Source organism: Pseudophryne corroboree, chromosome 10 (genome assembly GCF_028390025.1).
Source record: "Pseudophryne corroboree isolate aPseCor3 chromosome 10, aPseCor3.hap2, whole genome shotgun sequence".
NCBI classification, from domain to species: Eukaryota; Metazoa; Chordata; class Amphibia; order Anura; family Myobatrachidae; genus Pseudophryne; species Pseudophryne corroboree.
Genome location: NC_086453.1, coordinates 84,922,034 through 84,994,122, shown reverse-complemented (window position 1 = coordinate 84,994,122; position 72,089 = coordinate 84,922,034). Strand labels below are relative to the sequence as shown.

The window sequence follows — 72,089 nt, the reverse complement described above, 5'->3', positions numbered from 1 at the left end:
GCTGGGGACTCCGAAAGGACCATGGGGGATAGCGGCTCCGCAGGAGACTGGGCACAAAAGTAAAAGCTTTAGGACTACCTGGTGTGCACTGGCTCCTCCCCCTATGACCCTCCTCCAAGCCTCAGTTAGATTTTTGTGCCCGAACGAGAAGGGTGCATACTAAGGGGCTCTCCTGAGCTGCTTAGAGTAAAAGTTTAAAGTAGGTTTTTTATTTTCAGTGAGACCTGCTGGCAACAGGCTCACTGCACCGTGGGACTAAGGGGAGAAGAAGCGAACTCACCTGCGTGCAGAGTGGATTGGGCTTCTTAGGCTACTGGACATTAGCTCCAGAGGGACGATCACAGGCCCAGCCATGGATGGGTCCCAGAGCCGCGCCGCCGGCCCCCTTACAGAGCCAGAAGACTGAAGAGGTCCGGAAAATCGGCGGCAGAAGACGTCCTGTCTTCAATAAGGTAGCGCACAGCACCGCAGCTGTGCGCCATTGCTCTCAGCACACTTCACACTCCGGTCACTGAGATTGCAGGGCGCTGGGGGGGGGGGGGGGGGGGGCGCCCTGAGACGCAATAAAAACACCTTTTTTGGCAAAAAATACATCACATATAGCTCCTGGGCTATATGGATGCATTTAACCCCTGCCAATTTTTCCATAAAAAAGCGGGAGAAAGGCCGCCGAGAAGGGGGCGGAGCCTATCTCCTCAGCACACTGGCGCCATTTTTTCCTCACAGCTCCATTGGAGGAAGGCTCCCTGACTCTCCCCTGCAGTCCTGAACTACAGAAACAGGGTAAAACAAGAGAGGGGGGGCACTAATTTGGCAGATAAATATATACAGCAGCTATATCAGGGAAAAACACTTATATAAGGTTATCCCTATATATATATAGCGCTCTGGTGTGTGCTGGCAAACTCTCCCTCTGTCTCCCCAAAGGGCTAGTGGGGTCCTGTCCTCTGTCAGAGCATTCCCTGTGTGTGTGCTGTGTGTCGGTACGTTGTGTCGACATGTATGAGGAGGAAAATGGCGTGGAGGCGGAGCAATTGCCTGTGTTAGTGATGTCACCCCCTAGGGAGTCGACACCTGACTGGATGGTCTTATGGAAAGAATTACGTGATAGTGTCAGCACTTTTCAAAAGACTGTTGACGACATGAGACAGCCGGCAAATCAGTTAATACCTGTGCAGGCGTCTCAAACACCGTCAGGGGCTCTAAAACGCCCGTTACCTCAGGTCGATACAGACACTGACACGGACACTGACTCCAGTGTCGACGGTGAGGAAACAAACGTATTTTCCAGTAGGGCCACATGTTACATGATCACGGCAATGAAGGAGGTTTTGAACATTTCTGATACTACAAGTACCACAAAAAACGGTATTATGTGGGGTGTGAAAAAACTACCCGTAGTTTTTCCTGAATCAGATTAATTAAATGAGGTGTGTGATGAAGCGTGGGTTTCCCCCGATAAAAAACTGCTAATTTCTAAAAAATTATTGGCATTATACCCTTTCCCGCCAGAGGTTAGGGCACGTTGGGAAACACTCCCTAGGGTAGATAAGGCGCTCACACGCTTATCAAAACAAGTGGCGTTACCGTCTCCTGATACGGCCGCCCTCAAGGAACCAGCTGATAGGAAGCTGGAAAATATCCTAAAAAGTATATACACACATACCGGTATTATACTGCGACCAGCAATCGCCTCAGCCTGGATGTGCAGTGCTGGGGTGGCTTGGTCGGATTCCCTGACTGAAAATATTGATACCCTGGACAGGGACAATATATTATTGACTATAGAGCATTTAAAGGATGCATTTCTATATATGCGAGATGCACAGAGGGATATTTGCACTCTGGCATCAAGAGTAAGTGCGATGTCCATTTCTGCCAGAAGAGGGTTATGGACGCGACAGTGGTCAGGTGATGCGGATTCCAAACGGCATATGGAAGTATTGCCGTATAAAGGGGAGGAGTTATTTGGGGTCGGTCTATCGGACCTGGTGGCCACGGCAACGGCTGGGAAATCCACCTTTTTACCCCAGGTCACCTCTCAGCAGAAAAAGATATCGTCTTTTCAGGCTCAGTCCTTTCGTCCCCATAAGGGCAAGCGGGCAAAAGGCCACTCATATCTGCCCCGGGGCAGAGGAAGGGGAAAAAGACTGCAGCAGACAGCCTCTTCCCACGAACAGAAGCCCTCCCCCGCTTCTGCCAAGTCCTCAGCATGACGCTGGGGCCTTACAAGCGGACTCAGGCACGGTGGGGGCCCGTCTAAAGAATTTCAGCGCGCAGTGGGCTCACTCGCAAGTGGACCCCTGGATCCTGCAGGTAGTATCTCAGGGGTACAAATTGGAATTCGAGACGTCTCCCCCTCGCCGGTTCCTGAAGTCTGCTTTACCAACGTCTCCCCCCGACAGGGAGGCGGTATTGGAAGCCATTCACAAGCTGTATTCCCAGCAGGTGATAATCAAGGTACCCCTCCTACAACAGGGAAAGGGGTATTATTCCACGCTGTTTGTGGTACTGAAGCCGGACGGCTCGGTGAGACCCATTTTAAATCTGAAATCCTTGAACACTTACATAAAAAGGTTCAAGTTCAAGATGGAGTCACTCAGAGCAGTGATAGCGAACCTGGAAGAAGGGGACTATATGGTGTCTCTGGACATCAAGGATGCTTACCTCCATGTCCCAATTTGCCCTTCTCACCAAGGGTACCTCAGGTTTGTGGTACAGAACTGTCACTATCAGTTTCAGACGCTGCCGTTTGGATTGTCCACGGCACCCCGGGTCTTTACCAAGGTAATGGCCGAAATGATGATTCTTCTTCGAAGAAAAGGCGTCTTAATTATCCCTTACTTGGACGATCTCCTGATAAGGGCAAGGTCCAGAGAACAGTTAGAGGTCGGAGTAGCACTATCTCAAGTAGTACTACGACAGCACGGATGGATTCTAAATATTCCAAAATCGCAGCTGATTCCGACGACACGTCTGCTGTTTCTAGGGATGATTCTGGACACAGTACAGAAAAAGGTGTTTCTCCCGGAGGAGAAAGCCAGGGAGTTATCCGACCTAGTCAGGAACCTCCTAAGACCAGGCCAAGTGTCAGTGCATCAATGCACAAGGGTCCTGGGAAAGATGGTGGCTTCTTACGAAGCGATTCCATTCGGCAGATTCCACGCAAGAACTTTTCAGTGGGATCTGCTGGACAAATGGTCCGGATCGCATCTTCAAATGCATCAGCGGATTACCCTGTCTCCAAGGACAAGGGTGTCTCTCCTGTGGTGGTTACAGAGTGCTCATCTCCTAGAGGGCCGCAGATTCGGCATTCAGGATTGGGTCCTGGTGACCACGGATGCCAGCCTGAGAGGCTGGGGAGCAGTCACACAGGGAAGAAATTTCCAGGGCTTGTGGTCAAGCATGGAAACGTCACTTCACATAAATATCCTGGAACTAAGGGCCATTTACAATGCCCTAAGTCAGGCAAGGCCTCTGCTTCAGGGTCAGCCGGTGTTGATCCAGTCGGACAACATCACGGCAGTCGCCCACGTAAACAGACAGGGCGGCACAAGAAGCAGGAGGGCAATGACGGAAGTTGCAAGGATTCTTCGCTGGGCGGAAAATCATGTGATAGCACTGTCAGCAGTGTTCATTCCGGGAGTGGACAACTGGGAAGCAGACTTCCTCAGCAGACACGATCTTCACCCGGGGGAGTGGGGACTTCACCCAGAAGTCTTCCACATGATTGTGAACCGTTGGGAAAAACCAAAGGTGGACATGATGGCGTCCCGCCTCAACAAAAAACTGGACAGATATTGCGCCAGGTCAAGGGACCCTCAGGCAATAGCTGTGGACGCTCTGGTAACACCGTGGGTGTACCAGTCAGTATATGTGTTCCCTCCTCTGCCTCTCATACCCAAGGTACTGAGAATCATAAGAAGGAAAGGTGTAAAGACTATACTCGTGGCTCCGGATTGGCCAAGAAGGACTTGGTACCCGGAAATTCAAGAGATGCTCACGGAGGACCCGTGGCCTCTACCTCTAAGAAAGGACCTGCTCCAGCAGGGACCATGTCTGTTCCAAGACTTACCGCGGCTGCGTTTGACGGCATGGCGGTTGAACGCCGGATCCTGAAGGAAAAAGGCATTCCGGATGAAGTTATCCCTACCCTGATCAAAGCCAGGAAGGATGTAACTGTGCAACATTATCACCGTATTTGGCGTAAATATGTTGCGTGGTGTGAGGCCAGGAAGGCCCCTACAGAGGAATTTCAACTGGGTCGATTCCTGCATTTCCTGCAAACAGGACTGTCTATGGGCCTCAAATTAGGGTCCATTAAGGTTCAAATTTCGGCCCTGTCAATATTCTTCCAAAAAGAACTAGCTTCAGTTCCTGAAGTTCAGACGTTTGTCAAGGGGGTACTGCATATACAGCCTCCTTTTGTGCCTCCAGTGGCACCTTGGGATCTCAATGTAGTTTTGGGATTCCTAAAATCACATTGGTTTGAACCACTCACCACTGTGGACTTAAAATATCTCACATGGAAAGTGGTAATGCTGTTAGCCCTGGCTTCAGCCAGGCGTGTATCAGAATTGGCGGCTTTATCCTATAAAAGCCCTTACCTAATTTTTCATACGGACAGGGCAGAATTGAGGACTCGTCCTCAATTTCTCCCTAAGGTGGTTTCAGCATTTCACTTAAACCAGCCTATTGTGGTGCCTGCGGCTACTAGGGACTTGGAGGATTCCAAGTTGCTGGACGTAGTCAGGGCCCTGAAAATATATGTTTCCAGGACGGCTGGAGTCAGAAAATCTGACTCGCTGTTTATCCTGTATGCACCCAACAAGCTGGGTGCCCCTGCTTCTAAGCAGACGATTGCTCGTTGGATTTGTAGTACAATTCAGCTTGCACATTCTGTGGCAGGCCTGCCACAGCCAAAATCTGTAAAAGCCCATTCCACACGGAAAGTGGGCTCATCTTGGGCGGCTGCCCGAGGGGTCTCGGCTTTACAACTTTGCCGAGCAGCTACTTGGTCAGGGGCAAATACGTTTGCAAAATTCTACAAATTTGATACCCTGGCTGAGGAGGACCTGGAGTTCTCTCATTCGGTGCTGCAGAGTCATCCGCACTCTCCCGCCCGTTTGGGAGCTTTGGTATAATCCCCATGGTCCTTTCGGAGTCCCCAGCATCCACTAGGACGTTAGAGAAAATAAGAATTTACTTACCGATAATTCTATTTCTCATAGTCCGTAGTGGATGCTTGGCGCCCATCCCAAGTGCGGATTGTCTGCAATACTTGTACATAGTTATTGTTACAAAAATCGGGTTATTATTGTTGTGAGCCATCTTTTCAGAGGCTCCTCTGTTATCATGCTGTTAACTGGGTTCAAATCACAAGTTGTACGGTGTGATTGGTGTGGCTGGTATGAGTCTTACCCGGGATTCAAAATCCTTCCTTATTGTGTACGCTCGTCCGGGCACAGTATCCTAACTGAGGCTTGGAGGAGGGTCATAGGGGGAGGAGCCAGTGCACACCAGGTAGTCCTAAAGCTTTTACTTTTGTGCCCAGTCTCCTGCGGAGCCGCTATCCCCCATGGTCCTTTCGGAGTCCCCAGCATCCACTACGGACTATGAGAAATAGAATTATCGGTAAGTAAATTCTTATTTTTGATGAACATCATTTTCTCCACATTTTCTGGAAGTAACCTCCTACGCCGATCGCTGACAAGGTTACCGGCTGCACTAAACACTCTTTCGGAGTACACACTGGAGGGGGGGGCAACTTAGGTAAAATAAAGCCAGTTTGTGCAAGGGCATCCAACTTGCCTCTTTTTCCTGCCAGTATACATACGGATTGTCTGACATGCCTACTTGGATGCTGTCACTCATATAATCCTCCACCATTCTATCAATGGTGACAGAATCATATGCAGTGACAGTAGACATGTCAGTAGTCGTTGGGAGGTCCTTCAGTCCGGAGCAGATGTCAGCTTTCGCTCCTGACTGCCCTGCATCACCGCCAGCAGGTGGGCTAGGAAATCTTATCCTTTTCCTTGCAGCCCCAGTGGCGGGAGAAATTGAAGGAGCTGTTGATGGGTCACGTTCCGCTTGAGTTGACAATTTACTAACCAGCAGGTCTTTGCACCTCTGCACACCTGTGTCTGCTGGAAAGAGAGACACAACGTAGGCTTCAAACCTAGGATCGAGCATGTGGCCAAAATGTAGTGCTCTGATTTCAACAGATTGACCACCCTTGAATCCTGGCAAAGCGAATGAAGGGCTCCATCCACAAGTTCCACATACTTTGCGGAATCGCTCCGTCTTAGCTCCTCCTTCAATTTCTCCGGCTGCTTCTGCAAAAGCCTGATGAGGGGAATGACCTGACTCAAGCTGGCAGTGTCTGAACTGACTTCACGTGTGGCAAGTTCGAAGGGTTGGAGTACCTTGCACAAGACGGAAATCATTCTCCACTGCGCTTGAGTCAGGTGCATTACCCCTCCTTTGCCTATATCGTAGGTGGATATATAGGCTTGAATGGCCTTTTGCTGCTCCTCCATCCTCTGAAGCATATAGAGTGTTGAATTCCACCTCGTTACCACCTCTTGCTTCAGTTCATGGCAGGGCAGGTTCAGGAGTGTTTGCTGGCGCTCCAGTCTTCGGCACGCAGTGGCAGAATGCCGAAAGTGGCCCGCAATTTTTACGGCCACCGTCAGCATCTCCTGCACAGTCCTGCCATTTTTAAAAAAATTTTGCACCACCAAATTAATTGTATGTGCAAAACATGGGACATGCTGGAATTTGCCCAGATGTAATGCACGCAAAATATCGGTGGCGTTGTCCGATATCACAAATCCCCAGAAGAGTCCAATTTGGGTAAGCCATTCTGCAATGATGTTCCTCAGTTTTCCGTAAGAGGTTGTCAGCTGTGTGCCTCTTACGGAAAGCGGTGATACATAGCATAGCCTGCCTAGGAACGAGTTGGCGCTTGCAAGATGCTGCTACTGGTGCCACTGCTGTTGTTGCTGTGGGAGTCAATACATCTACCCAGTGGGCTGTTACAGTCATATAGTCCTTAGTCTGCCCTGTTCCACTTGTCCACATGTCCGTGGTTAAGTGGACACTGGATACAACCGCATTTTGTAGGACACTGGTGACTCTTTTTCTGACGTCTGTGTACATTCTCGGTATCGCCTGCCTAGAGAAGTGGAACCTATATGGAATTTGATACCAAGGACACAGTACCTCAAACAATTCTCTAAGTCCCACTGAACTAATGGCGGATACCGGATGCACGTCTAACACCAACATAGCTGTCAAGGTTTCAGTTATCCGCTTTGCAAAAGGATGACTGTTGTCATATTTCATCTTCCTCACAAAGGACTGTTGGACAGTCAGTTGCTTACTGGAAGTAGTACAAGTGGTCTTCCGACTTCCCCTCTGGGATGACGATCGACTCCCAACAGCAACAACAGCAGCGGCAGCGGCAGCAACAGCAAGCGTACCACTCAAGGATCCTCCAGAGAAATCCCGGTTAGGAGAGGACTCCTCAGTCTTGACAGTGACATGACCTGCAGGACTACTGACGTTCCTGACTGAGGAGGAAGTTGACGTTGAGGGAGTTGGTGGTGTGGTTTGCAGGAGCTTGGGTACAGGAGGAAGAAAGGGATTTAGGTGTCAGTGGACTGCTTACGCTCTTACCCAAAGTTTCACAACTTGACACTGACTTCTGATGAGTGCGCTGCAGGTGACGTATAAGGGAGGATGTTCCTAGGTGGTTAACATCCTTACCCCTACTTATTACAGATTGACAGAGGCAACAGATGGCTTGACACCTGTTGTCCGGATTTGTGGAGAAATAATTCCACACCGAAAAGGTGACTCTTTTGGTAGTTTGCCCAGACATCACAATGGGCTTCTTCATCCCACGGACAACAGGTGTCTCCCCCAGTGCGTGACTTAAACAAACCACATCACCATCAGAATCCTCATCGTCAACTTCCTCCTCAGCGCCAGCAACACCCATATAATCATCCTGGTGTACTTCAACAGTGACAACTTCAATTTCAATATCAGGAACTGGACTGTGGGTGCTCCTTCCAGCACTTGCAGGGGGCGTGCAAATGGTGGAAGGAGCCACCTCTTCCCGTCCAGGGTTGGGAAGGTCAGGCATCGCAACCGCCGACACATTTGGACTCTCCTTGTCACAACTGAGGGCCTGAGCTGACGGGATGCAGCCTCAGTTGTAGGGGCTGAGATGTACCGGAACCTGGGAGGTTGTATCAGACCCCTGGACATGTAAGTAACATGAATAATAACTGCCCGAAGGCGTGACCACGACAACTTGGATAAAAGTCAATGATGTTTATTATGACAACTCCGCAACACAGCAGCAGTAAAAGAAAACGTAAAAGTCAGCAAAGAATAAATACAGTTCCTGGGTACTACAGGATGGCAGGAGCCACAGGGCACTGGTAGTGTGAGATAGTTCTTATGATCTTCTAGATGGAAAGTCCTTACCAGGCCCGACTGTAGCAATGGAGATAACCCAGGATTGTGCCAGCTGGTGTTCCAGGAAAAGCTGGGTTGCTGAAGATAAAACAGCTGCTGTGGATACTGGCTGGAACCAGACTGTTGTTAGCACGGAGTGGATACTGGCTGGAACCAGTTAAATAATAAATGAACTTGGGAGCGATGAAATATGAACTGAAATGTAGAACTTGAGAGCGGAGAAATAATAATACCGGTGGAGAGTGGTAAAGTGTAGAAAGGACACCGGCCCTTTAAGGGAAGCTGTACTCTGCTGGAAGCTGAGCTGGAAGCAGGTAATGTTGTAGCTGGAAACAGATGAATCCACAATGGATTGGAGAGTCAGGCTACACCGCAGGTGGAATGCTGGTGCGGGTCTCTATGGTGGAAGTCTTGAGACAGGAGCTGGAACCTGGAAGACAATCACAGGAGAGAGACAAACAGGAACTAGGTTTGACAACCAAAGCACTGACGCCTTCCTTGCTCAGGCACAGTGTATTTATACCTGCAGCAAGGAAGGGATTGGCTAGGCAATTATGCAGATTATCAATACTGAGAACAGATTGGTGGAAATGATCAGCTGACAGAATCCAAGATGGCTGCGCCCATGCAGACACTTGGAGGGAAGTTTGGTTTGTAATCCATGTGGTAATGAAAACAGTAATGGCGGCGCCGGCCACCGGAGACAGGAGGCGCCAGGCTGACAGATGCACATCCAACCACGCGGACACAGCGGAGGCCGCGGCTGACGTAATCGCCACTCAGACACTCTGCATGCAGAAGTTCAGGGACGGCGGCGGAGGCCGCGGGAGACGCCATGCCAGGTGTAATATGGCGTTTACTGTGACAGCGTCCCAGAGTGACAGGAGAGGATACAGGAATGTACACATCAGGATAACAGATGGGATCCGGTCCTGGAGCGCTGAGCCAGCCTTAGGAGGCATCTGATGGGTAAGAAATGGCGTCCAGATACCCGGATCGTGACACTCCTTGTGGATTTGTGATACCATCTCAGAACACACAGTTCTTTTTTGTGCTCTTTCCAGCTTAACTCTTTCAATTTTTCTAGCGGGAGGATGAGGGCTTCCATCATCATGTGAAGCTGAACCACTAGCCATGAACATAGGCCAGGGCCTCAGCCATTCCATCCCACTCCATGTCGTAAATGGCATATTGGCAAGTTTACGTTTCTCCTCAGATGATTAAAATGTATTTTTTTGGTGTCTTTTTACTGAACTCTGGCTTTTTGGATTTTACATGCCCTCTAATATCACATTGGGCATCGGCCTTGGCAGACGACGTTGATGGCATTTCATCGTCTATGTCATGGCTAGTGGCAGCAGCTTCAGCACTAGGAGGAAGTGGTTCTTGATCTTTCCCTATTCTATCCTCCAAATTTTTGTTCTCCATTATGTTTCTGGAGTTATATAACAAAATATGCGGCACAGGAATGACTGATGGCTGATGGCCAGGACACTACCACTGGTCTGATGCAGCACAACACAGCAACACTGTAAGGGACTTGTGGTGGTTGTTGTTGTTATTATTATTATTATATTACTGTAGCAGTGGACATATAGCAGCAGCGTATACCACTGTGACTGCCTCGTCACTGGAATGACTGATGGGACAGGACATTACAACTGGTCTGATGCAGCACAACACAACAACACTGTAAAGGACTTGTGGTTGTTGTTGTTGTTAATAATAATAATAATAATAATAATAATAATAATAATATTATAATAATACTGTAGCAGTGGACATATAATAGCAGCGTATACCACTGTGACTGCCTCGTCACTGGAATGACTGATGGACAGGACACTACCACTGGTCTGATGCAGCACAACACAACAACACTGTAAGGGACTTATTGAGCTACACTAGATATATGGCAGCAGAGGACACCACCACTGTGACTGGTCACTGGACTGATGCACAAAAGACTTCCCCTGGTCTAATACAGGACAACACAGCACCACTGAAAGGGACTTATACAGCTACACTGGATATATGGCAGCAGAGGACATCACCACTGTGACTGGTCACTGGACTGATGCACAAAAGACTTCCCCTGGAAGTCTAATGCAGGACAACACAGCAAAAATGCAAGCCAGCAGCACTGGGGACATATAGCAGCAGAGGACACCAACACTGTGACTGGCTGGACTGATGCAGCACAATACACTGACTACACTGGACTGGACAGCACAACACAGCACAAGACTCGCCACCCCACTTTCCCGCCCCCACACAGACACTGAACACTGAGGACGCGTCCTCTCAATACACTCTCTGAGACTGGAGTGAAAATGGCCGCGACGCGCAGCTCCTTATATGTAATCCAAATCCAGCGAGAATCCGACAGCGGGATGATGACATTTTGCCTCATTCGGGTTTCCGAGTCAGGAGGGAAAACCCGAACCTGACTCGGAAGGCAAAGTGCGGTAGGGTTCGGTTCTCTGAGAACCGAACCCGCTCATCTTTAATTTGAAGTTGTTCTAAACGTGTGTCTTTTTTGTTTTTATCTTTGATGAACTCAGAGAAATCCACTTCAGATTGTTAGAGGACCCCAAGATCCAGGCAGAACTGCTAACTGGTCTTATGACTGAAGGGAACTACTCATCTTTGTAAAACAAGGGATGTATTGCATTTTATATGATTTATTTTGTGTATTGTTATATAAATGTGGTAACATTTATTTTGATATTCTCAGTGGATGGGCAGCCTTGCGCCAAATAGGTGACCCTTCCATTTCTCTTTCTTTTCACTGTACAATCTAGTTGGTACAGTGGTCATTAATTTCATTTAAGAAGTCTGCTGAGTGCCGCCGCTTACTCTCCATAGATATATATATATATATATATATATACACAAACACACACACACACAGTATATATATATATATATATATATGTATGTCTTGCTAAAAGATATATTTGGTAACTAATGCAGAGTGCTGACCACTGTTTGTGTCTTGCTAAAAGATATATTTGGTAACTAATGCAGAGTGCTGACCACTGTTTGTGTCTTGCTAAAAGATATATTTGGTAAATTGTTTAAGTGAATTAATATCTGTAGTCAGCAAAAACTTTGATTGACTGGGGTTTACAAACCTCACATTTGGCAGTTGATTAACACCTTTTGGTGGAGGGTTGCTGTGTGGGGGAGGGGGTTGTAATCACAAAGAACATGTGTTTGTAGACTTACTTATTCAGTATAGTATAGGACGCCAGGCCTATTAGGACGCTGCAGTGGCTAGTGTATGAAGTGGCTAGTTATCAAGTGGCAGCTAATATCAATAGCAGTGTTATACCTGTGATAAACCGAAGGAAAACAGAAGGCAAACAAACTTACAAATTAACAGAAGGACTGCGTTACACCCACAAAACTCTGGAACTTTATGTGGCCTCTCCTCGCCTCTAACATGAGATCACCAAGACCAGGCTTACCACCTCTCTGGCTGAGAACTTCAAGTCTTCCCCTGGGCCTAACCATCAAGATGAACAGGGAACTCTGGGGGCACAGCACCAGGACCAGGCTCAGCAGGGACATCCCCATTGCTTCTGAGTATGCCCCCCACATTCTCCTACCCACCAGTACTAAGATCTGATCAAAATAATGTTATCCCAATTTTACTTCTGCCACTAGTCACCTGCTATTGTGTGTTTTGTTTTTTGTTTGTTTTTTTTCCCTTCAATAGCTCGCTTCCACCCCACCATGTGTTTTTCCTGTAATGTGTACCTCCACTGATTGCACACCTTTCCATTGTGCCCTACATGCAGGGTACATCATACTACTACATAAGCATCAGTTTTCCCATATAAGAACTTGGCTCTTGTATGGCTCACCTCCCACAGTGTAACCTCCAAAGTGCGCCCAACATGGCTGCCCCATATGGTACACTTGTGGATGGGATGAAAAATACATGGACCTTGTGGTTTTGTTGGAACCCTACTCTAAACTGTAGGACTCTGAAATCACCCCCATTTTGTGTCATCTCTTCTAGGGGTAGACTATTCCACTCTGGGTAATCCTACGCTGAGCGCCCAAGATGGCTTCTGCACTTGGTACCTGTGAGGGTGGAATACACAACCCTTGGAAGTTATTACCCAAAATGCCTACACCAATCCTGTATTATGCTTTCTGTGTGCTTAAGGTTTTCTTTTATGTCTGTATTACTTAAATCCTCTGTATCATGTGTATTGTTTTTGATGTCTGTAAAGCGCCTTGAGTCCTGTTGGAGAAAGAGCGCTATATAAATAAAATTATTATTATTATTATTATGTATGTATATATAGGTATATAAATTATATATATATATAGATACAAGATCTATTTCGCATGACAATCTGACTATATATCAATCACTAATCAGGCAAGTTATCTTGACTCATGAAGTCAGTTTACACATCAGTCCAGTAGATAGCGCAAGACTAATACTACACATTATGGTTATGCGCAATACTAGTATCAACATATCATAAAGTCACTGGTCATGTTACTTGCAACATTTTGGTGTTAGGTTAAGTAGCAACGGATTGGCACTATCGTTCTTTATAAAATCAGTTCCGCAATCCAAGCCAGCAAAGCCGCGCGCAAATGCTAGTTATTAATAAATGTATGCATGGTCACATACAAAAAAAACAGTATCACGGTAAGGCTGTGTGTTAATTGTAGCTGGAATATTATTATATTTTAACATATAAAGGTGCTTACAGTAAGACGATAAACAGATCTATGGATTATAAAGTATGGCTTTGTTTAAAATGAGGCTTGCTACAGGATAAATGAAGTGGACTGCGATTCGTGAAACGCCTTGCTTTTGGATTCCATACAGTGACATTATTATTGATTGTACATTTTGTATTTTTATGTTTAAATTTTTTGTTGCTTTAACTCTAGAGGGTAAATTTACTAACCCATTGGTTTTGGTTTTACACAATAACAAATGTTTACCAGCGGTCATCAAAGTTGTCTAGCTGTGAAAAAAATGGCCATTTATCATCCGTCAGGTTTCAGCTTCAATTAAAACCCAACGTTGATGTCAGTCGGTTATTTGGTGAAGATCTTACAGAGTGGACGGTTTCTGTTGGGAAATATTGACAAACAAATGAAGAGATGTATGTTGATGCAGTTTTGTTGATAAGTTTGTATGTTAAGGTGTGTACACACAGTGAGATCCTTGCTATGCCAGATTTTGACTATGCAATTTCCCCTGAACTCCCCCAGAGCCCAGATAGCAAAGATAGCACATATTTTGTCTATCTGTACTTTCGATTTTGTCTATGTACGAATTTGACTAAGTACCAATTTTGACTTAAATTTGTACTAGATAGTCAAGATTGACTTGCCTGCACTGTCTATCTAACCTTACGGTACCGATCTCACGGGAGCGCTCATCGCGATCGAATCGGTATCGCAAGCTGCCTATAGAAGTATTTATATTGCATTGGGTAAAGTACATGCAAACAGTTTATAGACTGGCAGAGCAAAGCTGCAGTAGTAAAACACAAAATAAATAAATGTTGGTGAAGACAAGGAAAGATTTAGAGGCCCATTTATTGACATTATTTTTACTAACATAATGTGAAAAAGGGTGTTTTTACGCCCTTTTCACATTATTTTAGTATCACTCCAATGTATTAATGGGCATTTGGAGCAGTTTTCATGAAAAACTGCTCCAAACCCTTTAATTCACTTTTTTTTTTTTTTTTTTTTTTTAGTAATCCACATCGCATTCCCCATGCTTATAATGGGAAATACGATGTGGCCAAATTTACTAAAAAAAAAAGGTAAAAAAACACAGCAGTGTGCCCTGTGATATTCTCGCCAGCTCAGGATGACAAGATCACAGGGCAGCTCTGCGATAGGGAGGCATTTGCCCAGCTTTCTCTGCCACCTGGCAGAGAAAGCTGAGTGGGGACAGGGCTCCAGTAATCAGCTATGTGTGTCCGATTACAGCACCGGGGGTCACTGCAGCACACAGGATCCGGCGCCCGGCAGCCCAGCAGAAGCAGCGTGGACCGGCTCCCTGGACTGGTAAGTATATTATTCTGCGGGGGGAAGGAGGGGGGGTAGTCCTATGTGCAGCAGGACATCGGGGTATTTTTTACAAATGCTGCGGAGTTTATCGCGGGGACAGAGCTTGCTCGCAAGCTGGCCCTGCATGCGATAATTGATACATTCCTGCGATGTAATCAATTATCGCAGTGCGAGTTTGGGCGATTTAATCACACCACATCCGCATCCAAGGATGTGGATGGTTATAAATAGGCTCCATAGCCTAACAAGAGTGGATTTAGGAGAAAGGTGGGGGGGTCATGTTGAATGGGCGGAGGTGGTTAACAGAAAGAAAGGGAGGGGAGTTGTTGACGTTGGAGACAGCACATAGGAGAGAGAGGACTAAGTCAATGGAGTAACCACGGTTGTGAAAGGAGGAAGGGGTCCATTGTAAGAGGCTGATCTGGAAGACATAGAGAGAACTTTGGAGGCAGCAGGTTTGTCGGGACCAGAGCAGCGGTAGATGGTAGCAACATGAAGGTGGCCAGGATGGAAAAGATGCAAGGAGTGGACCTCAAATACATGTATGTAGAAGTAGAGTGAAAGAGAAGTAGGAATGACCTTGAAGACACAGAAGGAAGACTGGAGGCTCCCGACTCTGCCACCACGATGGCCATTAGGTCTGGGGATATGGGAAAAGTAGAAGCCTCCATAAGAGAGAGCAGCTAGAGGTGGTGTCAGACGTTGAGACAGGTAGAGATGACGAGATTGTGGAATGAGGTCATGTTGTTGCATTGTTGCCATTCTAGACTAAAACTATTTCAAAGTTACATTAATTATTAAAACATTTATTAACATTAAGTTAGTACAGGTTGAGTATCCCTTATCCAAAATGCTTGGGACCAGAGGTATTTTGGATATCGGATTTTTCCGTATTTTGGAATAATTGCATACCACAATGAGATATCATGGTGATGGGACCTAAATCTAAGCACATAATACATTTATATACCATATACACTTTATACACACAGCCTGAAGGTAATTTTAGACAATATTTTTTATGACTTTGTGTATTAAACAAAGTGTGTCTACATTCACACAATTAATTTATGTTTCATATACACCTTATACACACAGCCTGAAGGTCATTTAATACAATATTTTTAATAACTTTGTGTATTAAACAAAGTTTGTGTACATTGAGCCATCAAAAAACAAAGGTTTCACTATCTCACTCTCACTCAGAAAAGTCCGTATTTCGGAATATTCCGTATTTCGGAATATTTGGATATGGGATACTCAACCTGTACACCGTTTGATCATAAACTGTTCACATGTTAATTGAATTTCACTTGTCATCCAAGTATATAATCAATTCTATCAATTTACTAGGAACTAGAGACATCAGTGAGGTATGAGGTAAAAGGCTGCATTCTCAGGCTGCACCTCTGCATATAGCTAGCATTACTGATGATTAGTGACAATAGAACATGACAATAATTTCTTTCTAAATACATGCACATTTTTAAAAATTGTAACCACGTTTCCTCTGCAGAACGCGTGCATGGATTTTCAGCGCGGTATTCCTGTAATCATTTGTGTACAGTCCAAAATGCTGCAATGATTTTATCCTGCCCTGACTTTTGCCTAATTATAATCGGACCATATCACAGGACAGAAAGACGTAATACCGCCCTGATACACCAATAGTGGATTTTATAAATATAGCGTGGAATGCCACTCTAGCCAATGGTGAAGCAGAATTTGAAGATTATGCTGCATGAAACTTGCACCTTGGTGAAACAGAAAATTTCATAGTTCAATTTGACTTGTGGAAAATTTCCCAGCAATTTCCTTCATCTTTTATGCTTTTTGCTGCTCACATACAGCCTTATTCAGGGTTAGGTGCCCATTTATTATAAAATATTTGTAGCTATGTTCCCGAAAACACCGATGTTCAGGGGTTAGCCACAAATATTAAGTATAAAAGTGGAATGTATAAAGGAGGGACCGCATCACGTATCTCTGATACCTGTTACAATCCCTCCATTTCCGCCGCCTCCGCATCCCCCATAGGTTTCTATGGGGGATGCAATGCTGTCCAACGTATCAATATCAGGGATGCTTTCCTGATATTGTTCCCTGCAGCTACCATTGTAGATTATGGATTGTGGAAAGACGTTCCGTCTGGGTTCCCTGGAACCCTCCACCTGATATGGCCTCAGTGCATCGCGGTCACGTGACCATGCATGCGCAGGACCCCCGGCATAGCACATTGCAGGGACAGGCTCCTTACCAGGCCCTTGTCCCTACATATGCCAGGAGATACATTCACCCGATAGAATCGCACATTGCAATGAGATGCTGGGTGGTAAGATCCCGCCCAGATCGCATTCAATATGCAATCCATGATAAATGGGCCTCTAAGTCTTAAGTGTAAGGTGAGACTCTGTTCAGTCTCTCTGCGACTAGGTGGCTGGGGCTGGAATGGACATGGAATTGCATGAAGTGGGGGTGAATGTGATTGCAGTTACAATATAAGGGGGTAATTCAGACCTGATTGCTGCCGTGCGTTTTCGCATAGCAGCCGATCAGTGATTACCTGCGCATGCGTATGCACCGCAATGCGTACGCGCATCACCAAACGACAGGCATTGCCGGTCAGCGACAGGCTGGTGCGAAAATTCTAATCACACAGCCATTCGCATGCTGATTGACAGGTTGAGGCAGTTTGTGGGTGGCAACTGACCGTTTTCTGGGAGTGTCAGGAAAAAACACAAGCGTTTTCCAATCTGCCTATTCTGATCGCACTGTAAGAGTAAGTCCTGGCCTGCGCACAGACTGCACACACTGGTAAAAACCATTCACTGGTGAGTGAGGTGCAAACGGATTTGCAGCTGTCCGCTGACTGATCGCACACTTGCACGGCGAATATACACTCCCCTTGGGCGGCGACTATCTGATCGCAGGACAACAATTTTAGCAGCCCAGCGATCAGGTCTGATTCACCCCCTAAGTACATTAAGGGAGAATTCTGCATGTGAAAACATGGCCTCCTGGATGGGACTGATTTGCATCAGCTGTGAACCTGGTCAAGTTGACAGTGATGACTGTGAAGCTGCTAATTCGACTGTGTCCAACTGGTCGCAAAAGTGACGAACATACCCAGTATTTGAATACATGTAAACAGCAGAAGCAGTAAGTTATGTGCCTCTGTTTTGTGGAGCAATTCAGACGCTCCAAGCCACCTGGGTGTTTATTTACTAGTTGCACAGTTCAGGAATGAACTTCAATATAGTTTCATTGGGTGCTGCAATATTTAGCATTTTCTGTACTCACAGTGAAGCCACGACTCAAGTCGCCGTCCAGACTTACCTCAGCCAGGTACGGTAAGAGGAGGGAGCCACAATCATGCTGAGCATATGCGACTGTCTCTAAATAAGGCACATAGTGATGTAAGCACCTGTTGTCCTACGTTTGCTCTGTACAATTGTCGCACCCTGCATTTACCATTAGTTTGTGATTTTTTTCATCCTTACGCAAGGTTTCCCAAACTCGGTCCTCAAGGTACCCTAAGGGGTATATTTACTTGGGTTTTCAGAAGTGGAGATGTTGCCTATAGCAACCAGATGTTAGCTATTATTCTACTAAGTGAAATCTGATTGGTTGCTATGGGCAACATCTCCAATTCTGAAACCCTGCACTTTTGTAAATATACTCCTTAGGGTACCGTCTCCTCCTTCAAACATCCACAGCCTGTCAATCAGGCTGCAGTGTCCAGGACAGTGTGACCGGGGTCATAGTGACATCACAGCACATGTGCATTGTGACCCCCTGGTGCAGGGTCGATTCCCCAAAACATTGGTGAATTGCGACTGATTTGGGGGCTGTGTGTTGGGCTGAATCAGCCCTAGTGTTGCATTTCACTGTGTCTGAGCACTTCCATGCAGCTGAAAACGATAAATTCCTAAGGGGTACATTTACTAAACAGTGATAAGAACGGAGAAGTGAGCCAGTGGAGATATTCCCCATCAACCAATCAGCAGCTCTGTATGATTTTATAGTATGCACATTATAGATGTTACTTCAGTGCTGATTGGTTGCCATGGGCAACTTCTCCACTGACTCACTTCTCCGCTCTTATCACTGTTTAGTAAATTTACCCAAATTCACATCAAACACGTACATAAGCGTTGTACAAATTACATGCTGTATGTAAATGTGTCTGAGCACATATCCCTGCAGTAACATCTTTGTCCTCACGGCACACTGAGGCGGATGTATTAACCTGGAGTAGGCATAAGGAATCAGCTCCAATATGCAAATTGACAATCAGGTGCACTGGCTAATGTGTTTATCACATTGCACTTATCACTGGTTTATCACTTCCTTATTCCTTATCCAGGTTAATACATCTGCCCCAATAAGTGGCAGAGATGCCAGGACTGAAGCACAATTGTTCCCAATCCATCAGTTACATTTTTTATGTTGAGCAACTGAGCATGTTACTATTTTAAAAACTGCTAAAGGAATAATTAGTGTCCATCATTTACAAATAATTTTTTTTGCTTTTGTATCGATTTAAAATGTCCTTTGTAGGATTTAAAAATTGCAGTTGGCGCAGATTATTAGGTCTACTAATCCCAGTCCATTCTTTCCTCGAAGTCCTTGAGAAAAGTCAGCAATTCGCTTGAGCTGCGGAAGGAGAGAGAGTCCGAAATCTGCAGATTGATGTCACTGCTGCGTAGGGAGGATGCTCCACTGTTGTAACTCAGCTCATGAAGAATTTGCATCGATACTGGTGTGATCTAAAAACAACAGACGCCATAATGTACTCACATTAAAAACACATATCCTGATTGTTATAAAAAAAATAAAAAAAAATAAACAGTGAATATAGATGTGTTTCATAGGTACATTTGACATCACAATCTTCCCATCCTCACATCATTCTCTGAATCCTTACATCATTCTCTGAATCCTCACATAATTCTCTGAGCAGATGTTTATCTGTTGGGCTTGGCTGCGTTAATTTTGTAACTTTCACTACAAACTTGCCTACACCTGGACATACAGGGGGAAATGTAATAGCATGCGAGATACAGATATCACTGCATATCCAGCAAGTCTGCCCCATGTTTTAAAGTGGCAATAATTTAAAAGGCAAAACCAACCTGGTATTGCCTATTAAATTATTGCCACTTTAAAACATCGGGCAGACTTGCTGGAATTGTGACGATGCCTGCATCTTGCAGACTATTAAATTTCCCCCATAGGATTTAAATAATTTGTGCGCTCTTAAGATCTTAAAATTCTGATTGGCTCCAGGTGCCTATATTCCTGCCCATTTAATACAGTTGTGTATAATGAATGAAATAGGTGCTATGATTCTAGTCAAACACACCATACAGTGTATGCACTAAAGTTGCTGAAGGCTCCGGTGTAAGATCTGAGCTTATGTTTCTAGACATGTGGATGCACTATTTATTATTGCCACACTACATGCTTGCCGACAATTTGTCTGTCCCTCCGGGAGGGGGCTCCAGGTGGGAGGACTGGGGGCGTGGCCGAGCAAGGTGGGCAGCGCAAGGACATGGTGTGATGATCGCGATTTCGTGGCTCCTCTTACTGATATAAAAAGCGGATTCTCTGCACTTTAAAGTGGGGAGACCACTTTGATTGGGAAATAGGTTAAAGCGAGTGGCCACAGGATACCTCCAGGAGACTTTCCTACCTTTATGGGCATTTGGGAGAGTCATCCGAGATTCAGGTGTCTCCCGGACATTCTGAAAGAGTAGGGGAGTATGTTTTATCAGTAGATGCCAGAAACTCTATAGTCCTTAATCCTTGCAGGAGCGTGATGAAGTGAAGACACTGCCACCTAGAAAGTCTCCTAAAACTGCTTAACTTGCCGTGCTTGATAATACAACTGTATAGACAAACACAGTACATCCCGCCCTATGTGAGTTGTAACTGGGATAAAGAGGATTATCTGAGGGACATGATTTACCTGTAGGATCATGCCACTGTGGGGTCTATATACTAAGCTTTGGAGAGAGATAAAGTTGACTCAGATAAAGTACCAGCCAATCAGCTCCTAACTGTCATATTACAGGCTGTGTTTAAAAAAAGACAGTTAGGAGCTGGTTGGTTGGTTGGCACTTTATCTCTCTCCACTTTATCAAAACCAATAAGATGATCTGTGGAAACAAGTGTGGCTGGCAACTAGAAGGCCAAACAATTTGTGACAATAGGCATCAATGGGGAGGGAAAGGCTTTTGAAAATATTATTTAAGTTTTTAGTATTATTATTAATATCTTTAACATAAACTCAAGGAATGATTTCTAGGAACAGATGAATAGATTGACAGGGTATGGAAGAATTTGTTGACATTCTGAATGTTAACATGGATGAGAGGTCCACATGTCCCATGTCAATAGTCATTGTCGCCATTGACATAATATTGTCAATAAGCAGCATGTCGAGCAGGTGTCTGTCTGCTCTAGAGGTGAATATCTCTAATCCTAACCCTAGTCATAGCCTAGCCCTAACTTTAATCATAGCCCAGCCCTAACCCTAATCATAGCCCAGCCCTAACCCTAATCATAGCCTAGCCCTAACCTTAATCATAGCCTAGCCCTAACCTTAATCATAGTCTAGCCCTAACCCTAATCATAGCCTAGCCCAAACCATAATCATAGCCCAGCCCTAACCCTAATCATAGCCTAGCCCTAACCCTAATCACAGCCCAGCCCTAACCCTAATCATAGCATAGCACGAAACCCTAATCATAGCCTAGCCCTAACCTTAATCATAGCCTAGCCCTAACCCTAATCATAGCCTAGCCCTAACCTTAATCATAGCCTAGCCCTAACCCTAATCATAGCCTAGCCCTAACCATAATTATAGCCCAGCCCTAACCATAATCATAGCCCAGCCCTAACCCTAATCATAACCTAGCCCTAACCATAATCATAGCCCAGCCCTAACCATAATCATAGCCTAGCCCTAACCCTAATCATAGCCTAGCCCTAACCATAATCATAGCCCAGCCCTAACCATAATCATAGCCTAGCCCTAACCCTAAAATCATTCAATAATCGTCTGCTGACATTCTATTGCTGACATTATGAACATATACTGATTGATATGATGAATTGAGTAATTTTCTGCAAATTAAGGTTGACAGTGGAATAGGCTTTGATGATGATGTTACATCATTCTGGTGTGTTGTCTGGTTTGGCAGTGCATTTAAGGCTATATTCCACTGGGTCATCTCTACTCCCCAAATGTCCATAGTGTCATCATGAACACAATGGCAATAGTGGCTATAGGCAGCACTATTTTATATTGAGACTTATACACAAGTTACCAAGCAAAGCGTCTACTTTGCCCCACAGTCACATGTTCTTAGGCTGTGCTACATTACTGAACTCAATCTGAACTGCATTCTGCAGGTTGGATGAGTGCCGTGAAACACAGCAAAACTTATGGAGGGTGGGGGGGGGGGGGGAGATACCTGCCATAGCTAAAATTGTGCTGGTACAAACAGGACAGGGTGATCGGATATTGGAACAGTGCAAGTGACTTGCTCAGTATCTGCACTGCCAGCGTGGGTCTTGGCACTTACAGTATCTATATCAGATGAGCGAGTCAGAGGTGCATTTGGCACCACAATCTTCCTGCATCAAATAGAGATTCACATCCCTACTGTGCTGCTGCAGGGTTCCATTATAACACTAAGGGTTCCATTTACTTAGCCTTGGATGGAGATAAAGTGGAGTCACATCCCTACTGTGCTGCTGCAGGGTTCAATTATAACACTTAGGGGTCCATTTACTTAGCCTTGGATGGAGATAAAGTGGAGTCACATCCCTACTGTGCTGCTGCAGGGTTCAATTATAACACTTAGGGGTCCATTTACTTAGCCTTGGATGGAGATAAAGTGGAGTCACATCCCTACTGTGCTGCTGCAGGGTTCAATTATAACACTTAGGGGTCCATTTACTTAGCCTTGGATGGAGATAAAGTGGAGTCACATCCCTACTGTGCTGCTGCAGGGTTCCATTATAACACTTAGGGGTCCATTTACTTAGCCTTGGATGGAGATAAAGTGGAGTCACATCCCTACTGTGCTGCTGCAGGGTTCAATTATAACACTTAGGGGTCCATTTACTTAGCCTTGGATGGAGATAAAGTGGACATAAATCAAGTACCAGCCAACCAGCTCCTAGCTGTCATTTTTCAAACACAGCCTGTAACATGACGGTTGGGTGCTGACTGGCTGGTCCTTTATCTCTGTCCACTTTATCTCCATCCAAGGAGATGAGTGATGTGTTAGTAAGTAATGCATGTGACGGGCAGGGTCATGATGTGAGGAGATTGGAGGCAGTAGGAAGCCACATAGTGAGAGTTATTTAATGCAATAAGCAGGATTCCCAGCAGCGAACATGGAGACAGATGGACGTGATGGTGTGTCTTCAGCATTTGGATCTGTGGTGCATGCAGGAAGTTCTTCCTACAGACGCCTCCTGCAGCTATAGCATGTTAGTAGTACGGTATAGCAGAGCCACTTCCCTACACATCTCTGAATCAGGCCTACAGCCAGGGAAACACAAGCACCTGTGGGGTTTTCTGGACTTTTCTCACATGCAAAGAAGCAGATAATCGCTCAACTTCGCAAACATGGGCATTGCGTCTTCCTATGAATTATGCTGTTTGTCAGCTTAATAAGAAAAAATATATAGCCTCAATGATGAGATGATGATAGTAACCAGGATGACTCACTGTCCAGGTGCAGGAATAGGCCATTTATTGTGCTTCTTTCACAGCCCTTGGACATGTGAGTTAGCCAAGGCTTACTCAGACTGGCTGTCAGAACTCCTGTGCCAGGGCCCGTCATTTTGCATCCAGCGACCCTGGTGTATGATGATATTTGTGACAGCTTGTTCCCTGTGTAGCACCACGCTTGCCCACACTGGAGGAGTGCAGCAGAGAAACATGGGCCCCTTGAAAATGTTATTGAAGAGCTGACAAAGTTCTAGTTCCTCCCCTGCTTGAGAGTACACATATCTTAGATGTGGTTTGTGAGACTCACCTTCACCATGATAAATTTTTTCTTCCAGGATATGCCATCCGGCCAGAATTCTCCCAAACAAATATAAATGGAATACTGTGGAGATTCGGTTCTCTTTTGTTCTGTGAAGTCAATCAGTTCTAAAGAGAAGAAGGATGAATAATGAGGAACGCAGCGCACAATTTACCTGCCACCTATATTACTAGAACTGAATGTATATCACAATATAAATATATACCGTTAAAACAGGTTGGGTATGGGATACCAGCAGTCGGGATCCTGACGGTCAGAATACTAACACCGGCATCCCGAATGCCTAATATCCTGACAGGGGCGCTCAACTAAGCTAACCCTCCGCCCTCCCCCCCAAGCTAACCCTAACCCTCCTGCACCCTAACCCTCCCCCGTCAGCGCCCCCTCAGACTAACCCTAATCCCCCGCAGCCTAATCCTAACCCTACCCGGAATATGTTCAGGATTCCAGTTGTCGGGATTCCGGCCCCGGTATACTGACCATACGGATCCCGTCCGTCAGGATGCCAACTACATCCCCATTAAACATATCCAGCAATCAGTTTAGGGCATGATGAGCAAGACATGCACCTTTACACACACTGGAAAAAGCAGCTCCTATATATATTGCCCATGAAAGACTCTTTATCCTTTTGACCACAAAATCCCATATTCGGAGCTGTTGTCAAACTCCTCCCCCTCTATACCCCGGATGGTTACCAGCAGTTACAGTCTTTCTGTGCTGTGCAAATGGCCGCCGATGCCTATGTACACTTGTCACAGCATTCTCCTGATATGGTGGATCTCCTGAAACCTCACTAATGCCATCTGCTACAAGGGCTGGACTGTTTCAGAGGCAGTTGAGTTGTCTATGCCCCTCCCCCTTTCATATGAACTGAGACGGTTACAGTGAAAACACATTAACAACACCTTCACTTGCCTAAAACATGCAGTCCGCAGTAGCAGAACATGACACACGACAGGTAAATAAAAATAAGATTTTACTCACCGGTAAATCTATTTCTCGTAGTCCGTAGTGGATGCTGGGAACTCCGTAAGGACCATGGGGAATAGACGGGCTCCGCAGGAGACTGGGCACTCTAAAAGAAAGATTAGGTACTATCTGGTGTGCACTGGCTCCTCCCTCTATGCCCCTCCTCCAGACCTCAGTTAGGATACTGTGCCCGGAAGAGCTGACACAATAAGGAAGGATTTTGAATCCCGGGTAAGACTCATACCAGCCACACCAATCACACCGTATAACTCGTGATACTATACCCAGTTAACAGTATGAAATATAACAGAGCCTCTCAACAGATGGCTCAACAATAACCCTTTAGTTAGGCAATAACTATATACAAGTATTGCAGACAATCCGCACTTGGGATGGGCGCCCAGCATCCACTACGGACTACGAGAAATAGATTTACCGGTGAGTAAAATCTTATTTTCTCTGACGTCCTAGTGGATGCTGGAAACTCCGTAAGGACCATGGGGATTATACCAAAGCTCCGAAACGGGCGGGAGAGTGCGGATGACTCTGCAGCACCGAATGAGAGAACTCAAGGTCCTCCTCAGCCAGGGTATCAAATTTGTAGAATTTAGCAAACGTGTTTGCCCCTGACCAAGTTGCAGCTCGGCAAAGTTGTAAAGCCGAGACCCCTCGGGCAGCCGCCCAAGATGAGCCCACTTTCCTCGTGGAATGGGCTGTTACTGATTTAGGATGCGGCAATCCAGCCGCAGAATGCTCCAGCTGAATTGTGCTACAAATTCAGCGAGCAATAGTCTGCTTAGAAGCAGGAGCACCTATTTTGTTGGGTGCCTACAGGATAAAAAAACGAGTCAGTTTTCCTGACTCCAGCCGTCCTGGAAATATAAATTTTTAAGGCCCTGACTACGTCCAGTAACTTGGAATCTTCCAAGTCCCTAGTAGCCGCAGGCACTATAATAGGTTGGTTCAAGTGAAAAGCTGATACCACCTTAGGGAGAAACTGGGGACGAGTCCTCAATTCTGCCCTATCCATATGGAAAATCAGATAAGGGCTTTTACATGACAAAGCCGCCAATTCTGACACACGCCTGGCCGAAGCCAAGGCCAATAACATGACCACTTTCCACGTGAGATATTTCAAATCCACAGTTTTAAGTGGCTCAAACCAATGCGATTTTAAGAAAATCAACACCACGTTGAGATCCCAAGGTGCCACAGAAGGCACAAAAAAGGGGCTGAATATGTAGCACTCCCTTTACAAATGTCTGAACTCCAGGCAGTGAAGCCAGTTCTTTCTGGAAGAAAATCAACAGAGCCGAAATCTGGACCTTAATGGAACCCAAATTTAGGCCCATAGTCACTCCTGACTGTAGGAAGTGCAGAAAACGACCCAGCTGAAATTCCTCTGTTGGGGCCTTCCTGGCCTCACACCACGCAACATATTTTCGCCAAATACGGTGATAATGGTTTGCGGTCACTTCTTTCCTGGCTTTTATCAGCGTAGGAATGACTTCCTCCGGAATGCCCTTTTGCTTTAGGATCCGGAATTCAACCGCCATGCCGTCCAACGCAGCCGCGGTAAGTCTTGGAACAGACAGGGCCCCTGCTGTAGCAGATCCTGTCTGAGCGGTAGAGGCCATGGGTCCTCTGATATTATTTCTTGAAGTTCTGGGTACCAAGCTCTTCTTGGCCCATCCGGAACCACGAGTATCGTTCTTACTCCTCGTTTTCTTATTATTCTCAGTACCTTTGGTATGAGAGGCAGAGGAGGGAATACATAAACCGACTGGTACACCCACGGTGTCACTAGAGCGTCCACAGCTATTGCCTGAGGGTCCCTTGACCTGGCGCAATATCTAGTTTTTTGTTTAGGCGGGACGCCATCATGTCCACCTGTGGCCTTTCCCAACGGTTTACCAACAGTTGGAAGACTTCTGGATGAAGTCCCCACTCTCCCGGGTGTCAGTCGTGTCTGCTGAGGAAGTCTGCTTCCCAGTTGTCCACTCCCGGAATGAACACTGCTGACAGTGCTAAGACGTGATTTTCCGCCCATCGGAGAATCCTTGTGGCTTCTGCCATCGCCATCCTGCTTCTTGTGCCGCCCTGTCGGTTTACATGGGCGACTGCCGTGATGTTGTCTGATTGGATCAGTACCGGCTGGTTTTGAAGCCGAGGCCTTGCCAGACTTAGGGCATTGTAAATGGCCCTCAGTTCCACAATATTTATGTGTAGGGACGACTCCTGACTTCACCAAAGTCCTTGGAAATTTCTTCCCTGTGTGACTGCCCCCCAGCCTCGAAGGCTGGCATCCGTGGTTACCAGGACCCAGTCCTGTATGCCGAATCTGCGGCCCTCTTGAAGATGAGCACTCTGCAGCCACCACAGTAGAGATACCCTGGTCCTTGGAGACAGGGTTATCAGCCGATGCATCTGAAGATGCGATTCCGACCACTTGTCCAAGAGGTCCCACTGAAAAGTTCTTGCATGGAACCTTCCGAATGGAATTTTGCTTCGTAAGAAGCTACCATTTTTCCCAGGACTCGTGTGCAGTGATGCACCGATACCTGTTTTGGTTTCATGAGGTCTCTGACTAGAGATGACAGCTCCTTGGCTTTCTCCTGCGGGAGAAACACTTTTTTCTGTTCTGTGTCCAGAACCATCCCCAGGAACAGCAGGCGTGTGGTAGGAACCAGCTGTGACTTTGGAATGTATAGAATCCATCCGTGCTGTTGTAGCACTTCCCGAGATAGTGCTACTCCGACCAACAACTGCTCCATGGACCTCGCCTTTATAAGGAGATCGTCCAAGTACGGGATAATTAAAAACTCCCTTTTTTCGAAGGAGTATCATCATTTCTGCCATTACCTTGGTAAAGACCCTCGGTGCCGTGGATAGTCCAAACGGCAGTGTTTGGAATTGGTAATGGCAATCCTGTACCACAAATCTGAGGTACTCCTGGTGAGGATGGTAAATGGGGACATGTAGGTAAGCATCCTTGATGTCCAGGGATACCATGTAATCCCCCTCCTCCAGGCTTGCAATAACCGCCCTGAGCGATTCCATCTTGAACTTGAATTTTTTTATGTATGTGTTCAAGGACTTCAAATTTAAAATGGGTCTCACCGAACCGTCCGGTTTCGGTACCACAAACAGTGTGGAATAGTAACCCCGTCCTTGTTGAAGTAGGGGCACCTTGACTATCACCTGCTGGGAATACAGCTTGTGAATTGCCTCTAGCCCAGCCTCCCTGCCTGAGGAGACGCCTCGAATTCCAGCCTGTACCCCTGAGATACTACTTGAAGGATCCAGGGATCCACCTGTGAGCGAGCCCACTGATCGCTGACATTTTTGAGGCGGCCCCCCACCGTACCTGGCTACGCCTGTGGAGCCCCCGCGTCATGCGGTGGACTCAGAGGAAGCGGGGGAAGAATTTTGATTCTGGGAACTGGCTGACTGGTGCAGCTTTTTCCCTCTTCCCTCGTCTCTGTGCAGAAAGGAAGCGCCTTTGACCCGCTTGCTTTTCTGAAGCCGAAAGGACTGTACCTGATAATACAGTGCTTTCTTAGGCTGTGAGGAAACCTGAGGTAAAAATTTTTCTTCCCAGCTGTTGCTGTGGATACGAGGTCCCAGAGACCATCCCCAAACAATTCCTCACCCTTATAAGGCTCTATGTGCCTTTTAAAGTCAGCATCACCTGTCCAGTGTCGGGTCTCTAATACCCTCCTGACAGAATGGACATTGCATTAATTCTGGATGCCAGCCGGCAAATTATCCCTCTGTGCATCCCTCATATATAAGACGACGTCTTATGTTCGCAAAATAGTATCCCTGTTTGACAGGGTTACAGACCACGCTGCAGCAGCACTATCTACAGGTCTCAGTCTACTACCTGAGTGTGTAAATACAGACTTCAGGATAGCCTCCTGCTTTTTATCAGCAGGTACCTTCAAAGTGGCCGTATCCTAAGACGGCAGTGCCACCTTTTTTGACAAACGTGTGAGCGCCTTATCCACCCTAGGGGATATCTCCCAGCGTAACTTATCCTCTGGCGGGAAAAGGTACGCCATCAGTAACTTTTTAGAAATTATCAGTTTCTTATCGGGGGAACCCACGCTTTTTCACACTTCATTCACTCATTGGATGGGGGAACAAAACACTGCCTGCTTTTTCTCCCCAAACATAAAACCCTTTTTTAGTGGTACTTGGGTTAATGTCAGAAATGTGTAACACATTTTTTATTGCCGGGATCATGTAACGGATGTTCCTAGTGGATTGTGTATATGTCTCAACCTCGTCGACACTGGAGTCAGACTCCGTGTCGACATCTGTGTCTGCCATCTGAGGGAGCGGGCGTTTTTGAGCCCCTGATGGCCTTTGAGACGCCTGGGCAGGCGCGGGCTGAGAAGCCGGCTGTCCCATAGCTGTTACGTCATCCAGCCTTTTATGTAAGGAGTTGACACTGTCGGTTAATACCTTCCACCTATCCATCCACTCTGGTGTCGGCCCACAGGGGGCGACATCCCATTTATCGGCATCTGCTCCGCCTCCACATAAGCCTCCTCATCAAACATGTCGACACAGCCGTACCGACACACCGCACACACACAGGGAATGCTCTGACTGAGGACAGGACCCCACACAGCCCTTTGGGGAGACAGAGAGAGAGTATGCCAGCACACACCAGAGCGCTATATAATGTAGGGATAAACACTATCACTGAGTGAATTTTCCCCAATAGCTGCTTGTATAAACAATATTGCGCCTAAATTTAGTGCCCCCCCCTCTCTTTTTAACCCTTTGAGCCTGAAAACTACAGGGGAGAGCCTGGGGAGCTGTCTTCCAGCTACACTGTGAAGAGAAAATGGCGCCAGTGTGCCGAGGGAGATAGCTCCGCCCCTTTTTCGTCTACTTTTCTCCCGCTTTTTTATGGATTCTGGCAGGGGTAATTATCACATATATAGCCTCTGGGGCTATATATTGTGATTATTTTGCCAGCCAAGGTGTTTTTATTGCTGCTCAGGGCGCCCCCCCCCAGCGCCCTGCACCCTCAGTGACCGGAGTGTGAAGTGTGTATGAGGAGCAATGGCGCACAGCTGCAGTGCTGTGCGCTACCTTGGTGAAGACTGAAGTCTTCTGCCGCCGATTTTCCGGACCATCTTCATGCTTCTGGCTCTGTAAGGGGGACGGCGGCGCGGCTCCGGGAACGAACACCAAGGACGGGTCCTGCGGTCGATCCCTCTGGGTGTCCAGTAGCCTAAGAAGCCCAAGCTAGCTGCAAGCAGGTAGGTTCGCTTCTTCTCCCTTTAGCCCCTCGTTGCAGTGAGCCTGTTGCCAGCAGGTCTCACTGTAAAATAAAAAACCTAACATATACTTTCTTTCTAGGAGCTCAGGAGAGCCCCTAGTGTGCATCCAGCTCGGCCGGGCACAGAAATCTAACTGAGGTCTGGAGGAGGGGCATAGAGGGAGGAGCCAGTGCACACCAGATAGTACCTAATCTTTCTTTTAGAGTGCCCAGTCTCCTGCGGAGCCCGTCTATTCCCCATGGTCCTTACGGAGTTCCCAGCATCCACTAGGACGTCAGAGAAATTGTATTGTATTTTCACGTAGTAAATTTCAAATTAATTGATGTCATCACATCTACAAACATAGGACACTAATAGGGATAAATGCGTCATCGCTTGGAGAGTGATAAAATGGAGATAGAAAAAGTACCAGCCAATCAGCTCCTAACTGCCATGTAACAGGTTGTATTTGAAAAATGACAGTTAGGAGCTGATTGGCTGGTACTTTCTCTCTCCATTTTAACACTCTCCAAGCGATTATGTATCTAGCCCTACGACAAATAAATAGAGGGAAAAAGATTCTTGACCATACCTTTGACAAACTGATGAAAGTTGTACAGAGTACAATAGTCTTGTTTGTCTATTGGATTGGGTTTGTGTGTTGTTGGTGTGTCCGTCATACTCCAAAAGCTGCGGCATTTGCCCAGCCGCTTTGCACAGATGGACCCGTGTCGCACCTCCACCAGTGTCCCTTGCTCCAAGCTTTGTAGAATAGTGTGTATTGTAGCAGCCGCCTTCTGGTCATGGATTAGCGATGGAGGCGGCAGTATAACAGACTCTAAATTACTATCTGGATTGGTCTGTGTTCTTGAAGTGATGTGGAAACCATTCTGGTTTTTCACCAAGGTGCTTTTTACTAAGGTCCCACGATAGTAAATGTCAACTTGAAATTGCGTTTCTGTTATGGGAGAAAAAGAAATGAATGAGCTATTTATTAAACAAGACAGTGTTACTATGCAATTTCCAGTAATCATTGCTACCTTATTAAAACTGGCCCCTTTCGGAATTTTTAATTTCAGTTTGAGTCAAGATTCCCCCCCCCCCCCCCTCTGTATTAATTCCATATAAACTAATAATACAGTAACCACCTATATACACCCCATCTACCGACAAACTCTGGGGCAGATGTATTAACCTGGAGAAGGCATAAGGAAGTGATAAACCAGTGATATGTGCAAGGTGATAAAGGCAGCAGCCAATCAGATCCTAACTGTCAATTTGTATATTGGAGCTGATTGGCTGGTGCCTTTATCACCTTGCACATATCACTGGTTTATCACTTCCTTATGCCTTCTCCAGGTTAATACATTTGCCCCTCTGTGTGGAATATAAAAGACCACGTACTCACCACGGTATCCGGTCTCTAGGTCGACCACACTTAGGTCGACAGTCATTAGGTCGACCAATATTGGTCGGCATGCATTAGGTCGATATGGTCTACATGTCGACATAGTCACTAGGTCAACATGTACTAGGTCGACATGGAAAAAGGTCGACATGAGTTTTTCACGTTTTTTTCTTTGTTTTTTAAAAAACTTTTTCATACTTATACTTACATATAATCCACGTGGACTACGATTGAGAATAGTAATCTTGGCCGAACATGCGAGGGGACACGGTGCACTTATTGGGGTTCCCGGTCACTTTACGAAGAAAGCGGCACCAAAAAACATTAAAAAAACTAATGTCGACATTTTTCTATGTTGACCTTGTTCATGTCGACCTAAAGACCGTGTCGACCTATTTCAGGTGTCGACCTAGTCACTGTCGACCAACAGTGATCGACCTAAGTGTGGTCGAGCCTATGATCCACAACCCTAACCACACCCAACTCCTCCAACTCAGTTATGGCAGCATTCCCATAAAAAATTTGTTGTTTCTTTCCTGGATTGTTTCTTCAGGCTGCTAATAATGATTTATAAATCTGCACAGTATCATGTGCCTACCACAGCAATCACAGTCACATGACGTAGTGAGCTTTGGTCTGTAAGGTCCTCCCCCTCCTTTTCATCCCTCTGCCTTCGCATGACATGCTGCGGGCATGTGTGCCACTGCCAACCATACATTTTGTCCTCCAGTGAGGCTTAGAAAAGGAGGTGACGATTTTTATGTTAACAGCTAAGAAGAAATGTCAGATGCATTCTAAAAAGGAAATTAACTTGCTATTTAAAAGAGAATAAAAACAAAACCTTCTATGTGGGATTGCTGCTTAAATGTGGAAGAGAAATCTCCATATATAATTTTTATAGTAAAGATTATCAGAAATATGGGCTGTCCCTGATGCTTTGCCATTTAGGAAATACTGTTGTCTCAGTAATCAAAAAATATAAAATGTAAAAAATCTGTGGCTCGGATTCAGATTTTTGCCAAGATTTTATCTGCAAACAAGGCAAGATGCGATTTTCCCAGTGTTGTGGGTGGCATATAAAGTACAGGCACTCCAAAACACGCAAAATCAATGCTTTCCGGTAAAATCAAATTCTTGCCTTGTGTGCCAATATGAATTTGGCAAGAAAATTCTAGCATCTCATCTCTATTATCCACTTGCCTGATATGTTTGCATCAGATGGGACCACATCAGGCTGGGCTTTTCCTGACATGGTTGGTCGCATCTGATGCGACCAGTCAGAAACACCCACTTGGCGGCTGCTGGATGATAATCTTCCAGCAGCTGCAAATCTCAGAGAGACCTCCCAGTCTTCTTCTTCCCTTCCCCAGTGCCTGCCGTGCAGCCAATCACTGCTGATCAGATAGCCCGGCTGCACCACCCACCCCACAGCTGCCACTGACGAAATGTAGAAAAGCAGCTCCCGCCTTCCTTGTGTACACCCGGCAGCTGCAGAGGGGAGCAGCTACCAGGAAAATGTAAAATCGTGATGGCCGCAATGTTCAGATCATCAATGGACCGATATATAGATCATCGATGTTTTTAAAAAAAGAAACAGTTTACATTTTTTTCCCTAAATAAAATTGTATTCGATAAGTTTTATATACAGTGGGGATTGAAAGTTTGGGCACCACAGGCAAAAATTCATTTTAATGTGCAAAAAGAAGCCAAGGAAAGATGGAAAAATCTCCAAAAGGCATCAAATTACAGATTAGACATTCTTATAACATGTCAAAAAAAGTTTGATTTTATTTCCATCATTTACACTTTCAAAAGAACAGAAAACAAAAAATGGCGTCTGCAAAAGCTTGGGCACCCTGCAGAGTTAATACCTTGTACTGCCCCCTTTGGACAGCTGAGACCTGGCAGTGTCATGGATTGTTCTCAATCATCGTCTGGAAAGACCAGGTGATGTCAATCTCAAAGGTTTTAAAAGCCCAGACTCATCTGACCTTGCTCCAACAATCAGCACCATGGGTTCCTCTAAGCAGTTGTGTAGAACACTGAAACTGAGAATAGTTGACGCTCACAAAGCAGGAGAAGGCTATAAGAAGATAGCAAAGTGTTATCAGATGCCCATATCCTCTGTTCGGAATGTAATTAAGAAATGGCAGTCATCAGGAACAGTGGAAGTTAAAGCAAGATCTGGAAGAACAAGAAAAATATCAGACAGAACAGCTCGCAGGATTGTGAGAAAAGCAAGTCAAAATCCACGTTTGACTGCACGATCCCTCCAGGAAGATCTGGCAGACACTGGAGTTGTGGTACACTATTCCACTATAAAGAGATACTTGTACAAATATGGTCTTCATGGAAGAGTCATCAGAAGAAAACCTCTTCTACCTCCTCACCACAAAAATCAGCGTTTGAAGTTTGCAAATGAACATATAGACAAGCCTGATGCATTTTGGAATAAAGTTCTGTGGACCGATGAGGTTAAAATCGAACTTTTTGGCCGGAATGAGCAAAGGTACGTTTGGAGAAGGAAGGGCACAGAATTTAATGAAAAGAACCTCTGTCCAACTGGTAAGCATGGGGGTGGATCAATCATGCTTTGGGGTTGTATTGCAGCCAGTGGCACAGGGAACATTTCACGAGTAGAAGGAAAAATGGATTCAATAAGATTCCAGCAAATTTTGAACGCTAACTTGATACCATCTGTGAAAAAGCTGAAGTTAAAGAGAGGCTGGCTTCTACAAATGGATAATGATCCTAAACACACCTCAAAATCCACGGTGTATTACATGAAGAGGCGTAAACTGAAGGTTTTGCCATGGCCTTCACAATCTCCTGACCTCAACATAATTGAAAATCTATGGATAGACCTTAAAAGAGCAGTGCGCCACAGACAGCCCAGGAATCTCAAAGAACTGGAAGACTTTTGTAAGGAAGAATGAGCGAAGATACCTCAAACAAGAATTGAAAGACTCTTGGCTGGCTACAAAAAGCGTTTACAAGCTGCGATACTTGCCAAAGGGAGCAGTACAAGGTATTAACTCTGCAGGGTGCCCAAACTTTTGCAGACGCCATTTTTTGTTTTCTGTTCTTTTGAAAGTGTAAATGATGGAAATAAAATCAAACTTTTTTTTGACATGTTATAAGAATGTCTAATCTGTAATTTGATGCCTTTTGGAGATTTTTCCATCTTTCCTTGGCTTCTTTTTGCACATTAAAATGATTTTTTTGCCTGGGGTGCCCAAACTTTCAATCCCCACTGTGTTCTTAACCTAATTCAATCATAAAATAAACGACAATTTATGAGCTTTTTTTTCCCTCCAATATTAGCCAGTTAAGTGGTTAAAAACCACAACATTTTTATTAAAAACATTAAAACAAATGCATATGGTAAATAACATTCAGGTTCACATGAACCCAATACCAACATCATGACCTTATCAAAGTGCAGAAAGCAGAAATGTGCTCTCACTGGACCATTGGCCCCAAAGATATAACAAACTGCTAACAAGGTAGAAGCGATAAGCTAATTTAACGAGTAGATATCTTAAGTTACCAAATGTGTTGTTAGGAAAAAACTGTTCCATTATGGTGTTCTGTTGAGTTTCCTGTTCTTGAAGTGCAGTAGCTTCAGCTTGTCCTTCAAAGATAAGAATTGGACACTAAAGTCATTTTATTTAACTAATGACATGTAATAATAAATATGTTACAAGTCTACAAGCAATTAGTGTACACAGCTGCTCTGCATTCAGGGATCATTGTGGACGACCCTACATTAAAAATTAAATAAGACAACATACATTAATAATAAATAAAAAAAAAACAGATTGATTCTCCCTTATCTGACAATCAGATATCCTAAATATTCCGAAATCCAAAATATTTTGAGCGCAACTGAGATAGTGACACCTTTGGTTCTGATGGTTCGATTTAATTCTGATGCACAAATTAAAAATATTGCAAAAAATCATTTTCAGGCTACGGGGGGAATTCAATTAGCCACTGTAATTCACCGCGGGCAAAATGAAACAACATGGGTATGCAATTAGCCCCATAGACAGCCCGCAGGCTGCAATTAATGGGGATATTTTTTGAGCCTGAAGAAATCCCCCATAAATATTCTGATTTCGGGTGCCGCGAGCATGCTTGCTAACACATAGGTACGAGAACTTATATTGCGTTAACACCAGTTAACGGTTAATTTACCAAGCGAGAAAAGGGGTCTCTAATTGAAAAGACCCAGGCGTGTGATTTTGTTGTCAGCACATTCAACTATGTAAAGAACAAAGTATTTAATAAGAATATTTCATTCATTCAGATCTAGGATGTGTTATTTTAGTGTTCCCTTTATTTTTTTGAGCAGTGTATATATATAACTGGGGCACTCTCCAGATTTCCATATGAAGCAATCAATTTATTGATTAAAATTGCATACTCAGTTTTAATCAGTAAATTGATTGCTTCATATGGAAATCTGGAGAGTGCCCCCGTTATATTTCTATACATTAATACTTCCCAGTATTTTGGGCGACACCCCAGTGGATATAATATGGAAGATGTAAGTGCGGCCTTACATGGATAGATAGATAGATAGATAGATAGATAGATAGATAGATAGATAGATAGATAGATAGATAGATAAATAGATATTAAAGTTGACAGATGAGCTTTTAATTACTAAGAAAGGACATCCAGGTAATACGTGAAACAGTATATGTACATGTGTAGTTTCTTATACGAGTGAAGTAATCACTTGATAAGATTTGAACTCTTACGCAATATTAAGTGTGAGATTTTCATTTGGACATCTCACTTTAGCCAAAAACTGGTTTTGTATTGATCCTACAGCTGTTGGGTGAAGAACATCAACATATGTATCAAGAGTTTTTTGGATTAGAGAGAAAGCTCAGCAGGACAAAACAGGTTTGTCATAACAATAAACGGACATCAGACAGTCAGAGATCAACTGCTGACTCGGTGGGGCTCATGTCCTGGGTTTCAACCTTACAGTTAGGTACCTAAGGTCTCCCGAATGTTGGTTGGTGGGCCCATATTTTTTGGCCACAAATTATGCCAAGCATCTCAATGTTAGATTGCAGAGATTTTTAGAATCATTCTGAATAGCAGTGCTTGGTACTATGGAGTGTGCATCTGCATTTTCTTTCTTTCTGTGTGCGACTACAAGTCTCAGCATGATAGCAACTATCATTATGTTAGGAATAAGGGTGTGCAGTCCAATATTATATTTACATTTTAGATAACCTGTAGTGAATTTGGCAGAGGCATAGTTAGAGATAATGGAAGCACCCAGCTATTAACCATGACACGAGAAGAGGGCAACATACATTGTGGGAGATGTATGGAACCTTGGAGAGAAGTAAAGTACCAACCTGACACTTTTCAAGCACAGCCTATAACATTGCAGTTAAAAGCTGATTGGCTGGTACTTTGTCTCTTCGCTTTATCTCTCTCAAAGGCTGGATACATTACTCCCATTTGTCTTTAGACTTCAGCTGATGGGACCCTACAATTTTTCTTGGCTCTGCAATGTTTTGTTATGTGATAACAGTAAATATGTTTTATCATTTGTCATATTAAACAGTACTTACCAGGCTGCTCTTCGTTAACTGGACAGGGTGAGAGGTGAGTGGGGCATACCGAGCTAGTGTCCCCCATAAACATACCCGGAGATAAGATGTTATCACACCAGGCCTGAGACGTTGGTCCTGGAGAGTTGTGGAAGTCTTCCGGAGATAGGTACAAGTCTGGGAAGCAATAAACAAAGTTACAGTTAATATTATCGAAACAGTAATATAAGCAAAAAAAAAAAAATGGTTCCACTGACCAAATGTACCTATGGGACACCCAATAGCAATTCTGATAGCCAGTGTCACCAACCCCTAGAGTTGGTGAGAGCAACTAAAATCTGTTTGGGTTTCATAGCTTCTCAGGTGCAATTGGCTAGTGACCACTATTCTAAGAGGGATCCAGACCCATCAAACACTGAACGCTTACCTCTCCCACCAGTGCCAGTGTTCGGACAGAGAGAGAACATCTAATATATATGGGACTCATTTGTCTAATTTGCAGTGTGACTGGCAACCAGCATTTGCAGTGCCATACAATAATATCCTTTGGTGTACCCCTACTTGGCCAAGGTTTTATCTTTCAGTAAAATAATGACCCAAACATTCCTGCTGGGTATTTCAGAACTACCTTAGAGGAAAGAAGAAGATGGTAAGCTTGATGGAGTGGCCAGCACATCCCATCAGGCTACTTTGGAATGAACTGGACGGAAGGGTGAAAGCAATGCAACCTACAAGTGCAACACATCTGTGGGAACTTCAGCAGCAGTGTTGGGAAGAACTTCCTGAACAATATTTGATTTCCATATGCTGGAGTTGATCAATATGAGTTACATGCATCTGCTTAGCCTGACCGTCCAGCTCTGTTTGGATCATGTTCATCAATATTCTTTCATAGCAGAGAGTGCAAACTAGCAGGTATGCGGACATCACACAATCTGCCATCTTACTAGAAAGGGATAGGAATATGCTATGAATGCAAATTTTCGTGGCTCCACACTTGTACCCAGCTGTCTACATGATGACTGGGGCAGTGCACATAAAGTATAAAGCACTGATGTACCAGATGTCACCGCTCACTGGAGCCAGCAGGATGGTGACTTGCAGTGTCCAGGAAGGTGTGTTGCACTGAACCAGGCCGTTGCGACAGAGATCTCTGTGGTATTGGCGCCTGACCCACAGATACGGGTCAAAGCAGATCACCACTATAGCACCTTGGTGTGCATTGGGATGCCATTGGTATCTTGGCTCCGCAATGTGGAATGTGTTCGCGTTATGCCAATCTCTTGCTACCTTTGCCAGTGAAGTTATCTAATGGCTCACTATTTAGGGCAGTCACCCCTGGGCCTCAGGGATTGGTTATTCAACCAAGCTCCTGGTGTTCTGTTTCTTATTGGATTTCCCTTGAGCTGTGCCTTGCTCAATCTCAGCCTTCTTGTGTACCAAATACTGCCTGTACATTGACCAACGTACTGGATTTCCCCTGAACTGTGCCTCACCTGACCTTAGTATCATTGCCTACCAAGTTGTGCCTGTGTTCTGACCTGCACGTGGACTTTCCATGAACTGTGCTTTTCTAGTCTGCACATTACACATACTATATGCAACTCTGCAGTGTCCTAACACCACCACCTGCTGCCAGCCTCCGGAGTCCAATCCACTATTGCTGGACTTTTAATTTACTTGTGACAGAATTGTGACACCAGAGACTTGCATTTGGGTATGACACCCACATCTGTTAGGACTTCCACTGCTACTGCACCTCGATTATGCACATCAGTAACTCTCCTAAAGCAGGAAAAAGCCTCTACAGTTACCAGCAAGCCTATGCCAACCTTGCCAGTCTGTGAACCTTCTAGAGGTGTTGGTGATTTCAGAGTTGTTTCCTAGTGTCTGGTGTCTCCTCCCCACTACGGCAATGCAGAGGCTTCAAGTATCCATTATGAGTCTTTCAATGAGCATGGAGGACTGCACCAAGGGGGCAATTCAGACCTGATCGCTGGGCAGCGAGTTTTGCGGCCCCTGTGATTGGATAGTTGCGTCCTACAGGGGGAGAGTATTTTAGCCATGCAAGTGTGCGAACGTATGTGTACAAACTGATTTTGTGCAGTCTCTGCGCAGCCCAGGACTTACTCAGCCGCTGCGATCACTTCAGCCTGTCCAGGACTGAATTTGACGTCAGACACCCTTCCTTCCAACGCTTGGACACGCCTGCGTTTTCCAGACACTCCTTGAAAACGGTCAGTTGCCACCCACAAACGCCCTCTTCCTGTCAATCTCCTTGCGATCACCGGTGCGTTCGGAAATTTTCACACCATTCCGTCACTGACCGGCGATCCCCATTGCTGCGGTCCGTCATGCCTGCGCATTGCGGTGTATACGCAGTTCAGATCTGATCGCAAGCTGTGAGAAAACGCAGCCTAGCGATCAGGTCTGAATCGGCCCCCAAGTTCCCTCAACAAGTGTTTTTCAACCTTGGGCCTAATTCAGAGATATACTCAAATCCAGTGGTCTACTTGCATAACCCATGTTTGTGTAGTATGTATCCTGCATCATCGGATGCACTGCGTTTGCAGATCTCAGGTGAGAGACAGTTTGCAGCCGTCTGGTAGTAAGTAGGGGGTGGCAACGTGGAGCATTTTACAAAACAGGAGAGCGTCAGCCCTATTTTATAGTCTGTGTCTTCTGATACAGATTCACTGTTCTGGACAGTGTGAAAACCCCAGCCATCCTGACTTAGTAACCTGTGGGTTACTTAGATGACCGATGGTCATGCAGATGATCCAATGCTGGTTCTTCCGAAGTCTAGTGGGAGCCTTTCTACTACAGACGCCTCTGCTGCTGTTGCATATTTTAGCACAGCCGCTGCTTCTTTGCAGTACTGTCCAACTCTCAATCAGGCCCCATGTTTAGTATTACAGAAAGCTCCTCAGTGCTGCTGTTATATGTGCTGGGGGTAGTATAAATAATGGGGGTGCCAATATTTTTGGAAACAATGGGGTAAATTTACTAAGAATCGTATTTTCCAGTTTGAGGTCAAAGTTCAATCACGAATGACATCGAAAGTGTAAATTTGCAACTTTTTGAATTGATTACGACTAATTTACTAAGCTGCCGTATTCTGCATTTTCGGGTTTTCCGATGTCGATGTCATTCGTTTTTTTAGGCAGTGTTTTACGTGAGTGACTTGTAAAACACTGCCGACTTTAAGACAATGAATCTCGGCCGGATCTGAGAGATCCGTGCAGGGCTTCATTGTGCACCTTGTAAAAAAAAAAAAAAATGTTTAAACTTTAAAAAAAAATTGCGTGGGGTCACCCCTCCTAAGCCAAACCAGCCTCGGGCTCTTTGAGCCGGCCCTGGTTGCAAAAATATGGGAAAAAAATTGACAGGGGTTCCCCCATATTTAAGCAACCAGCACCGGGCTCTGCGCCTGGTCCTGGTTCCAAAAATACGGGGGACAAAAAGCGTAGGGGTCCCCCGTATTTTTGAAACCAGCACCGGGCTCCACTAGCTGGACAGATAATGCCACAGCCGGGGGTCACTTTTATACAGTGCCTTGCGGCCGTGGCATCAAATATCCAACTAGTCACCCCTGGCCGGGGTACCCTGGGGGAGTGGGGACCCCTTCAATCAAGGGGTCCCCCCCCCAGCCACCCAAGGGCCAGGGGTGAAGCCCGAGGCTGTCCCCCCCATCCAATGGGCTGCGGATGGGGGGCTGATAGCCTTTGTTGAAAGTTATGAATATTGTTTTTAGTAGCAGTACTACAAGTCCCAGCAAGCCTCCCCCGCAAGCTGGTACTTGGAGAACCACAAGTACCAGCATGCGGCGGTAAACCGGGCCCGCTGGTACCTGTAGTACTAATACTAAAAAAATACCCCAATAAAGACATTACACACACACCTTGAAAGTATAACTTTAATGCATACATACACACCACCATATACACATACTTACCTTATGTTCACACGAGGGTCGGTCCTCTTCTCCATGTAGAATCCAAGGTGTACCTGTTGAAAAAATCCTACTCACCAAATCCAGTGTAGAGGGCTCCTCGGGTAATCCATTTGTAATCCACGTACTTGTAAAAATAAAAAAACGGGACACCCGACCACGAACTGAAAGGGGCCCCATGTTTTCACATGGGACCCCTTTCCCCGAATGCCAGAAACCCCCTCTGACTGATGTCTAAGTGGGTTTCTTCAGCCAATCAGGGAGCGCCACGTTGTGGCACCCTCCTGATCGGCTGTGTGCTCCTGTACTGTCTGACAGGCGGCACACGGCAGTGTTACAATGTAGCGCCTATGCGCTCCATTGTAACCAATGGTGGGAACTTTGTGGTCAGCGGTTGACCGAAAGTGACCTAACCGCTGACCACAAAGTTCCCACCATTGGTTACAATGGAGCGCATAGGCGCTACATTGTAACACTGCCGTCTGCCGCCTGTCAGACAGTACAGGAGCACACAGCCGATCAGGAGGGTGCCACAACGTGGCGCTCCCTGATTGGCTGAAGAAACCCACTTAGACATCAGTCAGAGGGGGTTTCTGGCATTCGGGGAAAGGGGTCCCATGTGAAAACATGGAGCCCCTTTCAGTTCGTGGTCGGGTGTCCCGTTTTTTTATTTTTACAAGTACGTGGATTACAAATGGATTACCCGAGGAGCCCTCTACACTGGATTTGGTGAGTAGGATTTTTTCAACAGGTACACCTTGGATTCTACATGGAGAAGAGGACCGACCCTCGTGTGAACATAAGGTAAGTATGTGTATATGGTGGTGTGTATGTATGCATTAAAGTTATACTTTCAAGGTGTGTGTGTAATGTCTTTATTGGGGTATTTTTTTAGTAGTAGTACTACAGGTACCAGCGGGCCCGGTTTTCCGCCGCATGCTGGTACTTGTGGTTCTCCAAGTACCAGCTTGCGGGGGAGGCTTGCTGGGACTTGTAGTACTGCTACTAAAAACAATATTCATAAAACTTTCAACAAAGGCTATCAGCCCCCCATCCGCAGCCCATTGGATGGGGGGGACAGCCTCGGGCTTCACCCCTGGCCCTTGGGTGGCTGGGGGGGGGGACCCCTTGATTGAAGGGGTCCCCACTCCCCCAGGGTACCCCGGCCAGGGGTGACTAGTTGGATATTTGATGCCACGGCCGCAAGGCACTGTATAAAAGTGACCCCCGGCTGTGGCATTATCTGTCCAGCTAGTGGAGCCCGATGCTGGTTTCAAAAATACGGGGGACCCCTACGCTTTTTGTCCCCCGTATTTTTGGAACCAGGACCAGGCGCAGAGCCCGGTGCTGGTTGCTTAAATATGGGGGAACCCCTGTCAATTTTTTCCCCATATTTTTGCAACCAGGGCCGGCTCAAAGAGCCGAGGCTGGTTTGGTTTAGGAGGGGGTACCCCACGCATTTTTTTTTTTAAAATTAAAACATTTCCCACCCCTTCCCACTGAAAAACATGCACGGATCTCATGGATCCATGCATGCCTATACAAATACGGGACAAAAAAGCAGGTCTGTTTTTTTTTAGCTCTTTTTCACGATTTGTATTTCATCACGGCAGTGTTTCGCTATTGTCGGCAGTGTTTGTGTTTTGCACTTTTTAGTAAATTCCCGATTTCTACCAAATTGCAGGCATATTTGACCGATGGTGTATTGATTCGTGATTTTTTCCTTGGACTTCCAAAATATTACGAATGCTCTCATCACTGCCGTGATTTTTGCTTAGTAAATTACCGAGATGACACTTTGAAGAAAAAACGGCATCTCGGTCAAAATCGGGACCTTAGTAAATATACCCCAATGTTTCTTTTTTTAAAACATTGTATCACAAAAGCTTCTTTTTTTTTTTTGGGTCCCAAACCTCAGTGGGAAAATAAAAGCTATGTAACGTACCACGATTATCACACAATGCATGTGTAGTCTAATTAATATATTGATTTTAGCTCATTTCCATGAAGAGTGCCAATAATTCTGGAGTAAAGTGTATTAATGTTAAGATAATTAACAAGTCATGTATTAATATAAAGGTCATTAATGCTATTACCTTCTTCATTATACGAAATCTGTATATTTCCCATCTGATTGGAAAGGCTTCTATCCTGCAAAATACACAAAAACCAAAATCAGTATTAGTCACCAAATCAGGATTACCAATATTAATGATATCACAATGTAACAACAGCTGTCACCATATTCTTAGGGACTAAGGGGGTCATTCCGAGTTGATCGCTAGCTGCCGTTGTGCGCAGCACAGCGATCAGGCTACAAATCGGCACTTCTGCGCATGCGTATGTGGCGCAATGCGCACGCGCAACGTACTTTCACAAAAGCCGATGCAGTTTCACACAAGGGCTAGCGACGCTTTTCAGTCGCACTGCTGACAGCTGAGTGATTGACAGGAATGGGGTGTTTCTGGGAGGTAACTGACCGTTTTCAGGGAGTGTGCAGAAAAACGCAGGTGTGTCAGATACAAACGCAGGCGTGCCTGGGGAAACGCGGGCGTGGCAGGCCGAACGCAGGGCGTGTTTGTGACGTCAAAACAGGAACTGAATGGTCTGAAGTGATCGCAAGCTAGGAGTAGGTCTAGAGCTACGAAAAAAATTTGGTGCCGTTCTGCGATCCTTTCGTTCGCACTTCTGCTAAGCTAAGATAAACTCCCAGAGGGCGGCGGCTTAGCGTTTGCACGGCTGCTAAAAGCAGCTAGCGAGCGAACAACTCGGAATGAGGGCCTAAGTACAACTACATCCATCGGCCCCGATTCTGAGTGGATGCAGTTGCGTCCAAATTTGCGACTGTCCCAGCAGTGATTTCTTTCGCCCTGGTCGCACTACCCACTGTTTTTTTGCATCCAGCTTCAGCTGTCATCATTATTAACAGCACTGGCATGTTGGGTGCAAGAGATCTGCCTGACATCAGCTTCCGAACTGCGTCAAAACCTCTAACTGAAGCACTGAAGTCGTGATGCATACTCCCCACACCTATCAGAAACAGCTGCTCTGTGCATTTCAATATTCGACGCACAGAAAACTCTATTTCACGTTAGTCTGCGTTCACACAAGATGCGACACTGACACATCAACTTGCTACTTCAGACGCATCATGCAGCAAATGCACAGGCCATGTTTTCTGAATCTGACGCATGCAGTTTTAAAATGTTTCAACAGATACATCCAACTCTGAAACACCATCGTGTGGAAACGTGCTAGGGCCATCATTTTGTGGAAATTCTGATATTCTTTATTGTACCGCAGGATTTATGACAGCACAGTCATCTTTTGGAAAGTACGACAGAGTAACCATCTTGATTCGGTAGCCATTTCATTAAAATTCTAAAAGTTTATGTATTATATGTGAATTATGTGGAGACAGCTTGTAGAATCTACAAGTGTAGTGTTGTCATCTTGGAGAAATTGCGTACAGTTTTGTTATCATGTGAAAATTACAACAGCATAGCCATCTAGTGGAAAATTCCAATCAGGTAGCCATCTTGAGGGAATTACAATAGGTTATCTTGTGGAAGCTATGACGGAGCTGTCATCTTGTGGGAATTATGATAGGGCAGTCATAATGAGGGAATTCTGAAAGCATAACCATCTTGTGAAAAGTAAGATGAAGCAATATTGTAGAAAAATTACAATAGAGCAATTATCTTGTGGAAATTACAATAGCGCAGCGATCTTGTGTAAACTATGATAGGGCAACGATCTTGTAGAACCTACGATAGGGCAGTTATCTTGTGGAAACTGCCATAGGCAGTCATCTTGTGAAATGAATATGGGTGGTCATTCCAAGTTGATCGCTAGCTGCATTTGTTCGCAGCGCAGCGATCAGGTTAAAAAAACGACAGTTCTGCGCAAGCGTATGTGGCGCAATGCGCAAGCGCGACGTATGGGCACAACGAATGATGCATTTTTGCACAGGGTCTAGCGATGCATTTCAGTCGCACTGGTTGCCGCAGAGTGATTGACATGAAGTGGGCGTTTCTGGGTGGCAACGGACCGACTTAAGGGAGTGTTCGGAAAAACGCAGGCGTGCCAGGGAAAATGCAGGCGTGGCTGGGCGAACGCTGGGCGGGTGTGTGACGTCAAATCCGGAACTGAATAGTCTGAAGTGATCGCAAGCGCTGAGTAGGTTTTGAGCTACTCTGAAACTACACAAAAAAAATTTGCAGGCGCTCTGCGATAAAAACGTTTGCACTTCTGCTAAGCTAAAATACACTCCCAGTGGGCGGCGGAATAGCGTTTGCATGGCTGCTAAAACTAGCTAGCGAGCGAACAACTCGGAATGACCCTCATAGTGCAAACATCTTGCAAAAACTGAAATGATTGCATGTGCAATTTCTTGTGGCACAGCCTCCCTATTGGAGTTATGGTAGTACATTCATCGCAAGGGAATTATTGACCCAGGTTTTACTTTGCAGATGTATTTTGGCATGAAATTATGGATATACAGTATGTTCTTCAACAGCAATTCTTGCTTCAATGCATGAAAGATAACGTTACCAGGTTAATTTATCTACATGCTTTTAAATACTTATGGATATTAATTACATGGCAGAACTTATGACGTTGAAAGGTGTCAGCAGTGCGCGACGGATGTCAGTCACTGCGACTTAACCAGACTTGTAGTTTTAATTACCAGCAGAAAGCAGGATGCCCAGATACTGTACAGCAAGGAACATGTGGGGTTAATGTGTGCATAGAAGTGTAGCACACATATATATCCAGTCATGGCATTGGCTTGTATACCAATGGTGGAGACACAGTGTTAATAGCATGGTATTTAACTGTAATATACGTAGTCCCTGTTATGGAGGTGATCAGAGGCTGGTCCTCTGTAACGGAGGACGGAAAACACGCAGAGAAGACTTGCATGTGCAGTTACAGTACAGTAGTCGGGTCCTGGGGTTGGAGGTCGTGTCGGCAGGGATGTGGCTTCGGACGGGTGACAGCATGCAGAGCGCGCTCCACGTCCAATAGTATCAATCTCTATATTCAGATTTTCAATGTAATACTGCATCATTTGTCAAGTATTTGTGATAAAACAACATAACTTAAAATAAATGTCATATTAAAAAAAAGAATAGTCTCCAATTAAAAGTGTGATAGTGAGTAGATGCATTTGGAGACAGAGTAGCATTTGGAGACAGAGTACATGCAGTGATCTGGCATATACTGAATGTACACTGTACAAATTGCAGGGAATGTAATGTTGGACTGGGCACAAGAGGAACCAACAGGCCAGGACCTGAACCAGACAAACAGGTTTATACAACACTGCCGAATCGCTGTAAATGTCATGTGATGAAGTTACTGTGTGGGCCTTTTTGTGCTCTTTTGTTTTTATTTAAATAGGTAAGAACATGTACATATGGCTACAATGGGGGGTGGTATTCAGTACCGACACCTATTCTCCCTCTTGGGGGACCACGACCCCCCCAGGCGGGAGAATAAACAGCGTGGTGCACCGTGCCCGCAGCGTGGCGAGCGCAGCAAGCCCGCAAAGGGCTCATTTGCGCTCGCCCCGCTGCCGGCATGCCGACAATTGGGATCCTGGCGCCGGTATGCTGGGCACCGGGAACCCGGGCCGCCGGCAAACCATACTACACCCACGATGGGAACTACTGTGGCAGAGCAAAAACTCCCCCCCCCCCCCCCCCGTTTTTTGTGGGGCACAATTACCTAATATAAGAGGTGCACAACATCTGTCTCCCTGCAAAGTGCAAAGAGACTTCATTTTCCACCTTTTCTTAAGCAAATAATATTTGGCCTTACTGTATCTAATCCTTGTAATGTGGTAGTTTTGAGACCTTACGTTTGCACTTCTGCTGGAAAACCACAACTCTAACCAATGTAAAAATAAAATCCTGGAATTCCTTGAAGTGTTGTGTCGTCTCCACTGCGACCTTTGAATTGCAATGGTTTTGACCAACTGCTAACAAATTTGCTGCTGCCATCAACTCTAAATTATCCCCTATGTACATTATATTAAACACCTTTAAATAATAATAACAATAAAAAAACAGACTGTGAATCCACTAACCACAAAGATTTGGGTGCTGTTCAAGCAGGGTGCATCAGAAGAAGGACTGATACCATCACTCAGGTCCTCAGCAGCCATATCACCTGTTGAGGAAATCTCATTAAACAGACCATATAATGAAACAATAATGATTTGCGTGTCTCTGGTTCCAGAAAATGACAAAGATATCGTGAATAGTGGAGGCAGCCATTTTGTGGCCAAAACTAGAGTTGTTTGGGGACCGTATTGAGGCACAAAGTCATGTCCCTAGTTCATAATCACGTGACAGGCTGCATGCTCATGAATACTGTGACAAGAACACTGGGATAGTGTTTGAGGGCAGGTATATTTGTCCCAGGTTCTTGTCTTACATGTTTTAGAAAATGTTAACTTCTAGGAAAAATGCTTTTTGTTTTGTCTGAACCTTTTCAGTTTGCTGTAAAAGCTGGGTAAAGGCTCTGAGAGAGAGATAAGGCGAGTTCTAGACATTGGGCCCAGTTCGGGTCTTTGGCCTCACAGAGGGCTAATCAGGGTTTCAGCTGTGTAAGAGTGATATAGTGCTTCTAACCTGATTAGTATGGGCAGACTGCCTGGGAAGGCTGCAGGATCTGTGTGTGAGAGACACGCTTTCTGATGCAAGTAAGCTATACAGTATGTACTGAAGAACTCTGTGTTTTGTTTAGTGACAGTTAGGAACATCTTATGTTTAGTTAGTGCCGGACAGGCAAGGTATTTTTATTTTGGGGTTTGTTTTATTTTCTGTTTCAATAAAACTGGCCGGGGTCAGTTGTACCAGAAACTGGACTTGTGTTGTTCCTCAGCTGCTGCGTGCGGCCATATTCCCCAGGAAAAGGCACCTTGCACCCCTACAGTGTTACAACTTGGTGGAGAATGCGAGCAGGCCGTTCTGCGCATAAGTGAAAGCAGCAGCTTTGTGAGGCCTGCAGAAAACGGTGGTTTATGCAGATACAGCCCAGTGTGAAGTTACTGAGACTCACCCCTGAGGGTTTGATATATGTCCTGGGTGAAAGCAGCTACAAAGCCGCCTGAAAAATCTGTTGACATGGAGGATCTGCTTAAAGCCTTGCTGCAAGCTACAGCGGCTCAGCAGGAGGCCAACCGACAGCAGCAGGTGGCAATGGAGGAAAATTGGAGACTACAGCAGGAGGCCAACAGACAGCAGCAGGTGGCAATGGAGGAAAATATAAGACAGCAGCAGGTGGCAATGGAGGAAAATAAGAGACAACAGCAGGCAGTTGTTGATGAACTTTACAGGCAACAGCGTCAGGATAGAGAGGCCTTAGCAGAAGTGGTGCAGAGACTTGCAGCTCGGGTTGGAGATGTAGCCGTCAGTGCTCCAACCAGCTCTAGTTCTATACGAGCCAGTCACTTCCTGCAGAAAATGACAGAGGCTGATGATGTGGAGGCCTATCTGACCACGTTTGAAAGGACTGCCGAGCGTGAGAACTGGCCGAAAGCACAGTGGGCCAGTCTGCTGGCACCTTTCCTGTCAGGTGAGCCCCAAAAAGCTTACTTTGATTTAAGCCCTGCTGAGGCTCGGGACTATGATAAACTAAAGACTGAGATCCTGACCCGCCTGGGAGTCACGCTGTCAGTACGAGCACAACGGGTGCACCGTTGGCTGTACGCCATGGAGAAGCCTCCGCGCTCCCAGATGCACGACCTTATTCAGCTAACAAAAAAATGGCTACAGCCAGAGACATTAACTGGTCCCCAGATGGTGGAAAGAGTCGTCATGGACCGCTACTTGAGATCTTTGCCCATGGTCCTGCGCAAGTGGGTGAGCCATGGAAACCCGGGTACTGCTGACCAATTAGTGGACATGGTAGAGAGGTATTTGGCAGCAGAGGAACTACTGATGACCACCCAGCAACCCATAGATCCTCGACAGCGCCCTTCAGTAAAGACTGGTAAGACTGTTCCGTGGGAAAACGTTGCTGGGCGGTTAAGAGAACGCAAGGCTGGAGAGACTGTAAACACTGGCCCTGGAAACAGGCCAATGGGGCTAGAACGGTCTATGCTGCCCAAATGGGTTGATAATCGTGTGGTTAAATGTTTTAGGTGTGGTATGCCAGGTCATGTTATTGCCAATTGCCCAGTCACGCAAGAACCCATGCAATGTGATGCTGCCTTTGAATGTCGCAGAATGTCTTTCTTTGCTAGGTTAGCCTGTACAGTGGTACCTTCACCTGAGCTGGAAAAACAAATGTGTGATGTGTTTTTAGAAGGTAACCGGGTAGAGGCCTTGCTAGATTCAGGAAGTTTAGTTACCCTCGTGAAAGCTGGGTTAGTGAACCCCTTAAAGGTCCAGCAAATACCTATTGGGGTAACTTGCATACATGGGGATACCCAACATTATGCCACTGCTGAGGTGAATATAGAAACTTGTTGTGGGTCAGCAATGGTTAAAGTGGGACTGGTCCCTACCTTGGTGCATGAGGCCATAATAGGGAGGGATTTTCCTCATTTTTGGAAACTGTGGGAATCACGGTTATCAACAGATGTGAGAAGTAAAAAGCCAGTTGATTATACCGGTGATTTTATGGATGTACGTGGGTCTTCGGAACTTTCTGGCCCTTTGCCTTTTGCTAGTTTGGCTGGGGAAGTGACAGATGGGGAGTCCAGTGAGGACCCTCTTGCCGGGAACAGAGACATAGTAGTTAGAACTGAAAGCGTGCCTGACCTGGAGGTAAAGAAGGATCTGTTTGCGTCTGAACAGTTAAAGGATCCTACCTTAATAAAGGCTAGAGAGAATGTTAAGATTGTTAATGGGGAACCTGTGGTACCAGGTGACAGGGTTACGTATCCCCACATGGCCATCTGTAATGAGCTCTTGTACCACATTGTCAAAAGGGGTGAGGATGTGGTGGAACAGCTGGTAGTTCCCCAGCCTTATCGGAGAACGGTACTAGATTTAGCTCATAGTCACGTTACCGCAGGACATTTAGGGGCAGAAAAAACCACTGAAAGAGTTTTACAAAGGTTCTTTTGGCCAGGGGTTTATAAAGAAGTGTCTGAATATTGTTCTTCCTGTCCTGAATGCCCGTATCATGCCCCTAGACCCCATTTCAGGAGCCCACTAGTTCCCATGCCTATTATAGAGGTCCCGTTTGACAGAATAGCCATGGATCTCGTGGGGCCCTTGTTAAAGTCTGCTCGGGGCCATCAGTATATCCTGGTAATTATGGACTATGCCACTCGATATCCTGAGGCTGTCCCTTTACGCACTATCACAACCAAGGCGATAGCTAGGGAGCTGGTGCAGGTATTTAGTAGAGTGGGAATACCAAAAGAAATTTTGACTGACCAAGGTACTCCATTTATGTCAAGGATCATGAAAGAGTTGTGCAAGTTATTTAAGGTCACTCACCTCAGGACGTCCATCTACCATCCCCAAACTGACGGGTTGGTGGAAAGGTTTAATAAAACATTAAAAAGTATGTTAAAAAAGTTTGTTGAGAGAGATGGGAAAAACTGGGATTGTTTGTTGCCCTACTTGTTAATGGCCATCAGAGAAGTTCCTCAGTCCTCTACGGGGTTTTCTCCATTTGATTTGTTGTATGGTAGACACCCCAGAGGGCTGTTGGATATTGCCAAAGAGACGTGGGAAAGACAGCCCACTCCTTATAGAAGCGTTATTGAGCATGTAACACAAATGCAGGATAGGATTGCAGCCGTGGTACCTGTTGTCAGAGAGCACATGGAACAGGCCCAAAGTGCTCAACAGAGGGTCTATAACCGGAGTGCCAAGATACGGGAATTTGCTCCTGGAGATAGAGTTCTTGTTTTGGTACCCACTGTGGAAAGCAAATTCCTAGCTAAATGGCAGGGTCCATTTGAGATTAGGGAAAAAGTGAATGAGGTTAATTACAAAGTATACCAGCCGGGAAAGAGAAAACCCGAACAGATCTACCATGTTAACTTAATCAAACCCTGGAAAGATAGGTTGTCTCTGTCAGCGGAGCCTTGCCCTTCGGTGTCTTCACCCCGGTTGCTTCCCGCAGTGAAGGTGTCAGAGACATTATCAGCTGATCAGAACAATCAGGTTAAAGAATTTCTCATCCAAAATAGGGAGGTATTTTCAGAGCTGCCTGGCCGAACGACCATAATAAAACATGACATTGTCACAGAACCAGGGGTCAGGGTTCATTTAAAGCCATATAGGATTCCTGAAGCTCAGCGAGAAGCTATTTCTAAGGAAGTTAAAACCATGTTAGAACTTGGAGTCATAGAGGAGTCTAACAGTGAGTGGTCCAGTCCCATAGTGCTCATCCCGAAGCCCGACGGTAGCATACGCTTCTGTAATGACTTTCGTAAATTAAATGAGGTGTCCAAGTTTGACGCATACCCCATGCCCCGTGTGGATGAGCTTGTAGAAAGGCTGGGAACAGCCAGGTTTCTCACCACATTGGACCTGACCAAAGGTTACTGGCAAATACCTTTATCTGATAGCGCCAAAGAAAAAACAGCCTTTTCGGTTCCGGAGGGGCTGTACCAGTATAAGATGTTACCCTTTGGGTTGCATGGGGCTCCAGCAACCTTTCAACGGGCGATGGATAAAATTTTGAGGCCCCATAGAAAATATGCAGCTGCCTATTTGGATGATGTGGTAATTCACAGTACAGACTGGGGGTCCCATTTGGTTAAAGTACAAGCAGTACTGGACTCAATCAGAGAGGCAGGGTTAACTGCTAACCCAAAGAAGTGCTGCCTCGCAATGGAGGAGGTCAAATACTTGGGCTTCACCATAGGCAGAGGTCTGATTAGGCCCCAATTGAATAAAGTTGATGCTATTCAAAACTGGCCTCGTCCAGTGAATAAAAAACAGGTAAGGGCTTTTTTGGGAATTACTGGGTACTATAGACGGTTTATTCCTAATTTTGCGACCACAGCGGTGCCGTTGTCAGACCTTACCAAAGGGAAGCAGTCAAATGTGGTGAAATGGAACCCTGATGCAGAAAAGGCGTTCCAAGCGTTAAAAGTGGCTTTGTGTTCACAACCGGTGTTGATAACACCAGATTTTTCAAAAGAATTTGTGGTACAGACAGATGCCTCAGAGGTAGGGATAGGTGCTGTGCTGTCCCAAACCAGAGATGGGGACGAACACCCTATCATTTATTTGAGTAGGAAACTCAATGAGCATGAAAAAAGGTATGCCATTGTGGAAAAGGAGGCTTTGGCCATTAAGTGGGCACTAGATATCTTGAGATATTACCTCTTGGGTAGACAATTCAGACTAGTGACAGACCATGCCCCTTTAAAATGGATGTATGTAAATAGAGGCAAGAATGCTCGTGTAACTAGATGGTTTCTAGCGTTGCAGGACTTTAAGTTTACTGTCGAACATAGACCGGGAACACAATTGGCCAACGCAGATGCATTGTCTCGCATCTTCTGTTTGGGGGCTACAAGTGTTCCGGCCCCTAGGTCGAAACAGGGGAGGGGGATATGTGACAAGAACACTGGGATAGTGTTTGAGGGCAGGTATATTTGTCCCAGGTTCTTGTCTTACATGTTTTAGAAAATGTTAACTTCTAGGAAAAATGCTTTTTGTTTTGTCTGAACCTTTTCAGTTTGCTGTAAAAGCTGGGTAAAGGCTCTGAGAGAGAGATAAGGCGAGTTCTAGACATTGGGCCCAGTTCGGGTCTTTGGCCTCACAGAGGGCTAATCAGGGTTTCAGCTGTGTAAGAGTGATATAGTGCTTCTAACCTGATTAGTATGGGCAGACTGCCTGGGAAGGCTGCAGGATCTGTGTGTGAGAGACACGCTTTCTGATGCAAGTAAGCTATACAGTATGTACTGAAGAACTCTGTGTTTTGTTTAGTGACAGTTAGGAACATCTTATGTTTAGTTAGTGCCGGACAGGCAAGGTATTTTTATTTTGGGGTTTGTTTTATTTTCTGTTTCAATAAAACTGGCCGGGGTCAGTTGTACCAGAAACTGGACTTGTGTTGTTCCTCAGCTGCTGCGTGCGGCCATATTCCCCAGGAAAAGGCACCTTGCACCCCTACAGTGTTACAATACCTAATGAGCCAGTGTTTAGCCTACAAGATGGCTGCCTCCTGTATGTTAATGATAAGACAAAATGGCAGCTACAATTCATGGAAAGTATAAACAGGGCATGTTGTAGAAGTAAGCCTCAGAAAGCAACTGGAGAATAACCATCCCATGATGCTGCTCTCCTCTCTAAACTTATTGCACAATGTGTTTCAAACAAGCCAAGTTGCGGCACCTCACCTCAACCTCACATTTTTATTTGGTGGGCTCTTGAAAATACATTTTTGGGCTGGTTCTAGCTGGAGGGGAGAGGTATCAAACCTTAGAGAGAGATCAAATGGAGAGAGCTAAAGTGCCAACCAATCAGTTCCTAACTGTCATGTTATAGGCTGTGTTTGAAAAATGACGGCAGCTGATCTATTGATTCTTTCTCTCCACTTTACATCTCACTCTAAATGTACAGAATTTGTTGGACAATCTGGTCATTCTTGACCAACTAGCAGATAGCCGCACATTTCTGCCTCCGAATCATTGCTAAATTGATCAAAATCTAGACTGAATTTCATTACCAGGTAAAATCACTATGACACCAGCCCATGTTTGAGATCAATGACGTGGAAGTAGGCCCTATGCAGCAATTTTCTACGAAGACATTCCTGACACCATGAGGTTTCTAACAGAACAAAATGTATGTTGCTCATATCAATTAGACACTACAATTCAGGTGCGTGAAAGGGAGGGGTAGTCTAAGCAAGAATACATTGGGGATTAACCCCCGGGGTCCCCCAGCACACCAAGCTGTACCTGTACCAAGACTTGAAAGACTATGTATATATATACTAGAAATCCAGAGGTCTTAGTTACATACATTTGCAAATATATGATAAGCCACCAGGCCCCGACACTACTCCTGATACTAGTGGTTCCTAACTCTAGGTCTGGGCCTGGGGTGCAAAACCCCACAAACCGGCAAAAACCAGCAACCACAGGGCAGCACAATGCGAGAGGGTAAAGTGTTAGTATGTGTTAATAAACAGAAAGCAAAATCTATACACAAAAATGTAAATACTAGTGAAGGTGTAATTAAAAAACCAAAAGGATTAATAAATGTGTTAAGGCGGTGCTAAATAAGATCTCGCAGTGTGCTACCCCAAAGCATCCCAGCCCCACCAATTCAGGGGGTAACCGCTCCCCAGACTCGCCTCAGGTACTAATAATAATAATACAGGTTGAGTATCCCATATCCAAATATTCCGAAATATGGAATATTCCGAAATACGGACTTTTTTGAGTGAGAGTGAGATAGTGAAACCTTTGTTTTTTGATGGCACAATGTACACAAACTTTGTTTAATACACAAAGTTATTAAAAATATTGTATTGAATGACCCTCAGGCTGTGTGTATAAGGTGTATATGAAACATAAATGAATTGTGTGAATGTAGACACACTTTGTTTAATGCACAAAGTTATAAAAAATATTGGCTAAAATTACCTTCAGGCTGTGTATAAGGTATATATGTAACATAAATGCATTCTGTGCTTAGATTTAGGTCCCATCACCATGATATCTCATTATGTTAGGCAATTATTCCAAAATACGGAAAAATCCCATATCCAAAATACCTCTGGTCCCAAGCATTTTGAATAAGGGAGACTCAACCTGTAATAACAACCCTTCCGGGTAATATAACATAATTCCGCATGATAATGGCATCTGAGCAAATGTATCTGAATTGAGAGCTAACTTACCTGAAGATAACCCGGGATCTCCAAATAGCACTACAGAGACCTGCATACCCTTCAAACACTGGTGCATCCGTGCCCCTCATACTAACAGAACAAAATTTAAGTTGCTCATATCAATTAGACACTACAATTCAGGTGCATGAAAGGGAGGGGTAGTCTAAGTAAGAAATACATTGGGGATGAACCCCAGTGTCCCCCAGCACACCAAGCTGTGCCTGTACCAAGACTTGAAAGACTATGTATATATAATAGGAATCGAGAGGTCTTAGTTACATACATTTGCAAATATATGATAAGCCACCAGGCCCCGACACGGCTCCTCTGATACTGGTGGTCCCTAACTCTAGGTCTGGGCCTGGGGTGCAGAACCCCACAAAACGACAAAGGCCAACTACCCCAGGGCAGCACAATGCAAAAGGTAAAGTACTAGTACAGGTTGAGTATCCCATATCCATATATTCCGAAATACGGAATATTCCGAAATACGGACTTTTTTGAGTGAGAGTGAGATAGTGAAACCTTTGTTTTTTGATGTCTCAATGTACACAAACTTTGTTTAATACACAAAGTTATTACAAATATTGTATTAAATGACCTTCAGGCTGTGTGCATAAGGTATATATGAAACATAAATGAATTGTGTGAATGTAGACACACTTTGTTTAATGCACAAAGTTATAAAAAATATTGGCTAAAATGACCTTCAGGCTGTGTGTATAAGGTGTATATGTATCATAAATGCATTCTGTGCTTAGATTTAGGTCCCATCACCATGATATCTCACTATGGTATGCAATTATTCCAAAATACGGAAAAATCCCATATCCAAAATACCTCTGGTCCCAAGCATTTTGGATAAGGGAGACTCAACCTGTATATGTTAATAAAAAGAAAGTAAAATCTATATAGAAGTGGTCTTCTAGACTTTATCTGACCCATTACTAATCTACTTAGTCTGTTGCTAAGCCTGGCACAATTCTAGTTCTTATTTTTTTAAATGTGACCAGACACAATAGTCTTGGAGATCTTTAGTTTGGTGACTGCAGTTAGCTCGGGTGTAACCCTGGTGACATAGTGTAGGAAAAGGAATCCTTACCACTAGCAATGTCCCCTCTGATGAACTCATAGATTTTGTGTGGGTCGGTGGAGTCCTTGCTGTTATCTTCAATCACTTTGATCTCATTTTTACGATTCAGAGCAGAGCGAAAATTTCTTTTCCACACAGCCGGATTAGGCGGATCTTTGCTGGGGTTATAATTGCCACTTGCAATAGCCCAGGCCTGGGGAAAAGAATACAAGACCTTCATCTCATGTCCCCATGCAACTGACACAGCTGTTATAGCTAGATAACAATGACTTCCTTCATCTCAATGACCAAATTTAGTTTCATTATGCATTCCGCTATTAGGGGACTGTTACTTCCCATGCACTGGGCGTCAGAAGGCGGGTGTGGGCTGCACCCGGGTGTCACCCGTCGAGGGGTGACACCAAAATGCTGGCTCCTGCTCAGTGACAGGAGCCGAGTGCTGCACTGTAACATTACGTGCAACACCTGGCTCCTATCACCTTGCAGGAGCTGGCATTGCAGCCACAGCACTCCTCGGGGGCAGCCCGTGTCTCCCGAAACGGGGGTTCGGGCTGCAAGGCCACGACCCCTCCCACGAGGCCACGCCTCAGTTTAGCTGCTGTCACCGGGTGTAATCAGGGGCAGTGACGCCCCTGTTCCCATGCCTTACCTGTCTAGCAGTGTGCAATATATATTTCATTGCCAACCTTAAACCCAGTCCCCTCTCCTATTCCCTGGAGGATTGCTACAGCAACCCACTGGAAAGTAACTGGATTAGTGTGACTCTAATAGGCCCTACACACTGGGCGATATGACTGAAAGATATGAACGATCTCGTTTATTAATGAACGAGATACCGTTCATATCTTTCAGTGTGGAGGCACCAGCGATGAACGATGCGCAGCCCCGCGCTCGTTCATCGCTGGTGCCCCGTCGCTTGTGCATGCAGGCCAATATGGACGATCTCGTCCATATTTGCCTGCACTGCTATGGAACCGGGTGACGGGGGGAGTGAAGAAACTTCACTCCCCCCGCCACTGCCCCCCCCCGCTCGGCGGCGGATCGCGCAGTATGTAGGGCCCATTAGACAAACCACGTATAAGCCAAGACTGAGGGCCTAATTCATACCTGATCACTCCTCTGCGTTTTTGCAGAGGTCTGCGATCAGATAGCCGCCGCCCATAGAGAGCGAAAACCCGCCCCGTGCAAGTGTGCGAATGAACGCATACGCCATGCGACATCTGCAAATCCGTTAGCAACTCACCATCTAATGATTTTTTCAGTCTGTGCATAGCCCAGGACTTACTCCTATAGTGCGAAAGAAACAGGCTGATCGGGGCTGGAGCTGATGTCACATACCCGCCCTGAAAATGCTTGGGAATGCCTGCGTTTTTCCTGACACTCCCAGAAAATGGCCAGTTACCACCCCCCAAACATCCTGTCATGCACCTTGCGTACGCCTAGTGATCATAATTTTTGCACTATTCTGTCGCTCTTTGGGCTCACGTCTGCGCATCGATAATCGTCCGCTGTGCAGTTATTTTCTGATGTAATGTCTGCAGTATTGCAGCCTAGAATATTACTATATTATGGGTTGTGGCTCAGCAATGCTATCAGAAGCTAGAACATGGCTTGCGGTAATATTACATAAGATTGGCCTATAAGGATGCAAGTGTTAGGAACATATCAATAAATGAAATAGTCAGTCTTAGCTATGCTGTTGTAAGAATAGCAGCAATGATTTAAACAATAATATAAAAGATTACATGTAGGGAGTGACTGTGAGGGACTGTGGAGACACATCCTATTAAATCTTCAAGTAAGCAATTTACATAGGCAGAGTTTCCCAAATTCCACCATTACAGTCCAAGTTTTAGGGATATCCATGCTGGACCACAGGAGACTTAATTAGTGCTCCAATCAATTTGATTTAACTATCTAGATATCCTTAAAACCTGGTCTGTAATGGCAGAGTTTGGGAAACCTTGACCTAAGGAATACATTTCCATTTTAGTTGCTTCTGGATCCTTTAACCTACTTCTTGGTCTACCATGGCTTCAGAAGCATTCCACTGTCCTAGACAGAGAGCAAATCTCTGTCACTGGTGGGAGGGGTCAGAGTTCACCCAGCCAACATGATCACACGGGAACGTGATGACCTAATTTTTGTCACTCTTTAACTTTTCTTATATAGATATGCAAGAAAGTGACCCAAGAGAATAAGTTGTCTGGATCTCATGTGATACAGCCTGAGCCATTCTCAGCACCCTAACACCATCAAGGACTGAACTGCAGCCATCTAAATTTGGGAACAGAATTGTATCACTTGGAGATTGCCTTTGGGCCCACTGAATAGTGTCACGTATACCCCTTTCACATTGAAATGCCGGGTCGCACCCGGGAATTGGAAACGGGTCCTTCCCAGGAGAGACCCGGCATTGGACCCTTACATACTGGCTTCCCATCCCGGCACTATGCTGGGTTGGGTTGTCATTGGGGGCGGGGACCATGGCGACATCAGGAGTGGGTACAGAGGCAGAGCTGGGAGATGAGATCATCTCCATGCCACCTCTGCCTGTACTGTGAACGGGTCCCGGGTTGCATCAACCTGGCAACCCGTTCACAGTCACACTGCACCTGACCTGGTAATAACCCGGGAATAACCCTTCTTTATTCTCTGGTTGAAATACCGGGTCAGGAGACCTGGGAATTCAGCAGTGACCCCTTTCACACCATACAGCGACCTGCGTCGACACGGCAACATACCGGGTCGATATCGGATTATTTGTGCGGTGTGAAAGGCATATTAATTTATACTTGCAATACTGGAGGTCCTATGGTGTCCTAAGGTGCCCTCTCAGCTTTACTACAGTATAACAAAGTGTGGGCTACATACATCCCATGTATGTCAAGTATTTGTGTGATAACTGAAAACCGATTATTGCTCCATAAATGTCACTTCTATGGTGTGGGAATTCCCTTAATGATATCTGTGGCCTTCTACCCCACTTCTCTAGGAAATAGCTGTAGGCATTGTGGACAAGAGTGGCACATACAAGCATCCAAGGTTACCAGTGCTAAAATAATCTACCATTATATATGACTGTTGTGAAGATACTGTACAACAACGAGTTCTGGAAAGCTAACCTTGGAGAGTACAGAGAATTACCTCAAATATTTTCACATCATCATCGGATCGGTCCTGTCGCAGGCCATGCTTCCAGGGTATCAGGAACTGCGTTTGCTCTTTGTTGATCCATTTAAGGCCTGGATACTCCTGGCTGTTGATCTGGTCGATGAGCCAAGGGATAATACGTGGCTTCAGAGAGCTCATCTTTACAGGCTGCAAGATGCCTTACTCTGCAGAGACTGAGCTACAGACAAGTGGCTGACCTATAGGTAATAAAAGAACAGCTGAGATGAACACATTACCACAAAGTAACTCAGATGTGTCCACTCACATCTACCCTCCCTGCACGTTAAACAGCCATTCTAGTCACACCATGCCATGGCACCAAGCGTCTTTACGTGCGACTTTTTCCATGAGTAAAATGATATGTGGCATGTCTTTCTTCTGTGTGCGTCTGTATCTGCATACGAAATGCTACGCTACAGTGTTTTCCTAGAAAACACTGTAGTGTAGTATTCTGTATACACTTACAGATGCAGACGCACACAGAATACATACATACTGCTTATCAATTTAATCAGCAAGAGTCTGCTTGTGCGTCTTTTTCACATAACGTTTCGTCAAAAAGGACGCCTGATGCTAACGGTGGTTGCACAGGACCTGTCAGCTCACTCACACCAGGCATCTCTGCATGGCGTATTGAGGCTAGATGTATGAGGACAGATCTGCATGCAAAATAAAGGTTCACAGTATGTAAGATCTTGGGCAGGACCCTCAATCCTCTTGTTCCTCCCATAGCCACTAAGCCACCTGTGTGTTCCTTGCATTTTGTCTCCTAGTCCGTTCACCAACTCTATCACCGTACACGTGCCCACAGCCCCGTGCGAGAAATTTGTCAATAAACTGTTTCACCTCCTAGAGAGCGTCTATCACTATTCAGTGTCAACAATTCCCCCTCTCACCAATATGTCACCCCAGCACCCCCCCCCCACCCCCCATATCATTACATAAAAGTCACTGCTTTAATATTATATTACATAAGTAGAATAGCAACCAAATCAATATTAATTATTAATTGGTGTTAAAAACAAAAAGTTTGTTTGTTTGTTTTTTATAATTGAACCAACATTTATTATATTATGGTTATTTTATGGCTAATAAATGGGATCCGTTTGTTGGCAGAGTGTATTGAATTGCATGGTGCAGTGATGTCAGCCCACACACTTAATGATCTTAAACAGTAATGCAGGTTTATTCAGTAAACACAGGTGACTCAGATGCCGTATTGATATAGGTAATTGGGCCCCTTATATCACACAAGGTAACAGCAGTGGTAGCGGTACTTATCAGGAGTTGTCTCCGGGAGTGAGGAATGGAGGACTGCACAGCCGTGCAGTCTGACTCCTGTTGTAGAGAAGATGCAGAGCCCGGATCAGCATCAGCTCTGAAGCCGAGATACATACAAAGGAACGCTGTAAGTCTCTGTAGCTGAGATCCGCTCACGGTCTCAGCTCTGCATGCTTGCATTCACTCTAAGGACTCAGTATCTCTAAGATGGAGGAGCAGGGGATTACATCACTCCGAGTGACACTTGGCACAAGGGGATTAACACTAGGGGATGCACCCATAGACTTCTCTGTAGAAGGAGAGAGGCACAGAGCGTACCATACACTAACACTCCCCCTCGCTTAAGACTGTCTCCGGTCACATATTTAAAGAACATGACATTTTATCAAACAATTTCAATAAAGTCATTCCTGTAACCGGAAAAACATAATGTGAAGTAAGACAGTTAGAATAAATCAATATTAAACATATAGTAGTCCACATTCCATCAGGAATGCATGTAACAAGTGTTATGACAGTCCTTTTGTCAACATGTCGGCAATATTTTCTTCACTTGCAACATATTGACAGACTTTTTATCCACCAACTCACGGATAAAGTGATGTCTTATAGCAATGTGCTTAGACCGTCCATGATGCTTTGTGCTACAAGAAAGATCAATTGCTCGCTTGTTATCACACTTTATGTTGATGATCTCACTGTGATAAAGACCTAATTCACATAAAGTCTCTTTTATCCAAAGCGCTTCTTTTGAAGTTTCTGTGAGCACCATGTACTCCGCATCTGTTGTAGAAAGAGCAACTGTGGATTGTTTCCTACTTGCCCAGCTTACGGCTGCGCCTGCTAGTGCAAACAGGAATCCAGTATAAGAACGTCTATCATCCTCATCTGATCCCCAGTCGGCATCACAGAATACTTTTAAGCTGGTATCTGTTGATCTTGTAAATCTCAGCTTTAGTGAACTTGTACCTTTGAGGTACCTTAGTATTCTCTTTACTGCAATCCAGTGTTGTCTCCCAGGATTATTTGCGAACTGGCTTGCCCAACTCACTGCATGTGTGATGTCAGGTCGTGTCCCAATGCTTGCATACATCAAACTACCAATAGCATTTTGATAAGGGATGTCTTGCATTTCCTCTATCTCCCCCTTGCTACTTGGTGATATGGCCTTGACCATCTTTGTACTTTTGTCAATGGGAGTACTTACTGGTTTTGCATCTGTCATTCCGTATTTGGAAATTGTTGCCTCAATGTATGTTTGTTGGTTAATTGTGACAGTTCCCTCTTGCAGGTTTTGTACAATTTTCATACCTAATAGATGATTTGCAGGGCCTAGATCATTCAACTTGAATCTTTGTTTAAGCTGGTGCTTGATGTCAGTGATGTGATCTTCTTGACCTGCCAAAAGAAAATCATCCACATAAACAGCTATGATGAACAACTTTTCTTTGATAGTTTTCTGGTTTAGGCAGTGATCAGTCTCTGACCTAACAAAGTTCAATTCTAGAAGCACTGTATCCAACTTTACATACCACCAACGACCACTTTTTTTCAGGCAGTATAGTGACTTCTTTAAGAGACAATCTTTCCTAGTTTGGAATAAATCCATATCATAGTGTTCAGGTGGTTCCATATAAATTTCCTCAACTAACTCTCCATTCAGGAATGCAGAATCAAAGTCTAGTTAATATAACAGTAGATCATGTAGTGTAGCAATAGCAATCACTAATCTTAAGGTGCTATACCTTGCGACTGGTGAGTAGATCTCTCTGTAATCGATTCCATACTTCTGGGTGTATTCCTTGGCAACAAGGCGGGCTTTGTAACGAGCTACTCTCCCATTTGCATTCAACTTCTTGCAGAAAACCCACTTGTTTTTAATCGTTTTACGGTCACTTGGTCTATCAACCATAGTCCATGTACTGTTATCATTTAGTGCTGACAGTTCTGTATAAATTGCTGACTTCCACTCTGTCCAATCATTGCTTGACTTTGCTTCCTGTATGTTTTGAGGTTCACAGTAAGCTATGTTTGCATACTCCTCACTGTATTTCTTGGCTGGAACATCTTTGTTGCTCCTCATGGGAACTTCTGTTCCCTGACTTGTCTGCTTTGACACTCTCAGATTCAGACACGCTTTCTGCTGTCTGTACATCCAAAGATACATTTTCTTGTTGCTCTACTGCTCCAGTTAGTGGTGCTGTCTCGTAGAATACCACATCTCTGGATTTAAGAAGACGTTTACTTGTAACATCCCAAAGTCTGTATCCTTTGCTTTCATCGCAGTATCCGAGCATTATACATTCTATGGATTTTGGATCTAGCTTTCTCCTTTTCTCCTTTGGTATATGTGCAAAAGCTTTGCTCCCGAAGACACGAAGATGACTGACACTTGGCTTTTTCCTGGACCACACCCCCAGTGGCATTTTTCCTTTGACGGCCACTGTAGGTGCATGATTCTTTAGGTATACTGCAGTAGATACTGCTTCTGCCCAAAACTTCTTTTCCAGGCCAGTATCACTTAACATAGTTCGTGCTCTTTCAACAATTGTGTGGTTTGCCCGCTCACTCATGCCATTCTGTGCCGGTGTGTAAGCAAATGTTAGCTGATGCTTTATGCCATATTTCCTTAGGAATGCGGCTAAGACTTTTTTTTATCATACTCTCCACCATTGTCTAATCTCAGGATCTTTAGTTTCAGACCTGTCTGATTCTCCACTAGGTTTTTGTTTTCCGCAATTTTGTTGACCACTTTACTCTTCTCTTTAAGGAAATAATGTGTTTCATTCTTGTGGTGTCATTAATGAGAGTCATGAAATACCTGTAGCCACTGACTGATTCTTCCTCCATTGGACCACACACGTCTCTGCACAAGAGCTAACGGTGTCTCTGCTCTACTAACTGACTTTGGAAATGGGTTGCGAGTTTGCTTACCTTTTATGCAACTCTCACACATGGGTCTTTCAGCGTTGCTCATGGTGATCCCTGTTACCATTCCATCTAGCAGTTTCTGGACGTTGTCATATCCCAGATGACAGAAGCGTTTGTGCCACAGCTCCACTGACTGTTTTTCATCAGTAGCCATCAATGCAGAACACTCCTCAGTGTCCAGGACATATAGTTGGTTGCACCGGGTTGCTGAAGCAATAACAGTCCCTCTTTTATTCTGCACCATACACTTGCCCTTCTGAAATTGGATTTTATAGCCTTTTTTCTCTAGGATGCTGATACAATGAGATTACTTCCTAAATCAGGCACGTACAACACATCTTGGATATCTGTAACAACTGTTTCTCCTCCAATTCTTAAACGTGCTGTGATTGTCCCAGCTTGTAATGCAGTATGGACCTTATTTTCAATTCCAGTAGTGAGAACACACAGTGTTAAAGAATTGAACCAATGCTAATTGCAACTAAAATGTCTAGTGGCCCCTGAGTCCGTGTACCAGCAATCCTTCCTGTGACTGTCTGCTACATTCAGTGCTGACTTGTTTGGCTTGTCACGCTGCTTCTGGGCACAACTGGAATTTCTCATCTTGCAATCTGAAACTTTATGTCCTATCTTGTGACATACAAAACATTTGAATTTGTGCTTTTTGGACATTGTGCCTTTTGTGATCAAGGCAGAACACTCAGCTATGGTCTCGACAGGAATGCGTTTTTGGAACTGCAGCAACTTGGCCCTTACAATCTCCGTTGTCAGCTTAGTGTCATTTGTCTCTAAAGCAACCACCAAAAAGATCAAATTCTGGCATCAGATTCTGTAACATAGCCATTGCCACTTCTTACTCGTCCACCTGTGCACCCACAGATGCCAACTGCTGAACTATCGACAATAACTTATCAATGTAATCATTCATGTTCTTGCAGGCACTCAGTTTTGTTCCATATAGTATGCGTCTTAAAGTTATCCTTCTCATTAGACCTTTGTCTTCATATGCATTTTGCAGGGCTGTCCACATGTCCTTAGCTGACACTTTCCCACTGACTATTGAATAGACATGCTGCTCCACAGCTAGACCTATCGTCCCGATGGCTCTGTCTACATCATCTGGGTTTGGACCTGCTCCTGGGTCTATAGTAACCTTCCACAACTTTTCCCGCTTAAGCTGCATCTCCATGGCAAACTTCCATGTAGCGTAGTTCTCTGAACCTTTCAGTTTAGCAAAGTTCATGCTGTGTCCTGTGTTATACATCCTTTCTGCACTTGTATAAAATGTTACTTTAAACTTTATCTGTGTAATGATTCAAAAGCCTTCAGGGGGTTAATCTTCAGGCACACGTGGGTCTGGGGCGCGGGATTGGGCTCATAACCTGTTGGCAGAGTGTATTGGATTGCCTGGTGCAGTGACGTCAGCCCACACACTTAATGATCTTAAACAGTAATGCAGGTTTATTCAGTAAACACAGGTGACTCAGATACAGTATTGATATAGGTAATTGGGCCACTTATATCATACAAGGTAACAGCAGTGGTAGCGGTACTTATCAGGAGTTGTCTCCGGTGGTGAGGGATGGAGGACTGCACAGTCATACAGTCTGACTCCTGCTGTAGAGAAGATGCGGTGCCCGACTCAGTGTCAGCTCCGAAACCGCGATACATGCAAAGGAACGCTGTAAATCTCTGTAGCTGAGATCCGCTCCCGGTCTCAGCTCTGCACACTTGCATTCACTCTAAGGACTCAGTCTCTCTAAGATGGAAGAGCAGGGGATTACATCACATAGCTCGGCCTCCGAGTGACACTTGGTACAAGGGGATTAACACTAGGGAATGCGCCCACAGACTTCTATGTAGAAGGAGACAGGAACAGAGCGCACCATACATTAACACCGTTCAGGATACCAGCGTTCGGCATCCCGGCTGTCAGAATGTCAACACCGGAATAGCAACACTGTTCGGAGTGTTGGGACCCCGAGTCGGGACCCCGAATGCCGGAATCCGGAACGACCTCTACCGGGACTCCATATTGGTAAGCTGTGGGGTGGGGTGTAGTTTTAGACTGCAGGAGGGGGGGGGAGTTAGGGTTAGACTGCGTGGAAGGTAGGGTTAGACATCCCCGGGGAGGCTTAGGGTTAGGCTGCAGAGGACGGAGGGTTAGGTTTAGGTTGCGGGAAGGGGGGATTAGGTTTAGGTACCACACCGGGGAGGGTTAGGCTGCACGGGGTAAGGTTAGACTGCAGGAAGGGAGGATTAGGGTAAGGGTAACCATACTTACCTGACCCCTGTCGGGATTCTCTGCACTGGGATTCCAGTGATGATCATATGACCGCCGGCATCCCATCAGCCGGAATATCGTATCGTACATACTAGTGTTCATTCTAGCACCATGCACCTTTTAAAATCCGTGCAGTTCCTCTTTCTTGCCTGGGGTGTCGCTCTCTGCTGTGGTGCTTCTCAGCACACTTTGATCTGTTACTCAGTGCTGTGATACAGGTCTGTGTGTGCTGAGAAGCAACAGAGCAGAGAGCGACACCCCAGGCAAGAAAGAGGAACTGCACAGGATTTGAAAGGTGCAGGGAGATAGAATTAACACTAGTATGTATCCCATATAAATGTTGCCCTCATCATGAAATAATAAATGTTGCCCTTGTCATAAAACTATCTACATAATAATTCTGTAAGGTCTATTCATTCTTCAACATGCATGTGCAGTGGAAGCCGAGGTGCGTGCAACAATGACTCCCACTGCTAGAAGATTAGATAAACCAAGCCCTGGAGAAGGACCCAGAGGACCAACGGGAACAAGTAATTATGGGAGGGGGCAGAACCGATCAGAATGGAGGAAGGGGGTGGAGACAGAACTGCTGAGTGGGGGGAAGGGAGAGACAGCAGCGGGGGGTAGAGATGGCTGAGGTGACCTCGGTCCCTTTACTAGTTTGTTAATACAGGGAGCAGCACGCCACATGTGATGTGACCTGGCCAGGTAACATACTCCTAGCTCCGCTCACATCACATGTGACATAGCCAGGCAAAGGGTTATGGGGTCTAGACTATTTACTAAGCTTTGGAGAGAGATAAAATGGATGGTGATAAAGGGGTCAATGTAAGAATCGTAAATATGGGAGAGAAGTTGTATCAGCGCATGTTATATGTACTGATATAGCTTCTCCCCCATGTATTACAGCGGTGGTGCATGCAGAATGACAGCAGAAAGATAGCATACTGATGTGCAGGGGCAATGTATGAATAGTCACTGACTGCTCCAACACCTGCAGGTGTTGTTGCCCATACACCACAGCCAGGGCTGTCCCTGGCTGTGGTGGCTGACGACTCCGGGCTGCATGTGAGATCTAGCGAGAGTAGCGAGATCTCGCACATGAGCACTGGAGCCAGCTGTGCAGGGAGACACAGCTTAGTGCTGATGCACTGTGGTCTCAGGCAGGAATTGCCGGAGGGGGACGTTTTCACTCCCCCTCTTCAGCATCTCTTACATCTTGTTGACTTGCTTTGGCGAAGCAGGAAGTGTTATAGCGACACGATACGTGCTGCCAGTGCCGTAACTATGTGTGTGCCAGGTTTCCCTCTCCCTCCTCTTCAACGCCGCGGCCACTGAGTTCTCCTCTCGCAGCGCTCCCCATGGCCGTTGACGCATGCGCAAGGCCGGAAGCTGCCACTGCGGCGCAGGAAGCCTCCAGGCTCAGTCCAGGAAAGCTGTGTGCGCATGCCCGGAAAACACAGTGAGTGGTGTGCATGCGCCAACGGCCATGGGGAGCGCTGCGAGAGGAGAACTCAGTGGCCGCGGCGGTGATGAGGAGGGAGAGGGAAATGAGAAAGCAGACGGGGGAGCTAAGGGGAAGCGACAGACAGCGGAGCGGTGAGTGTGAATGGAGAGAAAACGGCACTTAACGCGGGGGCGAAAGATAGTACATCCCGCCCAAAGCCTGTAACTTGGCAGTTAGGAGCTCATTGATTGATTTTATCTCCGCGTGCTTTTTCTCCAAGACTTAGTAAATAGACTCATCAGTGTATTATAATTCCACCCCATTTGTTGCCAAACAGATCAAACAGCAAGCTGTCCCGCCAGCCACAACCACCTCATATTTGGGCGCGGCTGTAAGAGCTGCAGTTTGCATGTCTGGAGCGTCCGCCACGCTGCAGGACTTATTGCTGCTGATCTCGTGTCTTGTGCTGCTATACAAAATAGTGGGACACAACATGCCCCAAACCATTTACAACCCCCTGAATGCCACAGCTGAGGAGTTAGTATGGGACTGCGGTACAGTCCAAAATTGTAATCCTGAATATATATATATATGCGCATGGCGACTAAAACCATTAAATGTATACAAATGTCACTGTGGAACAGGGATTAACCCCATCATCGTTTTACACTTGCAGTTTTTTTAGACACAACTCAGAATGAGCCGTCAGCACTTTCGAGTGTGGGACCACGGAACACACAGCCATGGTGTGACGCAGACAGCGCACTAACTTATACAGTGAGTGTGACTAAACACTAAGCTTCTCATTCATTTCTTCCACACCAGTTATGAATAAACCAGTTTACGACCTGCAGCCCATAGTCATATGTTTACTTACTGTATGTATCTGGTCTATATGGAGAACTTAATCTAGCACACAGTGATTCATACTGTATACCCAGTGCAGTATTCTCCCAACAGCAGTTACTGAAAGTGTAACTTTATCACAGTCCCCATCGTCATAAATCGTTATAAATGAATTAAACACAAATAGACTTTTCAAGCACCTGTGATTTATGCAAACCCTGGTGTTTACATGGCTATGCGTACATCTCTATACTGTACAGCTGAAGGAAGTCTATACCTCCCCCTTCCTAGTACATTCATTGAAAGCTCCAAGGTTAGCGTACAATACTCCATATGACTGCATTCCAGGCTTTCGGCAAACTAACTTATTTACTGTAATATTACTAATCAATCAACTGGCATGTATTGATGGTACAGAATGTATATGGACATTATAACACTGTGCTCCTTACCTGGAAGTCTCAGTGCAGTATACACAGCAGGCGATGTGAGGCTCAGCTCTCAGAATTGGTTTCAGTTTCAATTACTGAGAACTCCCTTCCCTGCCCCTGTAGGGGCTGCAGCCTGCAACGCTGTGATCCTGGGAGCTGGCAGAAGCAGCTGCAGAAGAACTGGATTTTATATAAACAAGTCTAGAGCATGTCTGCAGATACAGTGGAGGGTGGGATGTATCAAGCCTTGGGGGCCTGTTTATTAATTACTTTATCTTGACATATAATAAAACTGTAAGGTAGTGGTTCTCTAATTGTGTGCCGTGGCACCCTGGGTTGCCTCGGGAGTCGGGACACTTGTAAGGGTGCCCTGAGTTGGTCGGCCAGGACCAATTCAAATTATTTATGGTCAATGTAATAGGCAAAACCAGTGCTGGTGGCTTCTAATAAAATATGTGGACAAACAGAAGCAAATCTTGTCCCTCACCACACAATTGAACATAAGGACAGGGCCAAAACTAGGATTTTCGTCACCCGGGGCAAGGAAGTAATTTGGCGCACTCCCCCCAAAAATACAATGCACAAAACAAAAACCAGAAAACCCTATCAGACTAAAATGATCAGAGCATCAAAAATTTTGAAAAAAGGGGATACTACTGGACAATATTCCCCTATGTGCCTCAAATGCCCTATGTGTTACATGCCCCACGAGTGTGTTCAACTACATGCTCCTCTGTGTGTCCCCATACATTGCACTATATCATAACACTTCATCACTGCACTACATTCCTCTATCCACTGCACTACATCCACTATACTACATCTCCTACATGCTGACCTACATCACTACACTACATGCTACTATGCACTGCACTACATACCCTATATGCTACACTACATCACTACGCTACATCCCTTTATATGCTACACCACATCAGTACACTATATACCCCTATATACTGCAATACATGACCATACTACATACCCTATATGCATCATTACATAACTACGCTACATCCCTTTATATGCTACACCACATCAGTGCACTACATGCCCCTATATACTGCAATACATTACTACACTACATTACCTATATGGTACACTACATCACTGTACTACACCCCCCTATAAGCTACACCAAATCTCACATCTGGGAGGCAAAGCGGAGGTTGAGACTGCTAACTGCGAGCACAGTGCGCTTCTACAGCGGTACTGGAGCTCACCCGCACAGCATCAGAGCCATCTGTGGGCAGACAGGTGGGTCAGATACATTGCTCTGGGAGCTGTCTACTGTCTCACTGGAGCAGCACAGCACTGCCGGTAAAAAAAAATAAGATTTCTCTGACGTCCTAGTGGATGCTGGGAACTCCGTAAGGACCATGGGGAATAGCGGGCTCCGAAGGAGACTGGGCACTCTAAGAAAGAATTAGGACTACCTGGTGTGCACTGGCTCCTCCCTCTATGCCCCTCCTCCAGACCTCAGTTAGTATCTGTGCCCGGCCCGAGCTGGTTGCACACTAGGGGCTCTCCTGAGCTCCTAGAAAAGAAAGTATTTGTTAGGGTTTTTATTTTCAGTGAGATCTGCTGGCAACAGACTCACTGCTACGAGGGACTTAGGGGAGAGAAGCGGACCTACCTGCTTGCAGCTAGCTTGGGCTTCTTAGGCTACTGGACACCATTAGCTCCAGAGGGATCGAACACAGGCCCAGCCTCGGTCGTCTGGTCCCGGAGCTGTGCCGCCGTCCCCCTTACAGAGCCAGAAGCAAGAAGAACGTCCTGGAAATCGGCGGCTGAAGACTTCGGTCTTCATTAAGGTAGCGCACAGCACTGCAGCTGTGCGCCATTGCTCCCTATGCACACCACATACTCCGGTCACTGATGGGTGCAGGGCGCTGGGGGGGGGGGGGGCGCCCTGGGCTGCAATTAGAGTACCTTAACTTTGGCAAACAACACATAATATAGCCTAATAAGCTATATATGTGTAAAAATCCCCTGCCATAATACAATTATAAGAGCTATCTCCCTCAGCACACTGGCGCCATTTTCTCTTCACAGTGCAGCTGGAAGACAGCTCCCCAGGCTCTCCCCTGCAGTTTCCAGGCTCAAAGGGTTAAAAAGAGAGGGGGGGCACTAAATTTAGGCGCAAAACTGTATATAAAAAGGCAGCTATAGGGATAAATCACTTTCTATTAGTGTAAATCCCTGATTAAATAGCGCTGTGGTGTGTGCTGGCATACTCTCTCTCTGTCTCCCCAAAGGACCTTGTGGGGTCCTGTCCTCAGTCAGAGCATTCCCTGTGTGTGTGCGGTGTGTCGGTACGGCTGTGTCGACTTGTTTGATGAGGAGGCTTATGTGGAGGCGGAGCAGGTGCCGATAAATGTGATGTCACCCCCTGCGGGGCCGACACCAGAGTGGGTGGATATGTGGAAGGTATTAACCGACAGTGTCAACTCCTTACATAAAAGGCTGGATGACGTAACAGCCATGGGACAGCCGGCTTCTCAGCCCGCGCCTGCCCAGGCGTCTCAAAGGCCATCAGGGGCTCAAAAACGCCCGCTACCTCAGATGGCAGACACAGATGTCGACACGGAGTCTGACTCCAGTGTCGACGAGGTTGAGACATATACAAAATCCACTAGGGGCATCCGTTGCATGATTTCGGCAATAAAAAAAATGTGTTCCACATTTCTGACATTAACCTAAGTACCACTAAAAAGGGGTTTTATGTTTGGGGAGAAAAAGCAGCCAGTGTTTTGTTCCCCCATCAGATGAATTGAATGAAGTGTGTGAAGAAGCGTGGGTTTCCCCCGATAAGAAACTGGTCATTTCTAAAAAGTTACTGATGGCGTACCCTTTCCCGCCAGCGGATAGGTCACGTTGGGAGATATCCCCTAGGGTGGATAAGGCGCTCACACGTTTGTCAAAAAAGGTGGCACTGCCGTCTCAGGATACGGCCACCTTGAAGGAGCCTGCTGATAGAAAGCAGGAGGAAATCCTGAAGTCTGTATATACACACTCAGGTACTATACTGTGACCTGCAATTGCCTCAGCATGGAGGTGTAGTGCTGCTGCAGCGTGGTCTGATACCCTGTCAGATAATAGTGTTACCCTCGACAGGGATACTATTTTGCTAACCATGAAGCATATTAAAGACATCGTCTTATATATGAGGGATGCACAGAGGGATATTTGCCGGCTGGCATCCAGAATTAATGCAATGTCTGTTTCTGCCAGGAGGGTATTATGGACCCGGCAGTGGACAGGTGATGCTGATTCTAAAAGGCACATGGAGATTCTGCCTTATAAGGGTGAGGAATTGTTTGGGGATGGTCTCTCGGACCTCGTATCCACAGCAACAGCTGGGAAGTCATAATTTTTACCTCAGGTTCCCTCACAGCCTAAGAAAGCACCGTATTATCAGGTACAGTCCTTTCGGCCTCAGAAAAGCAAGCGGGTCAAAGGCGCTTCCTTTCTGCCAGAGGCAAGGGAAGAAGAAAAAAGGCTGCACCAGACAGCCAGTTCCCAGGATCAAAAATCTTCCCCCGCTTCCTCTAAGTCCACCGCATGACGCTGGGGCTCCACAGGCTGAGCCAGGTGCGGTGGGGGCGCGTCTCTGGAACTTCAGCGACCAGTGGGCTCGCTCACAGATGGATCCCTGGGTTCTGCAAGTAGTATCACAGGGATACAAGCTGGAGTTCGAGGCGACTCCCCCTCGCCGTTACTTCAAATCAGCCTTGCCTGCTGACCTCAGAGAAAGGGAGGTAGTACTGGCGGCAATTCACAAGCTGTATCTTCAGCAGGTGATAATCAAGGTACCCCTCCTTCAACAGGGACGGGGTTACTATTCCACAATGTTGTGGTACCGAAACCAGACGGTTCGGTGAGACCCATTCTAAATTTAAAATCCTTGAACATTTATATAAAAAAGTTCAAGTTCAAAGTACCT

At 45.5% G+C, this 72,089-nt stretch overlaps 1 protein-coding gene across 1 annotated transcript; it reads right to left on the bottom strand.

Moving 5' to 3' along the window:
* Positions 1 to 15,349: 15,349 nt before the first annotated feature.
* IRF3 (interferon regulatory factor 3) lies at positions 15,350 to 68,241 on the bottom strand. The gene is made up of 10 exons (XM_063942563.1): positions 68,165 to 68,241; positions 58,897 to 59,120; positions 55,759 to 55,942; positions 46,918 to 47,000; positions 42,920 to 42,974; positions 36,893 to 37,048; positions 34,840 to 34,923; positions 30,474 to 30,839; positions 23,619 to 23,737; positions 15,350 to 19,328 (listed from the first exon to the last, which is right to left on the bottom strand). The coding sequence occupies exons 2-10, from the start codon at positions 59,059 to 59,061 to the stop codon at positions 19,158 to 19,160; spliced, it is 1,383 nt and encodes a 460-aa protein (XP_063798633.1). The 5' UTR covers positions 59,062 to 59,120; positions 68,165 to 68,241; the 3' UTR covers positions 15,350 to 19,157.
* Positions 68,242 to 72,089: the final 3,848 nt, after the last annotated feature.

Excerpts from the sequence above, each read along its gene's own strand:
- IRF3 (XM_063942563.1), bottom strand. The coding sequence starts at position 59,061 with ATGAGCTCTCTGAAGCCACGTATTATCCCTTGGCTCATCGACCAGATC. Across the intron at positions 34,924-36,892 it reads AGTTAACGAAGAGCAGCCTG|GACAAGCTGAAGCTACTGCA; the intron begins GTAAGTACTGTT and ends TTATCTTTGAAG. Across the intron at positions 19,329-23,618 it reads AAAAATTTATCATGGTGAAG|ATCACACCAGTATCGATGCA; the intron begins GTGAGTCTCACA and ends TGTTGTTTTTAG.